This window comes from Nelumbo nucifera, chromosome 2 (assembly GCF_055504915.1).
Source record: "Nelumbo nucifera cultivar China Antique chromosome 2, China Antique-T2T, whole genome shotgun sequence".
Taxonomy (NCBI): Eukaryota; Viridiplantae; Streptophyta; class Magnoliopsida; order Proteales; family Nelumbonaceae; genus Nelumbo; species Nelumbo nucifera.
Window position 1 is genome coordinate 41704170 of NC_142650.1, and position 72089 is coordinate 41776258.

General features: G+C 41.5%; 1 protein-coding gene and 1 long non-coding RNA gene across 4 annotated transcripts; both read right to left on the bottom strand.

Annotated features, from left to right (window-relative positions):
* Nucleotides 1-6607: 6607 nt before the first annotated feature.
* LOC104599268 (uncharacterized) lies at nt 6608-9365 on the bottom strand. Of its 3 annotated transcripts, none has more exons than XR_016082539.1 (4): nt 8824-9083; nt 8602-8752; nt 8275-8498; nt 6608-6901 (listed from the first exon to the last, which is right to left on the bottom strand). XR_016082539.1 is itself a non-coding variant. In XM_088898147.1 (4 exons), exons 1-4 carry the CDS (start codon nt 9144-9146, stop codon nt 8365-8367), a joined length of 330 nt encoding a protein of 109 aa, XP_088754273.1. In that variant the 5' UTR covers nt 9147-9365; the 3' UTR covers nt 8091-8364. The 3 variants fall into 3 exon arrangements, 2 of the variants coding, with proteins under 2 accessions (XP_088754273.1, XP_010260037.2); XM_088898147.1 differs by lacking the exon at nt 6608-6901 and adding an exon at nt 9137-9365 and having other exon boundaries at nt 8091-8498; nt 8602-8707; nt 8824-8903; XM_010261735.3 differs by lacking the exon at nt 6608-6901 and having other exon boundaries at nt 8091-8498; nt 8824-8903.
* Nucleotides 9366-11004: 1639 nt separating this feature from the next.
* LOC148802137 (uncharacterized) lies at nt 11005-27997 on the bottom strand. The gene is made up of 2 exons (XR_016082540.1): nt 14067-27997; nt 11005-13465 (listed from the first exon to the last, which is right to left on the bottom strand). It is a non-coding gene; the product is annotated as an uncharacterized LOC148802137 (long non-coding RNA).
* Nucleotides 27998-72089: the final 44092 nt, after the last annotated feature.

Below are 72089 nucleotides of genomic sequence, written 5' to 3' on the forward strand. Positions count from 1 at the left end.
AGGGAGTTCGCCACAAGGCAGTTCGCCCCCAAGCAATTCGCCACCAGGGAGTTCGCCACCAGGCAGTTTGCTCCCAAGCAGTTCGCCAGCAGGGAGCACCACCAGGTAGTTCGCCACCAGGCAGTTCGTCACCAGGTAGTTCGCCACCCGGCAGTTCGTCACCAAGTAGCTCTCCACCAGGGAGCTCGCCACCGGGCAGTTCGCCACCAAGCAGTTCGTCACCAAGCAGTTCTCCCCCAGGGAGTTCGCCACCAAGTAGCTCATCACCAAGGCACGTCACCACCGGGTCAAACAACGAGGTACTTAGCCAAAAAATTTATACATCACAAAAATGGTACGTGACCAAAAACGGTTACATCATATCTCACTAGTTGGCATATCAAAGATAGTCCAGTTCATCACCTAATGCAGTACCATAATCAAGTCTAGGGTAATTTGTAACTTTCTAGTTTTGCCCATCTTTCTCCAAGGTGCAAAGCATAACTGGAAATTGGTCTGGGTTCAGTATTTCTAATAAACACCCACTGGTTGTGCTTGGGGTCTAACCCTAGTAACTGAGACGAGCTGCTCCAACTCCTTAACAACACACTAGTGTTAGCCTTGTTAGGATAAACTCTCCAAACCTATCCAGTGACTAAGAACAATCTAAACTAACACAAGTCTCTTAAGTGTCCAATTTAAAGGGTAATATGTAGAAACATAATAATATTAACATGAAGCAACAATGCACTTTTTTTATTTACAAATAAATGTTTATGTACATCAAGATGATTAGAGCTAAGGGTACATACAGTGCCTAACATAAAGTCGAATCATATAGTTGCTAGTAAATAAGGTGTTATTTATTAAAATTTATGGGTGGATTTTGATTGGTTAAAACTCTTCCATACCATATCTTTCCTGCATCATAAATTTACCTTTATTAGAACTGGAAGTAGATCATGGGCTGGTTTTTACGTGGTTATGAGAGCATTTTGAGTTGATCACGGTCAGCCTAGCTGCATTTTGGTCCTAATAATTTTATTCATGGGCCCAGTTTTAGGCAATCCAAACTATGCATCCGGAGTTTGTACACATATAGGCTAAAAAACATTAGGGATTATAGTTAATAAAGACAATTTTTGGGTCTTATTATCAATAAAAATAATCTTTTTAATATAATTTCTAAAATAGGATAATTTTTTTTTAAAATCAAAACAGAGGAGAAAAACTGTTCATCTCCTCCCTCCATCCTCCCTAAGTCCCTATATTCTCTCACACACAAACTAATCGGACACTCTTCACTGTTCTCCTCCAGTCTCTCTCTCCTCTCTCTCTCTCTACTTCAATTATGGTGGTCGTTGTTGCAGAAAACCCAACAACAGCAGAGCAGATTAGATTCAGGAGACCCAAAACCAACCCATTATAGCTCCAGATCCAACCCCACAAATCTCTTATACCAATCAGTCCCCTCGCGGTAAAACATAAGACAAATCAAAGCTGTCTTTGATTCATCGTTGTTCAGAGAGAGAGAGAGACGAAATGATGCCGGAAAACCAGGTAGAGGACGACGATGATGAGGGTTTTGGAGACTTCAAGTTTGTGTCGCCCTCTGATCAACCACTCAGCTTCAGTCAAAACACAAGAGTAGATGACTATTGGGGGGATTTCATGGACAATATCTCCCAGAAGCAGGATTCCGTAGGAACTTCACTTGGATTTGATCCATATAATGGCTTTCACACTCAAAACCCTACCGGTTTCCTTCATACTGAGAAAAGCTTTGATCCTTTCGGTTTTTTGTCGGATCATTCGACAATAGTCCCTGAAGCTGACTCGAGCCTTGGTGAAGATGGGAAGCAATCGGCTTCGCCTGTTACTGAGAAACGATGGGAGAAGCCTCAAGCAGCTTTGCCTCTTTCGTTTTTTTGGAGAGGAAGATAGAGAATCCGATTCCGTTGAATTTGTACAGTCAGGTTGATCAGATCAGAATTGAAAATGACTCGACTTCCAATTTGGTAGATGAAAATAGTGACTTTGATGACGAGGGGTGGGAATTCAGGGACAAATAATGACTTTGGTAGATCAAAATAGTGACTTTGATGACGATGGCTCGACTTCCAATTTGGTAGATGTTGTCTCCGTGACATGATGGCTTGCCAATCTGCCGAAGACCGACTAGCCTCCGGTGCCGATACCTGTGAAGTGGATGTGCATCCAAGATCTCTGAATGTCGCAGAGAGACTGTAGGAGACCAGTGAAGAGTGTCCTATTAGTTTGTGTGAGATGAGAGAGAATATAGGGGAGGCTAAAGGAGGAAGGAGATGAACAGTCTTTCTATCATTTTTTGATATTTTTTAAAAAAAGTTATTCTATTTTAAAAATTATATTAAAAAAATTATTTTTATTGATAATAATACCCAAAATCTATAATCCCTAAACATTATTCTGTTTTCTAAACTTAAAATTTAAATACAAGTTTATATTCAAAAACATAAAATACTATATTTGTTTTATAAATACAAGGTGAGCTTAAATGAATGAATTTGTGCCTTGACCTAAAGATTCTCGGGATGAATGTAGGCCAGGCAGAATTGGTCTATCTACCAGTGAAAACCAACAGGTTAATACCCAAAAATCTATAGTATATTCTAAAATGTAGTTATCCACGTCAGACTCTTCATATTGCTTCCCAACCTTTTACACTTCTGTGGTTTTTTTTTTTTAATTTTAAAATATAAAATAAATAAATATGGGGCTAAATGGATGTAACATGGGCATCGTTTACCAGCCCGACCATATGGCCTGTATTTAGGGGGGGCAATTTTCCCCTTCCCCAACGGGTGCCCGGGCTCCCCAACCCGACGGGGTCGGGTATGGGGGGTATTTTGGCAGGGTAGGAGTAGGGGATGGGGCTATCCTTGAATCCCCAATCGGGGGTGGGGACAGAGATGGGGAATGCAATTCTCGTCCCGACTCGGCCCGATTAATCTATATATATATATTATAATATATAATACTATATATTATTTATAATATTTATATTATAATAATATATGTATTATATTATTATTCATTTTTTATTAAAACTTAAAAAACACTCAAAGTGTCCAGTCTTCGAGACTTTAACAGAGAAACTAACAGCGAAGAGAGAACTCTAAACTTAGAAGGGCCAGAACCCTGTCTTCTTCTTCCTTTGTCTTCATTGTCAATTCGATGATCGCCATCGCTATCACCACTCGCCTATTGAACATTAGACGTCGTCGAACCTCTATCATCACCGACCACCAGTCTACCACTCGATGAGGAGGAAGTGGAGGAGAAGTAGAAGGAGAGAAGATTTGAATGGGTTTTTCGATAGATAATCTCGACAGATCTGAATGGGTTTCTCGGCAGATAATCTCGACAGATATGAATGGGTTTCTCGACAGACAATCTGAAGATCCGAATGGTAGTGCTTTGGGTTTTTGTTGTTTCTTTGTTTTTTTTCCTATTTTCCTTTTTTCCAATGGAGGAGTTGGTGGTTATTCGTATCTTTTGGAGCTCTGTGGTGGCTATTCATACCTTTTGGAGTCTGTTGATTCTTTGCATTTGCTCCAGCTGTTCTAGGGCTAAGAGTTTAGATTTTGTAGTGACACTCAGGGATATGGGTCCCCGATGGAGAATTCATCCCCGTCGGGGTTGGGGATGGAGGAGGATTCCTTTCCCTGACGGGGATCGGGGACGGGGATGGGGGGTGATTTGGGGGTCGGTGTTGGGGTCGAGGATGGGGAATGTAATCCCCGCCCCGTTGCCATTCCTACCTGTATTTGACTTTTTGCTCCAAAATCCTCATTTTAATTTTCTTATTTTGTATCATCTAAAAAATAATGTAACACATGCCTCGTGTAAATCTACATTAAATATTCTCAACCAAATTACCTAGGGCTATGTTTGGTTTGAAAGGGACGGAAAGATAGGCAAACCTATAAAAGGTTTGTACAAATTTCCCTTCCTCATATCAGATTTCCTTCTCATAAAAATGGTCCTCAAGGCCTTCACACATCAGGAACATCTCCAGACTTGAATGTTTATAACTTTATATTCATGGAGAGATGTTGTGAGGTGGGTGTGGGGAGTAAATCTGTATTCTCTCTTTCTCTCTCTCTCATCCCATTTTGCCATGCTAGAACAATGAAATCAAAGCCTTTGATGTATTATCATGGTTTTTAGCCTTACACTTAAACTATGTCATAGTAAAAATGAACTCCATCAAGCCCTCTTTTCTCTCATAAACCCCCTTTGAAATAGGACTGGATCTAGTAGGCACAACATAAGTAAGCATGTTCAGTGACATTTAATAAATATTTTGACATTTGTCAAAATTAGGTTTTAATCTTTTTCAAGAACAGACGGAGGGTAATTTAAGGGACAGATGTCAAAAAATTTCCAACTGTCATAAGTATATCCTTTTCATGCCCGTTATTTAATTAACTTAAATAAAATTGTTAAATAATTCAAAAGTAAGAGGTGCAAGTTAGGCAAGTTGTGCTAAGATCAACCCTATAGAGCCTAAGACCCGAGCTTGGACCAACAATAAGTTCAGTGGTAGAAAAATGTGCGTATAACCCAAAGTCCCAAATCCAATCAACTTGGGTTGAAAACTCTAAAACCTACAGCTCCAAGCAAATTGACACGAGAGCGACAGATGGAACTGGCATATGATATTTAATTCTGTCACAAGACCGAAAAAGGGAATGAGATTGGATATTTTGAGTTCGGATCTCTTACCCATATATATCCACATGATATTACAGCTGTCTAGTGGAAATATGTTCGATGTTTATATATTATCATTTATGGGAGATCTTCTTAATGTATAATTTTAATTTTAGTATCTTGTAGATAGATATGAGTAGGATTCTTGTGGGTAGAAGATTCAGATTCTTTACAGAGGAGTATGAATACATGATAAGAAGCAAAAGCCAAAGCAATTCGGATCTCCCACTCACAAGAATCCTACCCATATCTACTCACATGGCATCACAATTCATAACTACACTTACATTTCCATCTTCTACTTGTAGGCGTGGGTAGGAGATCCGATTGAACCAAAAGCCATGCATTAATACAGCCATTGGTTTGCTTATATCCTTTGCTTTTAGGGGTTTTGATCAAGGTTTTTAAAACCGATTCAGAGATTGAACCAGTCAAGGGTCCGGTTCCTGGGTTGAACCGAACGGTCGGCCCATTCTGAAAAAAATAAAAAATGGTGAAAATCGTTCAAACGGTTCGAACGATAATCACCCGGGTCAGAGATTTGCTGATCAAAATTAATGATTTTTTGTAAAAATTCGGTTTTGCAGAAAAACGAAACCAGTCACCTAACCGATTCCTGGTTTTTTCAGTCCGACTGTCCGGTCCAATCCAGTTTTGAAAACCATGGTTTTTATAGTTCAGTCCACTCCAAAAATCTGAACCCACTGTATAGGTGGGATGAATTCTGACCATGGATCAATGCCAAACCCACCGCCAGGATGCAGTTTATAGAGAGGACTGTAATTGCAGATTTCTGAGGTGGACTGCCGTCTATTGCCGCGACATTCAACACATCAACTCTCTTCTCACTCCATCTCTATCAATGGCCATATGAAATATTTAATATCTGTATTCTATTTACAATTGATTAAACTTCGATCGACTAGTTTGACTGTTCAAGTTCGAATGCTTTAATACTCGGGCCCAGGTTGAACGTTGAAGGACCAGACCGTGGGTGGTCTTTCGGCAGGTTGGACAGACAAGCGGGACCGGATCCAGTAGGAAGTGAGTATTATATAAACATTATGATGACCGTTAAAAGTTATCTCTAATCTTTTTTCAAAGGTATATTGAAGGTATTTCAAGGGACAGGTGTCGAAAAATTTGAAAATACTTATTTAACGTGCTTACAAACAATAACGTGCCTACCTGATCAGAACTCCAAACAATAACGTGCCCGATTAACCAGTAAAACCGGAAACCATATAACATTCTCATTTTTAATTCTATCAAGTCTTAAAAACATTGGTCCTCGGACTAGTATTGACCTTGACCTTGATAGTTTGATGCTTGAACATTGAAGCGTGATAGTCACGTGAGATGAGAGTCCCACACAACCATGATACATGAACCCCCAAACACATGGAAGGAGGGAGGGAGGGTGATAAGGCATATACATTAATTAGGGTATGTTGTTAGCCTTTTTGGTTTTCTTTTGGAAACACCCACAATTTTTAGGTGAATTTTTTGGAAACACCCGCAATTTTTAGGTGAATTTTTAGTCAACTTTGAAGACGATTTGCAAAATCCTATTGTATTATAAGAGATAGATGCGGTTTTAAGGAAATTGACTCAAGTTTACTATTTTGTAAATCCTAAACAACATTGGAGGTGATTTCGAACATCAAATCTTAGGTGTAGTGTTTATACTTTTTTACGGATTTGAAAGGCACAGAATGTTAAGTTTCATTCTCCCTTCACTATTATATATATTTTCCAATAATTCCTACTTACAAAGTGAAAGTGCAATCTCCAAATACTTGAACTAAAAAGATCTTCCAACGAAGGCCATGTATCAATGGTGAAATAACAGACTTGGAATCACTTTCAATTATCAAAATTGAGAAACCAAATTCTCTTTAAGCTAAAATATAACAGTCACAAATTGCATTAAATTCATCGTATTCAGTAGATTTTGGCAATCAAGGGGGCACCTTTACCATACAGAAAGGAGCCATTATAGTTTCTAAAGATAACACCAAAACCACTAGAATACATGGACATTGGCCCATTCTAAATGATGGGGATGGATAATAGGATGGTGCAGATCCACAGACACCACGATTGAGCCTGTGAGAGTATCTTATCCCTTGCTCTGCGGGATTTGCCTCCTTTGCCATCAGTCCTACAATATTTGTTCATCTTTTAAGAACTGAAGAAAATTAAACAGGACATGTCTCACGTTTTATACTGGACCTCATATTTTATCTTTTAATCAATTCTCTTGTCTCTTTGTTGCGTGTTTATATGTTTTTTGCAAAGCCCAATGTATTCATGTATGCTGCCACACAGCCACAGTAGTGATAGAATGTCGCAACATTCTCAATGAAATATAAATATATATAAGTTAGGGATGCAAATGGATTGAATTAGATTGGTTAAATCTTTTTCTAACCAAAAGATAAAAAAACTTTATTTGAAGCTTTCGAAAATAACCCAAAATAAACTTCTTAAATCTTTTTGGGACTATGGCTTTGGGCCATTAAATCTTTTCTAAACTAAATAGAAAAAGATCAAAACACAACTACCAAACTTTTAAAAAACTGACAGCTTGCATGAAAAGACCCGCCAAACAAGGCTTTAGTTTACGGAACGAAGAAAAAAGAAAACAAACAAGAAAGAATCCATGTATCTTATGTACCAAAAACGATGCAACTGGCTTATGGCGTTGGGTGTGTTAACCTTAACCAAGAGACGAACATAATCATAAATATGACAAAAATACGAACACATCAAGAGAAAAAATAATAGGAGAAGAAATTCATCGTAGCACACAATGAGCCATATATTATTATTGCACTAGGTTTTATTAAGGGACCTACCGAGCAGTAGTGGACAACTTTTCAGGTAAGCCAAATGAATGGACGAAAACACTTGGGCCAACAGCCTTGGCTTCACATCAATACGACCACCATCCCAAAATTTTGTTCATGTGTTTTTTCCCCTCTGAAATCCAGATTCTCTTTTATCTCTCTCTCTCTTAAATGTGCACGTTACCAGCAACATGCGTACGTAACCTTTTCCCATCAACCATGCCTAAACGCTTTTATGTTAAGTAGGTTGCTATCCCCTTTCCCTTTCCTTTTAGACTGTGTTTGGTTCGTTAGAAAATAAGAAAGAGAAAGAGAGAAAGTTGAGAGAAAATTCTTGACGAATCGAGAGAAATGATCAAGTGGGAGAGATCACTTTGAATAAAGCGTGTGAACCATGGCTCTTCACTCATTGGTTGGAAATTCAATATATAGCGACATATTTTCACAGCATCTGAATCCTGAACTAATCCTCAACCCAACGATTGATAAAGACGGTAGAGCTACCTCAAACCAATGTTTTACTGAACGTGACAATGTAGGACTATTCAAACTGAACGTGACAATGTAGGACTATTCAAATGAAAGCGAATCCTCCTCTCTCTCTCTCTCTCTTATTGTTTTGGAGGCTAATAAGTAATAATGCATGTTATATAAAGTTTAATTGCAAGAATAAAACTGAACTTACGGGAGTAAACTAAGCGAAGAAAGCAAGAGCTCCTGCTCCTTTTTGCTTCTCCCGGCCAGACCCTTCAAGGAGGATATTATCGTTGTAAAACTAGGCCTGTGAAGAGGAATCGGAGAGCATCTTTTGGATCATTTGCCTTGTCTCCATTTCGGCCATCCTGCCTTCTCTGCTCTTCGTATATGCCTCGAAGAATTCCTTGTTCTCTTTCTCCAACTCCTTCCACACTGAAAATATTACATTCGTACATGAAATTACTCTATGTAATCTACGTGCTATTGTATGAGGGAGAGAGGGAGAGAGAGAGAGAGGGGATATGATCCAGCTCACCTGTTGAAGTAATAACAGGTTTGATATTTGCATGTTTAGAAAGTGCTTCCACGCACTCTTCTTTAGTCATGTGGAAGAGGATACACTTCTCTATCAGGTGTTGCACCTGCATCATCACGTCACCACCATACCAACAACCAGAACCAGCACCCTTAATGAACGGATCGAGTATTAATAAATAGCTAGAAAGACAGAGAGAGAGAGAGAAGTTTTTGTATTTACCAAGCGAATATATGAAGCAGAAGAATCCCCCATGATTGCAATGCTCCTGTTTTTTCTATGAGACTTCTGAAAGGAAGAGACTAGAGAGGAATAAGAAGCGCTAAGAGAGAGATTGAGTTGGTAGACAGAATGACAGATAGAAAGTGAATAATAATATGATGAACAGAATAGGACATCATACATAAATAGGTCTTGTAGAGAGAGCGAGAGAGAGAATAAAAATGAATAAACAAAGGGAAGAGAGGTGAAGTAGTAGGGCCAGCACCCACCCCCCACGTGGGAGATGGATGATAATTGGCTGAGAGGTGCTTACAAACGGCCATCGAGTCACCTTCACGTGACTGGTGGGGTCCACAACTCACTTTCAGAGTTCAGAGTTCAGAGTTCAGACCACGCTCCGGCTCGTGCTGTGCCCGTGCGTGACAGAAGACGATTGAATTTAGAAGAGAGGCACTCAGGCACCGCGCCCACCCCACCAGTCATCAGTTCACCACCTCTCTCTGGATAAGTCGGGCGATCCCCCTACACTAACCAATCATAATTCAAAACTTCACGGGATGGCTACGGCATACTGCATACTGCATACTGCATACCCAATTCTTCCACAGTCAGTCCACATCCACAAGGATTTGGGCGTTAGCACCGGATCAAATTAACCGCGCCGAGCTCCACAGTTCAGACCCAACGTCATGATCTCTCTCTCTCTCTCTCTCTCTCTGAAGTTTTGAAGCCCAACATTGAACTCTGACAAACAGCAGTGGCTTTTGGATGGTATTGGTATGAACAGGATGGGTGTATGCTTGCTTTCACGTTTGATTTTGTTTGTAGCAAGTAGTTGTTTGGTTTGTTTGGTGAAAAAAAATAGGGATACCTTGGAGGCTCCGCCCTTCCTTCCATTTTAAGACAAACACTATTCTCCGGCCGTGCTTGCTTCCTTTAATTTCCTCATCCCTTGTCATGTATGTCCACCATCATTCATCAAAGCTACCCTGGCTGGTGGACCTGCAACTGACGCCATTGCTGCCTGGTATATTGTAGGGTTTCGAATGGATGAGGAGGATGATAACCTCGTAGAGGTATTTTTGTCAATAAAAAATAAGGGCAAGTTCATCCCATTCGAACGAAGAAACATTGTTTAAGAAGTGATTTTTTTACCCCACTTTTTTATCAAATACTACTTATTAATACTTAAAAACCACTTAATATATGGGCTCATATCTTAAAAAGAAGTAATCATTCAAAGAAATAATTTTTAAAAGTAAAATTAAACAGGGCCTTTGACTTATTTCCATTTCCATTCTCTATTCTCTATAATAATATCTACGGACAAGTACAGATACGATGCAGAATTCTGAATTCCAGCCCCCCTATTACTAGCCCTCTCTCCTCCTAATATCTATGGACTAGGCTAATACTCCAGCCTAGAATAGGAGAACCCAAATATGCGTCCAAAACTAATGGTATCCTACACTGAGCAAAATGCCCACATAATGCTCGACCTTTTGGACAACTGACTACTTCCGTTGCCATATTGAAACCCTCTTGTTGATGGATCAACTACATTTCATGAGTCATCGCTGACATTGTTATTATTATTATTTCTCATTCTCGTAAAATCAAATCAACAAAAAGAAAGAAAACAGACCCCAAATTCTCCGTCTCCGCCATCCATCATGACGGTAGACCTGACCATGTTAGCCGACTTCCATCAACCTTCGACCCAATTAATCTAGATATAGAGATTGTGCAGCTAGCGTAATCACTTCTAATTAATCAAACCCTTAATTTCTATTATTCTTGGCTCTCAGGTTTAGTAATGCATCCCAGTCATAGTAATAAACTAAAAAATCCGGACCCAACGAGACAACTACATTAATATTGAACCACAAAGCTTATATATGTAAGAACCTGCAGCTCTTTTTCTGGTCGATTTGGCAAAAGAATATCTTATGGGGAATAGGTTTTTTATGTGTTAATTTCTCGAAATATACTAATTCTTCATTATCATTTTTCACTTTTCATCAAAAATTACATACACCCAAATGTACTGTTCAGGCTAGTTGTGTTTTTCTCATAATCGAGGACAAAAATGCTTCATCCACAGGAGTATACATGTTAACCATAGAGGGATCAGAACTCTGTAAGCTTGCAGCACACAAACAGAAGACGAAATAGAAGAAATAAACCAATTCTCCAAAGGTTCAATACTTTTTCACTAGAAGGCCTTAATATATATTTACAATAATGCCCCTCTAGTCTAAGATAAAAAAATTAAAAATAAAACACGAGCAAAATGTTACAGCAAAACTATGTATTACAGACAGTATTGTTCACAAAAGAAATGTAAATTGGGGTTAGAATAGGAAATTTCGGAACAAAAATGTAAGTGGTAGTGGTGCATTTGTTGCAAGTGTGGAGGAAATTTTACGAGCTTCTGTTGTTGTGACTTGTGAGTAGAACAACCGTACAAGAAAGAAAGATTCGTGTTGGGTCGCCAGAACCCAGAAAGGAACACGTACACCAACCCACCCACTGTTTCATCAGCTGAGCCTGGGCCCTTCCCTTCTGTTTCATGCGAATTTTGGAGAGTTATTCGAAAGATCACAAAGAAGTGCAGTGAGGCATAGAACGGAATTTCGATACTGTGTCTGTGTGATAGTAGGAAAATAAATGAATATTAAATGGCATTACTTATAGTAATACTGTTTGACAGGTTTCTCTTATCACTCTGTCTTCTTTGAGTCTTTCTCTTTCCCTTGTCTTGGCCGGCTTCCCCGCACAAAACTCCAATATAACAGATGTCGTCTCTTCTCCTGGGCTCCCACTGATTCAAAACCTCTTCTCTTCTCATTCTTTCTACATTTTCTTTCTATTTTTTTTTTCTTGGAGGCGATGTCAACCAGAAAGCATAGTCTACTTTCTAAACCAAACTCACTCATAAATCACAAACCTTGCAAACAAACCCTCCTTTAGGACTGAAGACTTTCTAAACTAAACTCACTCATAAATCACTAGGCTTCAATTTTGGAGTCAGGGGCCTGGGCCCCCTGGGGTCCTCGCTCCATCTGCGGATCCGGCGCCCTAAACTTGCCAACTATCTATTTGGAATTCACCATCAGATCAGATCCTACTCAAGGGATCAGTTGGTCAAATAACTTGCTAGTCCAGAAAGTTCTAACCCTCAGATTTTGTTACATTTAGGGTTCATTTTGATTTACAGTTGGAACCGGAATAAGAATCAAAATCCACCGGAATTTGAAATTGGAATGGTATATTCCCATAATCGATCTGTTTGTTTCAGATGAATTAGAATGGGAAATGAAATCAGTTGGAATGGGATTTTACTTCCAAAGGAGGGTGAGGAATGGGGATTTGAAGATTCCCTCAAATGTGGAAATGTCATTCCATCAAGAATGAGAAAGGGATCCCAATTCCACCCAACCATACTATTGGAATTGTCGGGTTCTAGACCCCCCCTATTCCCACAAAGCAAATTATCCCTTAAAACAGACAGTAGGAAAACTTTCTTTGAAGTTCCAAATTAAATTAAATTATAAAAAAAAGTCATGTTTAAATTGATTTTCCTTTTCCATATAGTCATAATTTTAGTAGGAATTCATTCATTAAAGGTAGGGGTGGATTCGAGCCGAGCCAAGCCGAATAGTACCAGGCTCGAGCTCGGCTCGAGACTATTCTATAAGGCTCGAGCTCGAGCTCAATTTTGAGAAAAAATATTTTATAAAAATAAAAATTATATATAAAAAAATTTTATTTTAAAATTAAAAAATTAAGAATTATAATAATTAATAATTATAATATTTTTATTATATATATTATTTTTTATAATTTTATTATATATATTATATATTAAATATCAAATATATATTCGAATTGGCTCACGAGCTGAGCTCTAATAGGCTTGAGCTTGGCTTGTTTAATAATTGAGTCACTGAATTGAGCTCAAACTCGATTAAAACCGAGCCGATCTTGAACAGCTCATGAAAAGCTTGACTCGTTGTCACCCCTAATTAAAGGCCTCTATGTTACCCTAATCGCTTCTACTTACAATGTTTGTACCTAAAACTAGTCTTAGAAATTGGGAAATAATTAGTTCTTTTATACATAACTCAATGCATATTTATTTATTATTGTTTAACAACCACATCACTTGGGGAAGTAAATGAGCCGAAAGATGCTTTAGAAGATGAGAAGAATTCTCTGGTTCAACTATATCCAAGGGCAGGGCAGGCTTTAAGATACCTCTTCCACCGCCCACCATTAAGAATGTTATAACAAACGTTGCTATTTCTTAGACCTAGAGCTTTCATATTGGACTGCTCTATAATTGAACTTGTCTAGGGCGCTGATAGAACTATAGCTAGAGTTGATATAGACAGTTCAAAACTCAACAAAAACAATCACGGGGAAATTGTTTCCTTCATGCTACAAATAGTGGACTGACATCCCAGCAATGAAAAAGTGTTTTAGCACTTTTCCCTCTTAAGAACAACCATTGGAATTGTAATATTTAAATATTAGAAGAGACGTGGAAGTGATCTATTTGTCTGAAATTGCCACATTTGGATGGACCTCTACCCATTGCTGCCATGAGTAAGACTTGCTGCCCACTATAATCCACTCACTGCATAAACCATGTGCATGATTGTGACTTGCATACATTTCATAGGGACTCTCCTACTGTATCATCATCATCATCATCACCACATTGCCATAGCATGCAGAATGCTATGATACAAAAAAAAAAAACTCTATTTTAATTCATATCTTTTGTTATGTCAAATTCCCAAAATAGGGCAGGATGATAAAATTGGTTATATGTGGGGCGCCTATTTCTTTTTCTTTTCTTTATTCTTCAACGGAATTATATGGATAATTTGTGGTTGTGCCGGTTGAACATTTGTTGTCTAATTATGGTGTAATTTATCATTCTCATGATTTTAGGGGTGGCAACGAGCTGAGATTTTCACAAGCTGTTCGAGTTCGATTTGTGAAAAGCTCAGTTCAGCTCGGATTATATACATATATATATATATATATGAAGGGATGAAAGATCCATCTTATGGATAGCCGAACCTTGCAGGTAGGTAGGGCGAAATTTCAAAAATTTCTCTCTCTCCCATATGGGAATCACATTCCATGTTTTAGAAAATTGTATTTTCAAGGATCAATCTTGAACCTAAATCGGACCAGATCTGAAACCAAAAGGTATGAGAGGGATGTACCTGATATGGAGTAACAGTAACTCCCAACGAAAGTGTTCATGCCCAAGGAAAACGTCAAAGACTGCTCCCACTAAAGATGACAGCGTAGGGTGGAGCAGAATCAGCAGGTGGTTCTTCAGCAAGAACCTAACTCTTCAGCAAGAATTCGATGGAGGGTGAGTGAGCACGACTTCAGATCAGTTTTTCACAAAAAACTGATATCAAGAACGTTTCTTGATCGCTCCTACAAGATCGAACTGGCAATGGCAGCAATAATAGGAGGAGGCAAGAGTAGAAGATGGCGTCAGTCTAACTGAAACTGTCTTCTCTCTTGAATCTGTAATCTAATTGGTGTTTTGTAGGGTTCACCCTCCTCCTCTATTTATAGCCTTAAAGAGAGATTCTCCTAATCCTATTAGGAGTTTCCTAATCCAATTCTTGTATTTGGATCTGAACTCTCTTTAAGAGATAATGATAATTCCTTATCTTATCTGCAGATAAAGATCAACCCTCATAATCTGATTAGGAGTTTCCTGATCCAAATCTCTATTTGGATCTAGACTCTCTAAGTGGATAAGGACAATCCCTTATCCTATCTGCTGATCTAAATCCCAGAACCGCCCCTCTTTAATTAATCATATTAAACCAGTTCGATTTGGGCTTTAGGCCCATTAAGTCCATGTGCTCACTTATCCTTCAAACTGTTGCCCAGTTGGATATCCTTATATGGCGTGGGACCCAAACATTGATATACACATCAGCCACATGGGTTCAGCCCAGCCTCTATTACAAGGCCTGGCCGAATTCAATGTAGGAAACAATGAACCCCTGAGTCCATCACCATGGGCTCTTAATGGGCCCAACATTTACACTAAATGATCCCTGGGTCAAGCCACCTTATAAAAACCCAAGGACTATGGGCAGATGCAAGATTAGCCCATCAGGTATTACCCTAAATGGTCTTACACTTAACATCTCAGTCCATAATGATCAAACACTGCCCGACAAGAGATGCCCTCTCCCTCGACTGCAAGGTACAGTGTTGCACTCTCTACTCACATGGATCTCAGGAATTAAAACCTTTTGCAAACATTTTGAAATCATAATATATATATATATATATATATATATATATATATATTTTGCAAAACAAATTTCAACGGTTGAAATTGGCTGCCGGCAGTTTTGGTTCCATCACAGAGAGTGCATCCCCGATCATTCACTTTGTCCGAAAAAGGGGTTGATCCTGTCACTATGATCACCCACTCAAATGAATTCTCAGACTATCCCAACATACCCAGGTTTTGACCCCCTCTAAGGATCTCACTGATTGGCATATCAAAGACAGTCCAATCCGACACCTAGTGCAGTATCATAATCGAGTCTAGGGGTCAAGTGTAATATTCCAATTTTGCCCATCAATCTCCAAGGTCCAGGGCAATACTTGAATTTTGGTCCAGTTCAGGGTTTCAAGAAAACCCACACTGCATGTACCTCAGGTCTCACCTTGGCAGCTGAGATAAGCCACCCCAACCAATTTGGCAGCACATCAGTGTCAGCCTTGGCAGGATAAATCTCCCCAGATCTATCCAATAGCTGTGAAGATTCTAAACTAACACGAGTCTCATATGTGTCCAGTTTGAGGGTATTACATAGAAACACACCACAATAACATGAATCAAATATGTACTTTATTCATTTACAATAAATGTCATAATGTACATCATTCTGATTGAAGCTAAGGATATACACTGTCTAACAACATATATACTAAAAATATTATAATTCTTAATTTTTTAAATATCAACTAAAAAATATTTTTTATATATAATCTTTTATTTTTATAAAATATTTTTCTTCAAATCGAGCTTGAGTCGAGCCAAACTCGAACTTATGAGTTTTTGACTCGAGCCAAGTTCGAACCTCATACTATTCAGCTCGGCTTGGTTTAGAAAGCAATCATATTTGGCACACGCTATCAAGTATTTGGAGGACAACCACTAAATACATGCGGATATGCCAATACTTGGAACAATAGTAAAAATGAAAAGTTGTTAGAAACCTTGATTAATAGGGTGTCAATGTGTCACCTAAGCCTTGTAGTGTCACCTATTTATAAGAGAGGAGTTTTATTAAGGATGGGCATATTACTCATACATGGTCAGAGCTTGGTTCACTTATCATGCCTTTTAGTTGACACATGTGCATGTGGTAAGAATGTGCTTGTGTTGAATGCTGATGCTACTCAATCCGAGGTGGTGCACGAACTGAGGAGAGTAGCCAGATAATCCTTACTAATAGGGCGGGGCTGAGCTACAAGGATGAGGCCGCGCTTCAAGACCTGCGATCAAGAAAGGAGAAGTCAGAGGCCCGAGGAGTTATCCCCGGGCAGATACTCTGATGCTCAAGTCAATAGGAGGTGATGGATGGTCGGGCCGAGCTACAGGGATGCTGGTCCGAGCAAAATAGCAGTATGGGTGTCAGAAGTGGGATACCTTACCTTGAGCATGGAGTACCTTTTTATAGCCGAAGATCTGTGTCCTGGTCAGATTGGGCTTTCGGGGTTGTCGGTATGAGGTTAGCCGCTGAGGTATTCGGGATAGAATCCCATTCCTCAGCAAAGTCGTCTTCCTTATTTCTCTTTATTCATAGTTGTTCTCATCTGTGTGACGTGTCGTTGACATGGCTAAAAGGATAAGATGGGGAGTCATAGTAATAGCGTAGTTTGGCCGAGCTATGCCGACATGGCCAAGCTATGCCGATGTGCCCGAGCTAGGCTAACGTGGCCGGGCGATGACTGGGCGGCCACGTGTCTCTCAGGACTAGCTCAGCCATGACCCGAACACCACTCCCCCATTTCTAAAGTCGAGGAATGAAGTGTTCCCAATTCATTCCTCGGCCGAGGAACTTCCAAGTTGATGTCTGGTTGAGCGTCTGGTCCCTTTGGTGTTCCTTGACGCCTGCCATGACCTTGGGATTCGGGCAATATGGAACGTGGCCGAGGAATCTTTCCATTATCGGCTGCGAAACTCCCAAGACTCTAACTTCGGAATCCGAACACCACTCCCCCAGTTCTAGAGCCGAGGAGGGGGAGTGCTCAATCCGAAGTGTTGCATGGTTGCGTAGCTCGACAGAGCTCCGAGGTGTCAAACTGAACTTCGACATCCATTTTCCTGGTGGGGCCGAGGAAGGGCTCTCTGATTTATGGTGAAAGTTGAGCTTCGGTGTTGTGGTCACTATGATGCTCGGTCACGGTGTGTCGAGTCCGAACTTGGGTCCGAAGTTTGGGGTTGAGACCACTATGATGCTCAGCCAAGATGTGCCGAGCTCTGAAGTCAGGGCTTAACTCGGCCGGGTGTCGAGGAAAGGCTTTCTACTACCAGTGGGAGGCTGAGCTTCAGAGTTGGAGTCAATGTGATGCTCGGCCATGGTGTGCTGAACTACGACGTTGGGGACTTTAGAGTTTTCGAGCTACGAAGGCCATTGTGATGCTCGGCCAGGGTATGCCAAGCTTCGAAGTTGGGGGCCTCAGAAGTGTCGAGCTATAAAGTTGATGCCATTGTAAAGCTCAGCCAGGGTATGCCGAGCTTCGAAGTTGGGGGCCTTGGAAGTGCCAAGCTACGAAGTGAAGGCCATTGTAATGCTCGGCCATGGTATGCCAAGCTTCGATGTTGAGGGCCTCGGAGGTGCCGAGCTACGGGGCGGAGGCCATTGCTCTTCGACTGAGGAACTTGTACATGAAATTTTGGAATCCGAGCACCACTCCCCTTGTTCCGAAGTCGAAGGGTGGTGTCCTCCGTTGAGGCGCAGCTAAGCTTCCTTTGGTTGGTATTTGCTATTGGGTGTTCCGAAGAAACCATAGACTAGTTGACCCAGTGGTCTTGGGTGAACCTTGAGCATCTGCAATGTTGGTTGGACCGTTGCTACAGGGTGGATCGGGGCAATTAATGCCCTGGCCGTTGCTTGTCAAGATCGTCATTTCGGTTCCCGAGGCCTTGTGCGTGCGGTAATAGTCGTGTTGATTAGTCTTCCCGAGCTTTGTTAGAGCGGCACTTGATCCTCACCGTAGATCTGACGTTGATTCACGTTCCTGTGGGCTATAAGAAGGGGTGAACAGGTATTTCTCCTTTTCCATTTACGAGAGGAATTGCTTGGATAGCTCGGCGGGGTGTTGTTAGTGTTGCTCGGCATTTTGTTTTTATTCCTCGGCTTCAAGCTCGAAAAGATGTCTTCCTCATCTTCCCATTCTTCTTCCACTTCTAGCTCTTCTGGTTCTATTGAGTCCGAGGTTGGGGCTTTCGAGGACGCCGAGGTTGGTCCCTCTAGGGTGGAAGCCGAGCTTCCGTTGCGGGCTGGTCGCTGGTTTGGGACCACACCCTGTGTCTTGACCCTCGAGGACATGGCTCGGCCATTGCCGCGGTTGATCATTTTCGTGAGTTGCGGCAATGGTACAAAAAGGAGCATACCGAGTACCTACAAGTGAAGGCCCAATTGGCCGAGCTTCGGGCAGATGGAGAGTGATCCGCTGCACTAGAGAAGGAGGTGGCCGTGCTGAAGACTCGGTTGGCCGAGCAAGTGGAGTTGGTCCGTGGCTTGAAGCACGAGATTACCGAACTGAAGGCAGAAAGGGAACGAATGAAGCAAGAGGCCGTTGAGGGGGCAGTGGCGCGGTACAAGGACTCGATGGAGCTTCAACAGGACATGGATCAGTATGCTTCAGCTTCCTTTGAGGCTGGGTTCAACATCTTCCAACAGAGAGTATTGCGCCACTGTCCCAAGCTAACCAATGTTGCGTAGACTTGGAAGGCCTACGATGATGAAACGCCCCCGGCCTCGGATGAACTCGTTGATGAGGAGGGCAGAGGCGGCAATGATGATGAAGATGGTGGTGACGAGGCCGCTAACCTCCCTTCCGCGAAACTACTACGGGTTCCTTTCTCTCTTTTTTTTTGTTCCTGTAATGGCTCGGTATGCCGAGCTTTCATCTGTTGTACTGGCTATTTAACTTAATGAAATTTTCTGGTTCTAAACTTGTGTGCAATCATTTTTTTCTCTCTTTTTTTTTGGGTTCCTCGGCCTTGCCTCGGTCGAGGTTTGAGTTGGCAGAGATCTTCATCCTCCGACTAGCAAAGCGGGAGTGTATTTCGAGCTTTCATCTTTGGGATGCTCAGCTTCTTGTCTCGGGAGCCTTTGGGGCCCTTTAAAGGCTAGTCGTTGCTCGGCTAGCTCTGAATGACTGTTAGTCGGTAGGTGAGCAGAGTCAAGTTGGTTGGCAATACGCTTCCGAGCAATGCGTTATGGGCTCGGGCCATTCAGAGGTCACCCGAGTCAGTGAGTTGTGCTGAGCTACACATGTGTGGTGCGGTCGTGTAGTGCGGTTGTGTAGCTCGGTTTTGTAGCATGGTCGTGTATCTCGGTCGTTTAGCGCAGTTGTGTAGCTCGGTCGTGTAGAGCAGTTGTGTAGCGCGGCTTACGCGGTGCATGTGTGTTCGGCGTGCCCTACTGTGGTTGTCGGGCTTGCGAGAGCAAGCCGTGGAGGCAGACCTTCTTGCTCTGTCTTGCTTCTCACGCTCGGACTGCGCTCCCTCCTTTCCGACCGACACGTTTTGGGGTCCTTGGGATGAGGATCGTCCTTTGTACGTGTTGGGGCATGAGGGGGACAACCCGGTTGGGCGGTGCCACAGAACCTAGTGACTACATCATCTCGAAGATCTTATCAACCTTCTCTTGCATTGCTCGGAACTGCACAGGATCAACCGCGGCTAGAGGCTGCGGAATTTCTTGATGTGGAGGGCTGTGATGCCGAGATTCTCGGGATGAGGATTGGCCTGTTGATCATTCGGACAGATTCTTGGGCATCTTAATCGCCTTCTTGATTGCGCGGTGAAGAAGGAAAGATTTTCGAGAAAGGCTTTTTTGTGTTTTCCACAGACGACACCAATCTAATGCTGCTCAATCCGAGGTGGTGCACGAAATGAAGAGAGCAACCAGATAGTCCTTGTTGGTAGGGTGGGGCTGAGCTACAAGGACGAGGCCACACTTCAAGACTTGCGATCAAGAAAGGAGAAGTCAGAGGCCCGAGGAGTTATCCCCGGGTAGATACTCCCATGCTCAAGTCAGTAGGAGGTGATAGATGGTCGGGCCGAGCTACAAGGATGCTGGTTCGAGCAAAATAGCAGTATGGGTGTCATAAGTGGGATCCCTTACCTTGAGCATAGAGTACCTTTTTATAGCCGAATATCCGTGTCCTGGTTGGATTGGGCTTTCGGGGTTGTCGGGATGAGGTTAGTTGCCGAGATATTCAAGATAGAGTTCCATTCCCCAGCGGAGTCGTCTTCCTTATTCCTCTTTATCCGTAGTTGTTCTCATTTGTGTGACGTGTGGCTGAAAGGATAAGATGGGGAGCCATAGTAATAGCGTAGCTCAGTCGAGATATGTTGACATGGCTGAGATAAGCCGACGTCAAAATTTCACATCTAACTCCTCATGGCATACCGACCCTCAAGCCAACAAAAGTTTATTTATCCACTCATGGCATACCGACCCCACATCTAACTCCTCCCTAACCCAAACTCATGTCCGGCGATCAAAATTTCACTATTATATCCTTTGGGCTTGCATATCTAACCAAGATCAGAGTAACATATTAATGGACCTAAAATAAGAACCAAGCCCGTACGACCTCCCTTATTTTGAAACTTGGGTTTAAGGCTATGTTTGGTAGAATTCTACTTTCGTACTTTTAATAACACGAAGTATAAAGTATAAATACAGTTTTTACTTTGGTATTTTTGCTTTGAAAATCGTTTGGGTAAAAAATTTTGAAAAACATACTTTTCAAAACAGAAATACCATTTTTGCATGTTTACCACCACTGGAATCAATGTTGTTGATTTCTTCGTTTCCTAAACTATTCTTGAAGCTTAATAGAATGTTTCTATAGCTTGTTTGCTGTAATGTTATATATAGCATTATACCTGTACAAAACCACTTCGTTTCCTAAACCAAGTGCCAATTCTAAGTGGTTGATATGCATACATGATGTGTATCTTCCGTGTATACAGGTGGCTAATCATGGGTAATGTGGCCTTTGTCACATATACAAATCAGATGAATCATGGGTAATGGAGAAAAAATTTAAAAGAAAGGGGAAAATATGAAACCAGGATCCATACCTGCAGTTCCGGTGAAGACTATGTAGGGGTGATCATTTCAGCCTGACCCGGCTCGGCCCGCATATATTTAAACTTATGCATTAATGTATACATATGTATACATGCTATTTTACATTATATTATATATTTTATATATAAATATTATAACATGACATGTATAATTTATATTATATGTAGTATTCTATATTATATAATATATAAAATAAAAGTTTATATGCATGTTATGTCATTTAATATAAAATATTATAGATATATAATGTTTTATATATAAAAGATATTGGCCCGGAATCAGGCCGAGCCCGACCCGGCCCGAGCCCGTGTAGACCTGGGCTAGGGCTTATATTATAGGCCCAAAACCCCGGGTCGGGCCAGGCCCGGGCCTAAGCTTTAGCCCTTATCATAAGTGCAAAGCCCAGCTTAGGCCCGACCCATGATCAACCCTGAGACTGTGCTTCCGATGACGATTTCCGATGGCAATGGTGGGCCGTAGATGGCCAACGGCGGAACAAGGACCCACTGCGACAAAGAGGTTAGGGCTTGAAGATGATAGGCAAATGGGGGAGTCTTGACCAAAGGGTTTTACCTGAAGGGTGATCACTATACCTTTTCATGAGCTGAGTAGCTCGATGGCCCGACCCGTTATAAGTCGGGCTTGGTCATAATTTTAGGCCCGCGAACTTGGGCTTGGGCCTAAAGAACTGAGCCCGACTTTTTTCGGGCCAAGCTCAGGCTTTCTCAGAAAAGCCCAACCTGAGCATGAGCCCGATATGATACTCTATATTAAATAATAAAAAATATATTTTATTTAACAAAAGATATATATATATATATACAATATTTTTTCTTTGTTATTCTTCTTTTTTTTTTCAAGTACTAGTGAGAAGTTTATTATTTTTGAGTTTTGAAGGTTTTTAATATAAATAAAACACTTTTTTATTGAATAAAAAAATGAAAAAAATTTCTATTTTCAAATTTCTAGTCTAGCTTGAGCTCGGGCCCAAGCTTTGGGCTTTTTATGAGGGTCGGGCTTGGGCCTAAATGTATTCTATTGATACATAGACAGAGCCCAACCCAAATCCGTCCCAAAAAAGTCTATTCCATGCTTTTGGGGGGTTTTGTGCTTTTAAAAAGCACAAGTTTTAATGAAAATTATAGTCACTTAATGAAAATTACTGATTTTGGTAATTTAATTTCGAGAAGTTTTGAAAATTAATTATTGAAATAAATAATTACTAAAAATGAATAATTAATTAACATATTAATGAAAAATCCAGCCTGGCTCCAAAAGCATGAAGTAATAAAAGTCAACTTTGTGCTTTTGGGGGGTTTTGTGCTTTCAAAAAGTATGAAAGCCAAGGTAGGACGTATGCCATCCAAACATGATGTGTTTTTCGTACTTTTGAGAAGTCTATCCAAATATAGCCTAATTCTCCAATAAGGGCTTGTCGTTTAGGCCCTATTTGTTTTTCAGTAAGTTATTTACCTAGGTAAATGGACTAACCCATGTAAGTGTATTTAACCATGTTATTTTTATTTCATAGGTAAATAATATAATGATCATTTTAACCATAAAAATTCCATTATCAAAAGGGGTATTTTTATCCCATCCAAGTGTTGGCAACTTCCCCCTAAATGGGAAAGTTAATTTACCCACTTAGGAGATGGCTGTCACTTACCCAAGAAAATAAACATTCCCTAGCCCCAAAATAAATCTAAAAAAAAAAAGAGCATAGGTTTCTTGTAATCCCATTGGACAACTTTCCCCCCTCTCAAAATCCCAAAAATGAACACCACCTTAGATTTTGGAAGGGGGAAAAGTTCATCAATGAGATTTTGGTTCCCATTAACTAAGATATTTGTGTTGTTTTTTTTTTAATTTATGGGGGGTCCATGGAAAATTTATATTCCCTAAACACTCCAAGCGGATAAATAACTTTGCCACCTAGGAGAAATTTGACAACACTTGAATGGGGACAAAACTGTCACTTTTAATAATGGCTTTATATGACTAAAACGGTCGTCTTATTTACTTAGGAAATAAAAGAACATGGGTAAATAACTTCCATAAAAAATCAACGGGGGCTTAAAGGGAAAAGGGGAGATGAGAGAGAATAGCTAGTGGAGAAATATGTATGCCATTTGTCAAGTTTGAAGATCAACTTGCTAATAGTCTCACCAAGGGTCTCCACAAACCGAAATTTGATATAAACCTTGGCAAACTAGACATGATAAATATATATGGTCAACTTGAGGGGGAGTGTTGAGAATATGTATTGTAACAAGGGCTTTTAGGGTTTTTTCAATTCTTTTTGTATTTGGACACCCTATTAGGGGCATTTATGATTTTTTTCAGGATAATATAAACTTTTCTTTGGATGTGAGCAGTAATTCACCCACCTCTTCCCTTCTCTTCTCTCTTTCTTTTGTTACTTGACACTATTTGAAAAAGGCAAAGAATTGTTTTACTGAACAAGAATCCAAATGACATGAAGAATAATGCATCCATTATACAAGAAAAAGTAGTTAACCTACTGATAAAAAATGCAGTTAACCTAAAAAGTCTTATTCATATCTTCAAAGTATGCTAATGATCAAAACATAATAAATCCTATGAGAGTAAATAAAGAATGGAATTAAGAATATTATAAGAACATGATAAGAATCATATAATGAAATGATAATGAAGATGTCTACCTCTTCAGTAATAAGATTATACTCAGTAATTGATATCTGACAGAAGAAGTTGACTAACATATGTTTGATAATGTATCTAGCAATCGAGATCGGCTTCTGTCAGGGCAAACCTCTGCCCACGCCATTCCTACAGCCTTTTTCAACCTTATATTGGAAATATTTCCTCATGAAATAAAGCATATAAGTATGGATATATTCTCAATGCAAGGTAGTAAAGGATGCTCGAATGGGCTTTGCCATGACCAAAGCTTGAACTCCAAGCAATCAAGATGAACATTGATAGTCTCGATATCTTTTAAAGGTTAAAGAGGATTGGGCTTGGAGTAGTCTAGTCTTGGATAACAAATTCATTATAACAGCCACATTATATGGGTCTTATGCCGATATTCTTGTAATTCAAGCACCATTACTAACATTTTCTTTTTACTTGTAGTGTTGCAACAAATGTTCCATGTCATAAAAGAGTGAATGACAAACTACTCTAAATGTAGGCACATACCTGTGTGCTGACAACACTACGAGAAAAAGGCAATGCCTTCAGAAGATAGCTCAAGCGTCCTAACCAGTGTAATGGAAAACTAGAAGACTATCTACCCTAAAGTAATAATTTTCATATCCTAGGCCATATGGCCACATTATCCATAAAACGTGACTTTATATAAATATGATTTAAGGTTGTGTTTGGTTGCAATGCAAATCCATTTGTGTTTGATTTGGGTGCAAATTATGATTTATTTTTGTTTCAAGTTTTACCTCATTTTGTTTGATCGCAGTACAATTGAAATAAAATAAGACTTGAAGCACAATAAAGCAAAACCTAATACAAAATTAAACCAGAATTTGCACTCCCATGCATTTGTACTAGTGCAAATAATTGCATTGCAACCAAACACAGCCTAAATGATTTGATAAAATTTTAATAAGTCAACAAGTAGAGAGAAGATAGTTCAAGCGTCTCAACCAGTGTAATGTAAAACTAGAAGGCTATCTACCCTAAAGTACTAACTTTTACATGCTAGGCCATATGCTCACATTATCCATAAAATGTGGACTTATATAAATATAATTTAAATGATTTGATAAAATTTTAATAGGTAAGAAGTAGAGACATCATGGGTCGAAGCCTCTCATGAAAGTGGGCATCTGTTTTCTTTTATATAGTAAATAGACTACAAAGTCAAATGGCTGAACCCGATGCAATAATTAAAAGGATGAATCTGCTCTTCCAAATTACAACATCCCATACATAAAGCATGATTATTATGATGTTTTTCAGAAATTCCTTGGAATGCAATCATTAAATAAATATATGTAGTATAAATGGAATATCCATAATTTACCCTCTCAAACAAATTCTTACTCTTGATTTGCAAAGGAATGTTATTGTCTTGCCATGCATGGAAAACCAATCAGATGGTCGGACCAGTTGACCCAGGAACCAATCCTTTAAATCAATATGTTTCATCATCTTATAAACTAGATGACAGGGGATACTAAGTTGAAAATAATAGTTTTAATAAGTACTCCCACACACAAATCGTTCTTTTGTATCAATCCTAGAAAAGAAAATTCTAGAAAATCAAAGTGAAACTTCACCAACTTTTAAAGCATTTGATTTCAAAAAATATAGTGCAAATTTGCAATTAAGTTAAAATGAAAAAGGAACTCACAGTAATAAAATTTAAAGAAAAATATCTTAACATATCCTGAAAACAGTAGTCACTTTTATCTTTTGAATTTTCTGGATGGGCAAGCAGATTAGAGGCTAGTAGATCAGTAGATACAATCATACAAACAAGTATCAAACCCAGTTTTGGGATATTAAGAATGAAAAGTTTTACCAGATAAGCCAGATAACACGTAACTTTGAAAATAAAAAATAGAAATCCCACCATAAGACAAATTGTAGTGTAAAATTTAAAAACTCGATGATGTTTTCGTTTTCTTAGTAAAATAGTAGGAAGATGAGAGAAGAGAGAAGAGAGAAGAAAAAGGTTTAAGGTCAAAAAGATAGGTCGGCCCTTTGTGAAGATGTCCACAACCTGTTCTTCAGAGCTGACAAGGAGTGCATATTTCCCCACTTACAATTTTCTCCCTGATGAAATGTTTATCCATTTCAATGTGCTTGGTCCTATCATGTAGAACATGATTTGCAACAAAATTGATGACTGCCTTATTGTCACAATACAATGACATAGGACTGTTAATAACAAATCCCAACTCACTCAACAAATTTTTTATCCACAACATTTCAGCAACACCAATAGGACATGGCTCTTTATTATGATTCTACACTAGATCTCACAACCACACTTCGCTTCTTATTCCTCCATGTGGCAAGGTTTCCACTCACAAAAGTGTAATACCCACTGGTAGACTTTTTATCATTTACAGACCAGCCCAATCAACATTGTATACACCTCCACCTTCAGATGTCCATGCTTCTTGAAGAGTAAATCAGACCCTGGATTCTTCTTGAGATAACTGAGGATCCTCTCTACAGAATCCATGTGGCCAGCTTTAAGGGCATGCATGAACTGTCTGAGGACAACTACTGCATATGCAATGTCTTTTTTCGTAGTCCTGCATATGCAATGTCTGGTCTAGTCATAGACAAATAGAATAGCTTTCCCACAATTCTCTGGAACTGTTTCACATCTTTTATCGTCTCCCCATCACTCAACTGGCTTCACTCCAAGTTTACTTGTGTCCTAAAGAAGATCTAGGATGTATTTCCTTTGAAAAATGAAGATATCCTTCTCTGAATTAGCAATTTCAATTACAAGAAAATACCTCAAGGGGCCTAGATCATTGACAGTGAGTACACTACAACTTATCTTTGTCGTCCATCCTTTTTTGAGAATCAATCTTTTTAAAGGAACTCCCATTACTTGTATTTGCACCTCCCCTGATAGGTAGAGCAACCGGCTACCCCTCTAAAACAATTCAAGACATTCCTCCTGCTTTCTTCTAACTATAGTAGAGCATATACTTCTTGCATGATGGGAGCTCTTAACTTCCCAATATCTGAACCCTAATAGATTCATACATCGAGTTCAGCCCCAAAAGGAAGACAAAAACGTATTGCTTGCAACCTCATAACATTGGGTCCACATTTTGGTAGTGGTCCAGTTCCTTCCAGATGGATGTCAAACCGGAGTAACATGTGGAAAGACTCATCTCCCCTTGCTTGCAAGTTGAAGAAATAGCTTGCAGCTGATATGTCTTCACATAATGACATTGTTCTAAGTAGATTTATCTTGCTCCCATATCTCAAAAGCAATTTCAGCCCACAACCACATGAAAGTTTTCCTCGCTTGTGGCAGCATAGACTGCAATAGCCACGACATTATCATGTTGTTTTCTTCATCCCACCTATCATGTTCTGTACTTCCTGACCTTGGTTATTTTGTCTTACCATTGATATAATCTACTTCCCCCTTGCAGTTATGTAGAGTTTAATCCCTTTGACCATTCTACATAATCAAGTCTATCAAATGGGATTACAGCCATAAGCAAATTCATGTCTAATGCCTCACTCAATCCGCTGTGACCAGAAGACCTACCAGAGACTACCGAATCTTCAGAAGACATTCATAGACAGAGCTGACAATACTACTTTGGTCATAATACACAGAAAGGAAGTAAGACAAAACTATTCACCACAGTCACAAGAATATTCTGATTCACAAGAGCAGAACTATAGGCCAATTCCTCTTCGATCAAAACAAAGAATGCACACTGCTATACTGTTGAAAAGAACTCCAAGAAAAGGACCACTACACTCTATATCTGGTCTGGACAGCTCCTACAAGGACCAGAAAAGTTATATTTCTGGTCTGGACAGCTCCTACAACGACCACTACACTATTTCAAGGCCACACGAGCACTCCAAACACCACAAACAACTCATAAGACTACTGTTACAGCAGACACAGGTTGTCCAGACCAGCACAACCCAGTTACAGGGTACAAAACAGGATCACACAATCCACATAGGACTGAAAACACCCTTTACAGCATGAGTTCCCTTTTTCAGGGGGGTCCTTGGCACATGACCAAGAAAGAAAAAGAAAAAAAGGCACTTACAGGTCAGTCGATGTGTTTATCCACTGGCTTCAAACAGAAGAAGAAAACTGAAGAGAAAAGATGGTCCAACTGCCTTTAATCTCAGAATCGATAATACCATGTTTTCTTAGTAAAACAGTTGAAGAACAGAAGGAAGAAGAGAGAAGAACAAAGAGAGAAGAGAGAAGAGAAGGTTTGGAGTCAAAAAGATAGGCTGGCGGCGCCAGCACATCTATTTACATTAGGGCGACACAAAAAAATAGGTAAAATGATAGCAATACCCCTACGTCATAGAACAACTACTATTAACAGTTTTATACATTTAAAACTTTTACTTCAGGTGGGTAAGGTGGATTGGACAGTGGACCTCACTACCAACCGACTGAGAAAAAATTTCCTTGGAACTTCGAAGCAAATGAATTATTTGATATAGAGGCAGTTGCCATCAAATGTGAGATAATGCACCCTATCTCGTATAAATTGAGAAAAGAATGTAGCAAGCCATTTCATGGGGATTATAGATCCCAAGAACTTTCAGCTTGATTTGGCAAAGATCTGTTTTATTTTACTAAATAGTTATTATAAGCACAGGTTTGAAACAAGCTCTACCATTACATTTTTAATTATTCGACATTTGTTTAACATCAGAAGTTCAAAGATTACATAAGACTCATTTTTAAAGCATTTGAATAGGCTACTTCTCGTTTTCTATACTGGTTCAGCCTTCTAGCTTCTACTAGTAAGAAGTATTGTTTTTAGGTTCAAGATTTTTCTCTTAAATGTATAAACAATTTCCAGTTGGATTTCCACATGGAAACTGATGTAGCGCGATCTGACTGCTCCCTGCTGGAGGATGATCTGGCTTCCAGTCGGATGGCGAGCTAGATGAATCTGCAAGACAAAATCAGAGAACCCGGGGTGGCTAACCCGACGAGGTCGCTCCGATGCTTAAGTTAGTAATCTGATGCGAGCTTAAGAGCTTTGAGAATGTAGAGAGCTAGAGAGCTAGAGAGTAGAAAAATCACACATACCTTGTGCCATCGGGGTTGGAGCCTTTATATAGTTGAGTAGTCGTGGGGTACACGAAAGAGTTCCGGGATATCCGAGATGTGGAGATGGAGCTCGCTCCGCTTCCGAAGGAGCAGTATACAGGTAAGGCTCATCTCGTTCCACTTCCGATTCCGGCGGAGTCAGGATAAGTCCTTATCGTGATCCCGGAAAAGTCGGGGTCTGTTAACATCGTGATCTCGAGGGATTTGGGATTCGTTGGAGAGACCTCTGGAGTTGGTTACACGGGAGTCAGTTACGTGGCGATTCGAGTTGTTGGTTCTGAACTGGTACTTCAGTATTTTAGTTCCGAACTGGCTTGAATACCGAGGTGCCTCGATGCCGAGGTGAGACTTGTGCCAAGGTGGCCCTGCTCCAAGGTGAGCCTTGAGCCGAGGCGGCCTTTGTGCCAAGGTGACTGAATATTGCGAACTGAACATGTAAGGCTGAGTTGTCATCTCTTGGTCAGGTCGTGTCCACGTGTCCCCTTTTTACTAGGTCGGGCCAAATCACCCTTCATCAATTGCCCCCCACTCCCCGAGCCAGGGGTCTCGACCCGATGCGGGGAGTTCATGACGAGTCCAGGTGGATTTGGCACGAGGTCAAGGCGGCTTGTTGGGCGAATCGTTGGTCGAACCTGTTCGGCTGCCCGACTCAACCAGGAATAACCCAGGTCGCGTCTAGTCTACGCGCAGACGTCACACCATCTATAAGCTCCACGGACGTCAAAACACGCGCTAAACCGATTTCATCCTCAGGGGTCGCACAACCTGTTTTCCTAGGAGTTGTTGGATCACTTCGATCTCAATTGTTGATTCTCAGACACAGCGGCTATAAATAGGGGCCCAAGACTCATTTGCTTCGCCACAAATTTGCTAGACTTCAGTCTGAGGTTGCGCTCAAGTCCTTTAGCTCGATGTCTCTTCAGTTCGGTGTCTTTTTGAGATCGTCTTCCTCTCCTCGGTCTTTCCTTTCGTGGGTCTTCCCTAGCTCTCTTTTCTGATTCCGCGTCTTCCATATGTCTAGTTTCAGTTTTGATAATCTCTTAGATGGGAGCGGTGGATCCGCTGGGGCTGAGGTGGGTACCTCGACTCAGGTCGTAGATCGCCCTACTGAAGAAGTTACTTTGGGTCAAGATGCGGTCCGCGATCCTCCTAAGGTGGAATCACCCCAGGGGGAGCGAGAGGCCTCAGGTGATCTGCCTTCCACCTCTCATCGAGGTCGGCAGCCAGATAACTTTGGCCTGTCGACAATGACGGCGGACAGGCTCCTGTCCCTAGTAGCTCGGTATAGGCTTCCTAACGACTTAGTCTACAATATTCCTCTAGGTAACTTCCCTTGGGAGCACGGTCACAACGAGATCGTGATATTCGAGGAACAGCTCGTAGCTGGTCTTCGTCTTCCACTTCATCCCTTAATAGTCGAGGTCATAAAGCTTTTCAACATTACCATTGACCAGCTGCACCCGAATTCAATTCGTAATATAGTAAAAACCATCTCCCTTTTCCACGACTATAACCTTCCTCTCGACCTTGACATCTTCTCCTCCATTCTTTCTATAAAAAGGAACTCGTCCTGTGTTCTGCCCGAACACAGGCGAACTAACTACCTGTCCCCACGTCCGGGCTACAAACTCTTGCACGAGCTTCCGAACAAGGTCTCGGCCTAGAAAAGGCGTTACTTTGTGGTCCGCAACACTGAGGGGTGGCCTTTCCCGACCCACTGGAGGGCGGCCATCCAAGACCCCGGTGTCAGGTTGAACCTGAAGACAAGGGAAGCACTTCGGTCTTGAGTGGAACTCGGTTTGAAGTTCGTGGACTATGTGACCGAGGATAAGCTCGTGCAAGCCGGTCTGAGTCCTGGTAGGTCATTATTTGTTGTATTTCCTTTGCTTTATCTTGATATTGTTTATAACTGTGCTTTGGTTGCAACTATCATGGACATCCCCGCGACCGAACTTTTCGGAAGTATGAAGAAGGGGAAGAAGAGGTAATCTGCCGTTCCAGAGCCCGAGCAGCCATCGTCCGCCAAGCAACCTCCCGTGATTGACCTGGTCGAGGAGGAATCTGGGAAGCTCTCCCCGCCCCGCGCGCCCGAGGAGGCGATGTCTTCGGAGCCCGCCCCTGCAGCTGTCGCTTCTTCAGACAGCGATGAAGCAGGTCGGAGCATTCTGACTCTGAAATACAACCTTCTCAAGAGCAAGAGCATAGTGTACGCCGAGGAGGTTGCTGGTTGGGCCGAACTGCTGGTCTCTCAGCTTGGAGACCGAGCAGCTACCCACTGCATGGTGGTAAGTTTTCTGACTTGACTTCTTTGATTTTGTACTTCTTCGACATTGTGTTAACACTTGTTTTCTTTTGGCAGGTGAACTCCACTATTCACGCCTTGACTTATCAGTCCAAGGTGCATTTGAAGCGAGCTCTCGCAGCTGAGTCTTCTTCCCGCGAGGCTCACACCGAGCTAAACGTGGCCCGCAATGAAGTTAACCAGCTGAAGAAGGATGAACGGGCTAAAAAGGAGTTGATCACGCTGCTGATGTCCGAGAAGGAGGACCTCGCGGAGCAGAAGGCAGCGCTGAAGAGGGAGGTGGAGAACCTCGAGGCTCATGTAAAGGAGTGGACTGAGATACTCCTTCAAAAAGTGGAGGAGGCCAAGGTCATGTCATCAAGGAATACAAGGCCTCTGAGGAGTACCGGAAAGAGATGATCGAGGTGGGAACCGCGAGTTACCGCAAAGGCTTCAAGCTCAGTAGGTGGTTGACCCGACATGAGTTCCCTCAGCTCGATCTCAGTACTATTACCACCTCGAGGATTACGAAGGAAATGGTCGCCGAAGCTGCTGAAGATCCGAACTCCGAAGCGGAAAGCGACAGCGACCTACTCGATGACATCGAAGAGACCGGTGCTGATGAGAGCTGTATGAAGGACCCTCCTGCTGAAGCCTCAGACAAGGGCGAGGATCCCCGAGAAGAATAGAAGCCTCCTAATCTTCTATACTGTATACCCCAGGCCTCCGAGCTCGGTTCATAGTGGAAATTTCTCTTCTTTTTTTTTGGCTTGTAGTCAAAAACTTTACATCAATGAAATACAAACATTTTGACAATCTTTGTGCAAAAATGTTCCAAGTGTAAAAAACTCCCGAATAGGCGAACTAAACCAAGTAGGAGTAGAAATGTGTATGTTACCCCGAACTGTCGAGCTAATGAGCTGGATTGCAAGTAGGGATAACCAAAATAAAATTTTTCCAAGTGTAGGTTACCCCGAACTATCGAGCTAACGAGCTAGACTAGGAGTAGGGGTAACTTCGCATATTGTACACCAAGGTGGGCGGACATTGTAGGGTATATACCCGACCTGTTTGCGCACGGGCTACTCGCTTATGTGTCGGTTGTCCCTTAGAGCCGAGCCGTTGGGCCTGACTTCAAGTGGGATCAACCTGTTGTTATAAGCCGAGGTGGGCTAGACGTCGTAGGGTTTATACCCGAACTGTCTATGCCTTGGGCATGAGGACTGATTTGCCTATGCTGAAGAGGCGACTAGGACTTGTCTGCCTATGCCGAAGAGGCGACTAGGACTTGTCTACCCATGCCGAAGAGGCGACTGGGACTTACCCGCCCATGCCGAAGAGGCGACTGGGACTTATTTGTAGTGCCGAGGTCATATGTCAGCTCGATATCATGGTCCTTAGGCTTCTGGGAGTGACTCACAGTCCTCTCTCCAATTTGGCGATCACAAGTAGTATCTTCTCAGGTTCCCGACGTTCCACGCTCGAGGTACTTGCTTCCCTTCCAAGGTCTCGAGCTCGTACATACCTTCCCCGAAGACCCGTCTTACTCGGTACGCACCTTCCCAATTCGGTCCGAGCTTACCAACACCGGGCTCAGGTACCATAACCTTCCGAAGAACCAGATCGCCGACACAGAAGTGTCGCTTTTTAACCCGGGCTATATAGTACCGAGCTACTCTTTGTTGGTAGGCTGTAGTCCGGATGTATGCAAGGTCTTGTACTTCTTCCACCAGGTCTAGGTTAGTACGGAGCTTGTCATCGTTTGTCTCTTCGTCGTATGCTTCCAAGCATAGTGTAGGCACCTCGATTTCTGCAGGGATCACCGCTTCTATGCCGTAAGTGAGGTTGAAGGGAGTCTCACCTGTGGCAGTCTTGATAGTGGTCCGGTAGGCCCATAGCACACTGGGCAGTTCGTCTACCCACAATCCTTTGGCTCGAGCTAAGCGAGCTTTCAGTCCACGGAGTATGGCTCTGTTGGTGACTTCCGCTTGCCCGTTCACCTGGGGGTGTGCTACCAAGGTGAAACTTTGCCGAATTCCCATCTCAGCACACCAATTCTGAAACTTGACATCCTCGAATTGCTTCCCATTGTCGGAGATGAGTACCCGAGGTAGCCCGAAGCGACACACTATGTTCCTCCAGAAGAAATTTTGTATGTTGCAGGTTGTGATCGTTGTTAGGGGTTCCGCTTCCACCCACTTCGTAAAATAGTCCATTGCTACGACCAGAAATCTCCTTTGTCCTGTCGTAGGCGGGAATGGGCCAAGTATGTCGATTCCCCACTGTGCGAAGGGCCATGGGCTGGTGAGGTATTTGAGGTCGGCTGTAGGTCGGTGGTGGATGTTGGCATGCCACTGACACTTGTCACACTTCTTGATGAGCTCGAGTACGTCTGCTGTCATCGTGGGCTAGTAGTAACCTTGTCGCAATGCCTTCTGGGCGAGAGCCCTGCCCCCCAAGTGTCTGTCGCACAATCCTTCATGGGTATCGCGGAGAACGAGCTCGACCTCTGAGGGTCGCAAGCAGCGCAAGTAGGGGAGCGTGAAAGATCTCCTGTACAGTTGTCTGTCTAGGATGACGTACTTAGCCGATTGGTACTCTACTCTTCGGGCCACGTTGCGTTTCGCAAAGAGGGTCCCATGAAGCAGTTAACTCACAAGCGGGTCAATCCAGCTCGGCTCTGCTTGTGCTACGGGAGCAACCTCTCCTACCCCCCCGAGAATGCTAGGCCGAGGTAAGTCCTCTATGTACAGGGTCCGCATGGTGTTGCTGCTTGTGCTAGCTAACCGGGACAAGGCATTGGCCTCATTGTTCTCGGATCACGGGATCTACCCGATGAAGTAGGAGATGAAGCCACACAATATCTCCCTGACTTTGGCCAAATAAGCTGCCATGGTGGGGTCACGGGCTTCATATTCACCATTGACTTGGTTGACCACGAGCTGAGAATCGCTGCATATGATAAGATGCTTAGCCTTCACTTCCTTTGCTAGAATGAGCCCGGAGACTAATGCTTCATACTCAGCTTCGTTGTTTGATGCTGCGAACCCGAATCGAAGAGCGTATTCCAACTTTACCCCGCTTGGACCGTACAAAATATTCCTTCACAGCTTCTTTGTTGGTTGGCAACGTGGAAGATCTAGGGCTCCTCGTCCCAGGTCGGACCTGCTCTAACCGGGATTGATGCCGCACTGGTTGAAGCTTCCACCGTGAGCTCGAGCCCGGCCAGATCAGGAATTGCGGTACTAAACGTAGATTCTGCCACGAAATCGGCCAAGGCTTGGGCTTAATTGTCGTCCAAGGTTCGTACCGGATATCATACTTGCTGAGTTCGATAGCCCACTTCGTCAATCTGCCAAACACCTCGGGCTTGAGCAGGATTTGTCTCAGAGGCTTATTGGTGAGGACGACGATGGTGTGGGCTTGGAAGTATGGACGAAGCTTGCAAGATGCTATGACTAGCGCGTACGCCAATTTCTCGATCTCCGGATACCTGGTTTCAGCATCCTGCAAAACTTTGCTAACATAGTAGATGGGTCGTTGGACCCGATCTACCTCTTTGATCAGTATCGAGCTGACCACCTCGTCACTCGCGGAGAGGTACAACTTTAAAATATCCCCTTCCTCGGGTCGGGTCAGAACCGGGGTGCTAGCTAAGTATCTTAGCTCGTCGAAGGCAAGATGACACTCCGCGGTCCACTCGAACTCTTTATTCTTCTTTATAGCCTTAAAGAAGGGTAGGCAGCGATCTGCCGACTTAGACATAAAATGGCTTAGAGCGGCTATCCGGCCATTCAACCTCTGAACCTCTTTTAATTTGCGAGGTGGTCTCATATCTAAGATGGCCTTTATTTTTTTCGAGTTGGCTTCGATGCCACGTCGGTTGACTATGTAGCCCAAGAATTTACCCGAGGTGACCCCGAAGACACACTTGTTGGGATTTAATTTCATGTTATACTTTCGTAAAATTTCGAAAACATTTTGCAAATTGTTTAATAAAAATTTTGAAAATTGGGTCTTAACGACCATGTCATCTACATAACATTCAACTTTATTGCCGATTAACGGCTCAAAAATCTTGTTTACAAGTCTTTGAAAAGTTGCCCCAGCATTTTTTTAATCCGAAGGGCATAACCTTATAGCAATATAATCCGAACTCAGTTATAAAGGCCGTCTTTTCTTCATCGATAGGGTCCATCTTGATCTGGTTGTACCCAGAGTATGCATCTAGAAAGCTCAACAACTCATGCCCTGAGGTTGCGTCCACTAGGCGGTCGATCTATTCAGGTCGGTATAATCGACGCACATGTGCCATTTACCGTTGGCCTTTTTTACCAGAACCGGGTTAGCTACCCAGCTCCGGTAATGGACTTCCCTGATGAAGTCTGCCGCTAAGAGCTTCCCAACCTCTTCATCGACTATCCTTCAGCATACCAGGGCGAGGTTGCACTTTTTCTGTCTAACTGGCCTGACTAAGGGATCGGTGTTTGGCTTGTGAGTTAAAATTTTAGAGTCTATTCCAGGCATTTCTGTCACGGACCAAGCAAATATATCTAAATTTTGAAATAAAAAGCTTACCAGCTGAGAGCGAAGTGGCTCCTCGATCGAAGCGCCGATCTGGAGGGTCTTAGTTGGGTCATCGGTCGAGACCGGGATGTGAACCATCTCCTCTATTGGTGTAGCTCGCTCCTCAGCATACTCCGTAGGTCGCTCGAGCTCGATGTCAGCCGCTAGTTTGGCTTTCCCCTTGAGGACAGCGACGTAGCATTTGCGAGATTCGAGCTAGTCGCCTCGCGCAACCCCTATTCTGTAGTCCATAGGGAACTTCATTGCCAGGTAGTAGGTGGATACTACCGCATGTACGGCGTGTGTAATGGGCCGACCTACTATGGCATTGTAAGGAGATGGGGTCATGACTACAGAAACGTGTGCTTGAACCTCGCTATGTTCAGCAACGTGCCGACCTCCCCGGGTACTGAAACTCGCCCTAGGGGTCTGACTTCCTCGCCGCTGAAGCCTACCAGGGGAGTATTTGTTGACTTTAGGTCACTTTCCTGGAGTTGCAGCTTGTCGAAGACGTCTTTGAATAGTATGTCGACCGAGCTACCTGAGTCCACTAGGACGCGCTTGACTTTGAAGTCGTTGAGCCTTAGCTTTATCACCAAGGCGTCATCATGAGGATACTGGATCCTGCGTGCATCATCCTCCGTGAAAGAAATCGGCTCTTCAATTCGAGGTTGCTTCGGCGGGTTCTGTTCCTCACTTTGTAGTTCACAAACTGAAGTTCGACCTGTTGCCGAAGTGCACCCCGTGATGATGGACCCGCCAGTAATCATATTGATTACTCCGCGGGTCGATCTCTCCTCGGGCAATTGCCGTGGCGGCTACTCGTTCTGTCTGTTGCTGGACTCGGGAGCATTCCTTCTTTGGGTCTTCTGCCAGTCTATTTGCCGATCTACTTAGCTTCTTTCTTCTCTCTGTATGAAATTCTTCAGATACCCACGACAAATGAACTCTTTGATCTTGTCGCGGAGGTTCCTACAGTTCTCCGTTCTGTGCCCATGGTCTTTGTGAAAGTGATAGTAGACATTCCTGTTTCTGGTGGTGGGATCCCCCCTCAACCTAGGAGACCATTTGACAAAGGAGGAGTCTTTGATAGCCATCAAGATTTATCCTCGCTTAGCGTTGAGGAGTGTGTAGTTCGTCCTTTCAACAGGTGGGGTTCTGGAGCATTGACCTGACTTGCGAGATCGGCTCCCAGACTTGTTTCCTCCCCTGGTCGGGGACTTACTCTTTCTTCTTTTATTCCCGTCATTACCTGTGTTGTCATCATCTCTTTTTCTCTTCTCTGCTGGATTGTCGGTCCTCTGATTCATCTCTTCCTCGGTTCTGATGAACTAGTCGGCGAGCTTGAGGAATTTTGTGATGTCTTTCGGTTTGTTGGCCACCACATGCCATTTGAATTGTCGGTGGGGTTCTGGAGCGCTGACCTGACTTGCGAGATCGCAAAGGAGATCGACTCCCAGACTTGTTTCCTCCCCTGGTCGGGGACTTACTCTTTCTTCACTTATTCCTGTCATTACCTGTGTTGTCATCATCTCTTTTTCTCTTCTATGCTGGATTGTCGGTCCTCTGATTCATCTCTTCCTTGGTTCCGATGAACTGGTCAGCGAGCTTGAGGAATTTTGTGATGTCTTTCGGTTTGTTGGCCACCACATGCCATTTGAATTCCCTATAAGTTATGCCCTTTTTTGCTGTCGTGAGTCTCACCGCTGGGTCTAGGTCGGGGATCTGCAGGCAGGTGTCATTGAAGTGCATGATGTAGCTTCTGATGGACTCCCCTTCTCTTTGAACTACATTAAGGAGACTCTCTTGGGACCTCGGACACTTCTTGGTGGTGATGAAGTGCGAGGTGAATAACTCCACGAACTGCGCCCAACTCTTGATTGATCCTGGCGCGAGGTTCTAATACCATGTGCGAGCTACTCCTTTGAATGTGGTGGAGAAAGCTACGCACATGCAGGACTTGTCAACCCCAGCTAGGTGCATCTGGGTCTGGAAGGAGTCCACATGATCATTAAGATCAAAGGATCCGTCATACTTTTCGAGGTGAGGCATCTTGAAGTCCTTGGGCATCGGGGTCGCCAAGAGCTCGGGAGACAGAGGGGACGACCCAGAGAGTATAGAGGAACGGTCTTTGTAGCTACCAAGCTCGCCTCTTCTTTACCTTTAACCTGTTCCTGTTGGTTTGGTCTCGCGAGCTGGCTATTCTGAACTGAAGTTCGACGTGCCTTGCGATGCCTTCATTGTTGCTTCTTCATCGGCTCAGCATTGGTGCTGCTAACCTCTGTATGGTCCGGTATTGTTCTACCGCGAGGTAGCTCTTGGTTCCTTGGATTTTGGGGTTGACTGTCGTGGATGGAAGGGCCTTGCCTTGAGTTCGCGGCCAGAACCCCGAACCGGTTACCTGCGAGCGATCGGCCTTCTTGATGCGAACGCCGAGGAAGAATGGCTCTATTGGGCTGAGTGTCCCCGGACCTGTTTCTGATGTTGCCTTGTGAAGCAAGCGGGGTGATCTGTCCATCTCTCCCCCCATGAGCTGAGACTTGGCTCCCAAGAGGAAGTGGGACCTAGGAAGTCTCGTCGCCTCGGTGGGGAGATCAAGTGATGTTCTGCATGCGAGGTCGGTTCCGCTGAGTTGTTGGGTGCCGGGGTGGAACTGGCTGCTTGCTTTGCGGTAGTGGAGGGAACTACTGTTGGTAGTACTGGTAGAACATATGCTGCTGGTATTGTTGGAACTGCTGGACCTGTTGCATTTGGACCTGGATGGCCCGCACGCAGTGTACCAGGTCGTCGAACTGGGATTGCCCGACTCTGGGGGGAACCATAGATGGTTCAGCAAAGGTTGCGCCCACCACTAGAGGGAGCGAGGTGTTCACCTGTGTAACGTTTTGTGGCACGGTCAGTGTTGGGACCCCAGCCGCAGTAAGCGGTATGGTGAACTGACCAATGCATACTGAAGGAAGCTAAGGTTGCCCCCCAGAGACATTCATTTCATTGCTCTGCCCAGCATGACTGGAAGATGCCATTGATTTCAGATGAAAGCTGTTAATTTTGTGAAGAAGGCTTTTTGATCGTCTTCCCACAGACAACGCCAATTGATGTAGCGCGATTTGACTGCTCCCTGCTGGAGGATGATCTGGCTTCCAGCCGGACGGCGAGCTAGATGAATCTGCAAGAGAAGATCAGAGAACCCAGGGTAGCTAACCCGGCGAGGTCGCTCCGATGCTTCTTAAGTTAGTAATCTAATGCGAGCTTAAAAGCTTTGAGAATGTAGAGAGCTAGAGAGCTAGAGAGTAGAAAAATCACACGTACCTTGTGCCACCGGGGTTGGAGCCTTTATATAGTTGAGTAGTCGTGGGGCACATGAAAGAGTTCCGGGATATCTGGGATGTGGAGATGGAGCTCACTCCGCTTCCGAAGGAGCAGTATACAGGTAAGGCTCATCTCGTTCAACTTCTGATTCTGACGGAGTCAGGATAAGCCCTTATCGTGATCCCGGAAAAGTTGGGGTCTATAAACTCATTGTGATCTCGAGGGATTCGGGATTCGTTGGAGAGACCTCTGGAATTGGTTATGCGGGAGTCAGTTACGTGGCGATTCGAGTTGCTGGTTCCTAACTGGTACTTTGGTCTTTTAGTTCCAAACTGGCTTGAATACCGAGGTGCCTCAATGCCGAGGTGAGACTTGTGCCGAGGTGGCCCTTCTCCGAGGTGAGCCTTGAGCCGAGGTGACTGAATATGCGAGTTCAATTGTTGCGAACTGAACTTGTCAGGCTGAGTTGTCATCTCTTGGTCAAGTCGTGTCCACGTGTCCCCTTTTTACTAGGTCGGGCCAAATCACCCTTCATCAGAAACTATAGCAAATTGTTCGTCTCAGTTTAAATTAGAGGTAAATTCTCTTAGTTCATAGATACCTAGATCATTAATTTAATCCTCTCAATATCTCGTAGGTTTCTGGGTGGTTCGTCACCGTTCAGAAACTTATTGGGTCACTTCTTCCTTGCTGTCCAGCAACTAGACCTGAAACACAGTTCTCTCTAGTCGTTCATAGACTGCTCTTCTTCAACTTACTCTAATAGGTTATAATTATTAGGGTCTCCTTGGTCTCTTCCCAAGGTAGAAACCCCTCTTAAACCATTCTACAAACCAGCAACGTAAGAAAGAATAGAGTGGAAGCAAATGAGAAAGAAGAAATGGAGAAGAGAAAACGAGCCTTATAGTCTTCTAATGCTTTGATACCAAGAAGACTTCTGAGCAAGAGGAGAAGCAAGAAACACAAATAGAGAAGTTTTAGAAACTTAGCGGCAGTTTCCTGTCTGCCCATCCCAAAGTAATATTTAAGCCAATGCTTAAAAAGGGGAGGTGAGGGTTCCTCTCACCACAGAACTCACATGCGCCTCCTCATACTCTACTTTCTTGCACGTGCATTAAATGAAATCACTAAAAATATATAAGAAAAAATTAAAACCCTCATGCACCTCTCTCTCCCTCCCCCTTTTCAATGGGTTAATAGTTTTTCTCTATTTTTTATTAATTTAATGTAGATTTGTTTCATTGATTATTTTGGTTCAACAATAAAATGCAGCAAAAAAACACTTGACATGAGCTTTTGGTTATTGTCGCCAGTTTAATTTTAAAATTGTTTTTTGACTTGGTTATTGATCTCATGTTTAAGCACATTAAAGCACGGGGGGGTAACCCATCCTCCAAATCCTTAACCCCCCAACCTTAATGGCAATGGGATTTGATCCCAGGTTCTCTGCTACAACTAGCCAAAGAACCTATCAACTAAGCCACCATCAGTTGCTTCTCATGCTAAGCAGTTGATTTATGTACTTCTCAATAACTAAAAAGGAAAAAACTATTTTTCCTACTAAGCAGTTGATTTATGTACTTCTCAATAATTAAAATCACCGTTAACTTCATTTTTTCCCTTAAAAATACATTTTTAAAAAGCAGCCCATGCATCACATAGTCACCGCTAGTAAATAAGAATGAAATAAAAGAACATGGATATCAGCACAGCCCAAATACATATTCTCACAACACTTCTTTAATGAGTTCCTATTTGCTAGATAACACATAATAGCATATAAACACATATAATAATGTAAGCAAAAGCAAGTGTAACTTAACCATTTCCCTATAGAAGCATATTTTTCATTTTCTTAGATGGACTTGGAAATGTTTCACAACAAAGCAGTCTAGCATCTCATGAGAGTTTAGATTCTCATGGCATCATGAGTACAAAATACATATTAATGATACCTTTGCAACTACAGGCAGAGCGTCCAAAGCAATCTTAAGAAGGACAATGCTTGATATCAGAACCTGTCCCTTCTAACATTATCAACACCAGAGGCTGCATTGAAAATTTTGTTTGGCTTGAAACAGTAGTCACAGAGGACCCTATCTTGAATGGTATAAATGGACCAGTTCATCACCTCTATAACTACTAGAAGTATGCAGCTTCTAGAATATAGCAAGCTATAAACATCCTTCTCTATAACACTGTATCTACACACTATTTTCAAGAAATTCTGCTTACCAATTTCGTTATAGTGTAAGCAACTTAAATATTATTATAGCAGAACTAGTCCAGTAAGTTCCATACTAAGGTAGTACAAACCAATTCCCTAAAATCTCAGCGCCAAAACCCACTAAAGAGATTTAGTCATGTTATCCATCATGTACATTATAATCTCTAACCAATGTCGTAAGAACAGAGGTGAACTTGACTGCCAGAGATAATTCCATAACCTATTTCAAGCAATTATCCTGGTTCCAAAGCCTTCCTGTGTTCATCTTTGCTACAGCTTGTTTGACTTTAAAAACCCTCGTTGTACAAGTACTCAAAGATTCTAGTCTAGTCCTAGGAATTAGATCTCCATTTAATAAATTTCAACAATAATTTCTTCACATAGTCATCTCTCACCAACACCATTTGGTCATCACCTTTGACATATCGAGCACTCTTGGTCTTTCAATGACAATTAAAATTATAATTTCCAAGTTTGAATCTTTAACATTTCCACATTAATTTGAAAAGGCAGAGAGTAGTTTTACTGAACAAGAATCCAATTGACATAAAGACTAATACAACCATTGTACAAGAAAATAATTAATTGATATCTGACAGAAGAAGTTGACCAATATATGATTGACAACGTACCTATCAAAAAAAAATATGTTTGATAATGTACCAGGCAATGTAGAGGAACATTGATAATCTTGATGCCTTTTCAAGTCTGAAGAGGATTGGGCTTGGAGTAGTCTAGTCCTAGATAGGAAATTCCGTACAACAGCCACATTATATGTGTCTTATGCAGATATTCTTGTAATTCAAGCATCAGTACAAAATTTTTCTTTTTAGTGGTATTGATAAAACAAGTGTTGCATGTCATAAAAGAATGAATTATAAATTGCTCTAAATGAAGGCACATACTGATAGGCCCCCAATTAACCTTACGTATGCCAGGAAGAGGAAAGGTCAACAGTCGGCTAAGGGGGGGAAATAATTGAACACATGGGGGCAATTATAGCTGCAAGGAATAAGGAGAGTCTTGAGGCATTTATAGCTATGTCAGTTAGGAATAAGAAGAGGTTGGGCATTTATAACTGGGACAGCTGGGCATTTATAGAGGGAGTCAGTTATGCTGTGAGAAGAGTATAAGAAGGGGCTTTGGGATGGGGGAGAGGTATGTTTTTTGTGGAGTGAAGAATACTGTGAGTGATTGGGAGAGCAGGCGGTCTCTCGAAGAACCAACCAATTGTTAATGTTTTGTTTTCTTCTGAATGAATACCAGTTCCTTTTGTTGATGTTCGGGTTGTGTGAATTCTGCTGTGAGTCTGAGAGTTGTGCGTGAAGTTTCTGGGACATAACAGTGGTATCAGAGCTCGTCTTTCCTCGGCCATGGTGACAGCTAAGGAAGTGGCATCGCAGGTGGAGGGTTTCAAAGAACGCCTGTCTTCTCTGCATTCTGGATTTCGTTTGGAGATGGATGGCTTACGCAATGAGTTTCAGCGACTTGATCCAGATAAGGTAGCAGCTGGACTTTCGAAGATCTCGTCTCTGGAAAGCTCGGTACAATCTCTAGAAGGAGGCGTTCAAGATCTGGTGAGACGTTTTGATCTGTTGCTTCAGCAACGGGCCTATTCAGCTCCTTTGTCTATGACTGACATTGCTCCTCCTTTAGTCGCATCGAGTCGTGCGGCTGACAAAGGGAAGAGTGCAGCTTTTCCGACGTCTTCTTCGATGTCGATGCCGGAACATACTTCTGATTCACTTCCTCGGAGCGCTATTTTGAGATTAATGGCTTGCTTCCGGCGGAGCGTCTGCGAGCGGCCGTTGTCTGTTTAGAGGGTGATGCATTGGCGTGGTATTACTGGGAAGATGGTTGACGACCTTTTCGTAGTTGAGCAGAATTCAAGGAGCTCCTCCTTGAACGTTTTCGATCGACTCAGGAGGGAAGTTTACAGGAGCAGCTTTTATCGTTACATCAATCTACTACTGTTAAGGAATATCGTCGCCAATCGAGGTGCTCTCCGCTCCCTTACGTAACCTGCCGGAATCAGTCCTTGAAGCAGCATTTGTTAATGGGTTGCGCCCAAATATCCAGGGCGAACTCCGACAGATGGAACCCGTTGGGTTGATCAGGAAAATGGTTGCAGCCCAGAAAATTGAGGAGAAGAATCAGGCCTTATGGGCCCCCAACACCCCCCTCTGGGACTCACTTTAATTCACGGGTTTCGCAAGTGACTACTTCTGCTATCACCAGACCTGCACGTGCCGCGATTCCTCCTTCTTCATCAGTCCCTATTATTAAGGCCCCAACACCTGCTTTCAAAAAAATGACCGATAAAGAGATGCAGCAAAAACGTGCAAAGGGTCTATGCTTCCGTTGCAACAAGAAATACAGTCCGGGACATTGTTGTGCTCAGAAATCACTTCAGGTTCTATGGGTTCAAGATGATGTGGAGGAAATTACTTCTGATGCGTCTAATTTGGACAACACTTCCGAGGACACTGAAATTGCTCTGGCTCCAGATTCAGCTGTGCTTTGTGTTTCGTCTCTTGTAGGCTTGTGTGCGGCTAATTCCCTTAAGGTGCGTGGATGCATTTTGTCACGTGAGGTGGTCATATTGGTAGATTCGGGTGCATCCCACAATTTTATCTCCGAAGCTTTAGTGGAAGAATTGAAATTACCCCGCGCTCCTACACACGAGTTTGGAGTTCAGATGGGGAATGGTGATGAGGTGAGAACTTCTGGAGTCTGCCGTCAGGTTTGCCTCAACTTACCCGAATTGGATGTCATTGCTGATTTCTTTCCTTTAAAGTTGGGCTCTACGGATGTCATTCTTGGTTTTCCTTGGTTAGCATCCCTCGGGGACTCGATGATGAATTGGGGTAACATGTCTAGGAAGCTCAACTTGGGAGGTGTCCGTGTGAAATTGCAGGGCGACCCTTCTCTCTGTTCTTCTCAGGTATCTTTGCATGCCATGATGCGAAACTTACAACATGAGGGACAAGGTGTTTTGTTGGAACTAAAACAATTGCAGGTGGTGGATTCTTTGTTGAACTCTGTCTTGCCTACATCCCTGCCAATTTCCGCTTTACTAGATGAGTTCAAAGATGTTTTTGATATGCCTACGGGTTTACCCCCTACTCGGGCTACGGAGTATGTTATTGTCTTGCAGGAGCACTTCCCCTATCTCTGTTCGTCCTTACAGATACCCTCAGTTCCAGAAAGATGAAATTGAACGCCTTGTCTCTGAGATGCTGGCTGTAGGTATTATTCAGCCAAGTACAAGCCCCTACTCGAGCCCTGTCCTTTTAGTCAAGAAAAAAGACGGAAGTTGGCGTTTTTGTGTTGATTACAGAGCCCTTAACCGTGCTACGGTTTCGGATAAGTTCCCCATTCCGGTTATCGAAGAACTTCTCGATGAGCTTCATGGTGCTTCTATTTTCAGTAAAATTGATCTTAAATCGGGCTACCATCAGATTCATGTCTGTAGTGAGGATATTCCCAAGACTGCATTTCGCACCCACGAGGGCCATTACGAATTCCTTGTAATTCCCTTCAGTCTCACCAATGTGCCATCGACCTTTCAGTCATTAATGAACACTGTCTTCCATGATTTCCTCCGTCGCTTTATGCTGGTGTTTTTTTATGATATTCTGGTTTATAGTGCTTCCGAAGCTGCCCATTTGGATCACCTTCGACAGGTCTTCTCTGTGACCCACCGTCTCTTTGCTAACCCAAAGAAATGTATCTTTGCTCAGCCCAACATTGAATACATGGGCCATATTATTAGTGCGGTTGGTGTTTCTGCCGATCCTTCTAAAATCCAGGCCATGGTTGATTGGCCCCAACCATCTTCACTTAAAGCTCTTCGCAGTTTTCTGGGACTTACAGGCTATTATCGTCGTTTTGTGCGTAACTACAGTAAAATAGCGTGGCCATTGACACAACAGCTTAAAAAGTATGCCTTCTCATGGAATGCAGAAGCTGAGAATGCCTTTCAGGAGTTGAAACGGGCTATGACGACCGTGCCTGTGTTGGCCCTTCCGGATTTTTCCCAGCCCTTCTTGATCGAGACAGATGCGTCTGGTGTGGGTCTCGGTGTAGTATTAATGCAGAATAATCGACCTATAGCCTTTTACAGCCACAAGCTTAGTCCAGTTGCACAGTCGAAATCTGTTTACGAGCGTGAATTGATGGCTATTGTCTTTGCCATTAAAAAGTGGCACCCCTATCTTCTTGGACGACGCTTTATTGTTCGTACCGACCAGCGTAGTCTTAAGTATCTGCTGGAGCAACGGGTTGTCGAAGGTGAACATCATAAGTGGCTCCTTAAGCTTATGAATTATGATTTTGAGATTCAGTACAAACTGGGTACTGAGAATGCCATGGCTGACACTCTCTCCAGAGTTCCTACTGAAATGCACTTAAATTCTCTTACGGTCCCTATTTTTCTTGATTTTGATGACCTTAAGGAGCAAGTTGATGCTGATTCTTTTCTGGCCCACATTAAGAATGCCATACAGCATGATCCAGCTGCCTATCCTGCCTACTCTTTAGTGGGAGATCACCTTCGTTATCATGGTACGTTGGTTCTGCTGGCTTCTTCCCCATTTATTCCCCTCTTACTCAAAGAGTTTCATTCTGGTGTTGTGGGAGGACACGCTGGAATCCGCCGGACATATCAGCGAATAGCCGCTGAATTTTACTGGCGAGGGATAAAGCGTTCTGTCCAGGAGTTTTTGCAGGCCTGTGATGTGTGTCAACGCAGTAAATATGAAGCCATGTCTCCTGCTGGCCTTTTGCAACCTTTACCCGTTCCTGAACAGATATGGGAGGATATTGCTATGAACTTTATTGAGGCTCTTCCTATGTCGAAGGGATTTGACACAATTATGGTGGTGGTCGATCATCTCTCCAAGTATGCCCATTTCATCCCTCTCAGTCATTTCTCAGCTCTCACGGTTGCTCAAGCTTTCTTACACAACATAGTTCGTTTACATGGCATCCCCCGATCAATTCTGATCGTGATAAAATCTTTATGAGTTTCTTTTGGCACGAGCTTTTCACCTTGCAAGGTTCAAAATTGCGTCGTAGTTCAGCTTACCATCCTCAACATATGGTCAGTCAGAGGTGGTTAATCGCTGTTTAGAGACTTATTTGCGATGCTTTGCGGCTGATTCTCCCTCCCACTGGTCTTCTTGGTTATCTTGGGCAGAATAGAGCTATAATACATCTTTTCACACTACTGCTGGCATGACACCTTTCAAGGTGGTTTATGGACGCGATCCTCCTCCATTAATCCACTATGAGCTTGGCTCTACGGCTAATGCTGATGTTGAATAATTGGTTATTAAAGGAGCTCCCGATGTTGCGATCAGCTGGTTACTAGAGTATGATAACCAGGGCTGTATGACCACAATCTCTTCTCATGTTTCAGTAGTTCATTAATAAATTCTGTTTATTTAGCAGAAAAAGATTGTATTTGTTACAAATCAAAAGAGAAAAAAAATAATATATATTTTTTTTATTTTAAGCAACACAGGAAGATTAGAACAGTAAAAGCATTCAGAAGATATCATCTACGTTACTCACATCCACACAGCAGCAACTATATAATGACAGGAAGGCACAAAACCAGTACTAATATGGTATTACCAATGCCAATTTATGTAAACAGGCATATTTAAAATGCAAGACACTATTTTAGCAATCAAAATGAACAAAGACAAAACCCAATTCTTTTTAGGGGAAAAGCATTGCCCAGTGAACTGTACAGCCATGCACCCACAAGGTTGGGCCCAAGCAAGTATGACATTTAAACACAGTTCAAGAGTTTTCACAAATGTGGCAAGCTTAAGAGTGATGGATTCAATAAAATCCCCCCAACTTTATTTTTCAACAAATATTCTTGCATTTCTGTCTTCCCACAATGTCACTACAAATGCAGTAGTTGTACATATACACATCATTCCTACCCATTTTCCTTGAGCATTTGATTACGAAAGAGCCAAACAATTTATCTTAAGGTAACAGAAGGATCCCACTTGCAATGAAACGGAGCAAGAAATAAATTCAAATGCAACAAGCCAATGACAGGAGATTAATAGGTCGTATGCAGTCTTCAAGACTACATTTGCATATGATGCACCAGCACCACTTAGGAGAAGAAGAACAACTAGGTCTCCTCTCTTTGCAAAAGGTCTCAACTGTTGATACTTCCATTGAAAACCTCCCAACAAAAAGCACCAAAATCTGAGCGAACAGGTGAACATCAGAACTCACAACACGTCACAAAACTTGAGTCAAACGAAGGAGTAACCCTAACCAACATATTAAAAGAGGACCACAAGAAAAAAACCTACCTCAAAAGTTATCAACCCAAATTCATTTATCCCCAACTGAGCTATCAAGAAACACCCCATCCAACAAATTCAAAAGAATGGAAACAGGAACAAATTCAAACTTTCGGATTTCTACTAAAATCCAACTTCCAATCAAAACCAAGGGATGAAGAAGGTAAAACAAACTCAGAGATTCTTTTCCCTTTAAGATTAGAGATGGCATAGATACAAGGAAACACACCTCTCAATAAGAATTCCCAAGCTAGAAATCTTTCAAAATTTTAACCTTGTTGGCAAAGGAGAGATCATACATGATGCAATTAGAAAATAGGGAAAGAGTACTATGAATTGCCTTCCAAGGAGAAGTAAAGGTAGCTTTGTGCAGAACTCCAGCATCCCAACCATTCCTTGAAAGCCCATGAATGCTCACCACAACTTTGGGTCAAAGATTTCCAATATCCCACGAAGCCTCCAGAACCTTATGCCATCGGGTTGTGGTAAGGTTTCATGGGCTCACAAATAAAGGTTGGGATGATCGACTATCACAAAAAACTACTCTCGACTCTCTTTTGAGAGACATCCATAGTATCCTCCCAATGTTCATTAATCACATCAAGTATGACCTTGTCTGGGCTAACAAAATCATATTTTCAGAAGACCCATGGGATGAGAGTCTCCATTGAAAGATATCTTCCATTCCACCTCCCTAATCTCTTTTCTACTTGTCTAATAAATATAAGAAAAGTACCAAATCTCCTATCCAATTGTCTAGTGTATTTAGGAAAAGTTCCTTGCTCTATTTGGATGCAATGGCCTCTACTTATTAGATTGGAAAAGTTGTTTGATGGTTCCATGCTCAAGTCATCAAAGAAAAGTGGAAGATTGATAAGGAGAAGTGCAAGGGATACTACGACTTGGACTATATGGGAAGAAAGGAATACATAAATTATTAAAGAAGAAGAAAGAAATGAAGAGGTTTTAATGGAAAACATTATAGTTAGTTTGGCACATAGGGTGAAAACAATATATTTTCTCTTCACCACTCCATGAGCATATGATGCACCACTTAGGAGATTAAGGCCAACTACGTCTCCTTTCTTTGCCAAAGGTCACAAGGGTTGATACTTCCACTAAAACATTCCCAACAAAAAGCACCAACATCTAAGGGAATAGGTGCACATTAGAACTCTCAACATGTCACAAGAATGGAGTTAGACGGGCGAGTAACCCTATCCAACACATTAAAAGAGGAACCACAAGAAAAAACCTATCGGAAGAGTTAGCAACACAGTCATTTATCACCAACTGAGCTATCAAGAACCACCCCAAACAACAAATTCAAAAGACTACAAATAGGAAGAAATTCAGACTCCTAGATTTGTACTAAAATCCAACTTCCAATTAAAGCCAAGGGATGAAGAAGGTAGAACAAACTCAGAGATTGTTTTCCCTTTAAAATTAGATATGGCATAGATATAAGGAAACGCACCTCTCAACAGGCACTCCCAAGCTAGAAATCTTTCCAAATTTTAACCTTGTTGCCAAAGGTGAGATCATACATGATGCGATCAAGAAATAGGGGAAGAGTACTATGAATTGCCTTCCAAAGAGAAGTAAGCAAGGGTAGATCTGCGCAGAACTCCAGCATCCCAACCATTCTTTGAGAGCCAATGAATGCTCACCAGTCACCACAACCATGTGTCAACGATTTCCGATATCCCATGAAGCCTTCAAATCTGTACGCCATCGGGTTGTGGAAAGTATTAATGTGCTCACAAATAAAAGTTGGGATGATGGACTATCACATAGAACTACTCTTGACACTCTTTTGAGAGACATCCATGGTATCCTACCAATGTTTATTAATCACATCAAGTATGACCTTGTCTTGGCTAACAAAATCAAATTTTGGGAAGACCCTTGGGTTGAGAAGTCCCCATTGAAAGATATATTTCATTCCATCTTCACTGTTTCCTCAATTAAAGGAAAATTATTTCTGAGCATGCCAAGCCGAAGTCTCCTTTGGTCTTTGGCTGAAAATTTGGGCTATGAAGAAAACCTTAGGAAGTCTGAAATTCAACTTGTTTCTAGCATTTTCCATTTGTTTGATGGGGTTGCTCTTGATCCTATTACATTGGATGATCATTTTTATGCCACTAGTCCTATGGGTGGTTTTCTTGCGCCTCCTTTAAAATCTTTATTTCCCTCTACTCCCTCACATGCCCTTTCTCGTAAAGGAAGTTCAATGTGATCCTATCCCTCCAAAAATTAGTTGTCTTCCATGGGGACATTAACACTTGTGATTTAATACAAAGGAAGAGACCCAAGTGGAACAAATCTACGGATTCGCATCAAATGTGCAAAATAAATGGGGAGACGGCTTACCACTTCCTGATCTCCTATCCATTTCTCTAGTGTATTTAGCGAAAGTTCCTTGCTCTATTTGGATGCAAGTGGTCTAAACCTATTACTTTGGACAAGTTGTTCGGTGGTTTCATGCTCAAGTCATCAAAGAAAAGTGGAAGATTGATATGGAGATGTGCAAGGAATACTATGACTTAGACTATATTGGAAGAAAAGAATGCACGAACTTTTAAATAAAAAAAGAAAGAAAGAAGGAGGTTTTAATGGAAAACATTATAGTTAGTTTGGCACATAGGGTGAAAACAATAGATTTGCTCTTCACCACTCCATTAGGATATGATGCACCACTTAGGAGATTAAGGCCAACTATGCCTCCTTTCTTTGCAAAAGTTCAAAAGGGTTGATACTTCCATTGAAAATTTCCCAACAAAAAGCACCAACATCTAAGGGAATAGGTGCACATCAGAACTCTCAACATGTCACAAGAATGGAGTTAGAAGGGGGAGTAAGCCTTTCCAACATATTAAATGAGGAAGCACAAGAAAAAACCAACCTAAAGAGTTAGCAACCCAAATTCATTTATCCCCAACAGAGCTATCAAGAACCACCCCAAACAACATATTCAAAAGACTACAAATGGGAAGAAATTCAGACTCCTAGATTTCTACAAAAATCCAACTTCCAATTAAAGCCAAGGAATGAATATGGTAGAACAAACTCAGAGATTGTTTTCGCTTTAAAATTAGATATGGCATACATACAAGGAAACACACCTCTCAACAGGCATTCCCAAGCTAGAAATCTTTCCAAATTTTAACCTTGCTGCCAAAGGTGAGATCATACATGATGCGATCAAGAAACAGGGGAAGAGTATAATGAATTGCCTTCCAAAGAGAAGTAAGCAAAGGTAGCTCTACGCAGAACTCCAGCATCGCAACCATTCTTTGAGAGCCAATGAATGCTCACCACAACCATGTGTCAACGATTTCCGATATCCCACGAAGCCTCCAAAACTGTATGCCATCCTGTTGTGGTAAGTATTAATGGGCTCACAAATAAAGGTTGGGATGATAGACTATCACATATAATTACTCTTGACTCCCTTTTGAGAGACATTCATGGTATCCTCCCAATGTTCATTAATCACATCAAGTATGAACTTGTCTTGGCCAACAAAATCAAATTTTGGGAAGACCCTTGGGTTGAGAAGTCCCCATTGAAAGATATGTTCCATTATAGCTTCACAGTTTCCTCTCTTAAAGGCAAAATTATTTCTGAGCATGCGAACCCGAAGTCTCCTTTGGTCTTTGGCTGAAAATTTGGGCAGCGAAGAAAACCTTAGGAACTCTGAAACTCCACTTGTTTGTAGCCTTTTCCATATGTTTGATGGGGTTGCTCTTGATCCTATTTCATTGGATTGTCATTTCTAGGCCACTAGTCCTATGGGTGGTTTTCTTGCACCTCCTTTAAAATCTTTAATTCCCTCTACTCCCTCACACATGTCCTTTCTCGTAAAGGAAGTTCAATGTGATCCTATCCCTCCAAAAATTAATTGTCTTTCCTTGGGAAGTCTTCCATTGGGACATTAATACTTGTGATTTAATACAAAGGAAGAGACCCAAGTGGAACAAATCTCCTGATTCGCATCTAATGTGCAAAAACAAATGGGAATACGGCTTACCACTTTCTGATCTCCTATCCATTTGTCTAGTGTATTTAGGAAAAGTTCCTTGCTCTATTTGGATGCAAGTGGTCTCAACCTATTAGTTTGGACAAGTTGTTTGGTGGTTCCATGCTCAAGTCATCAAAGAAAAGTGGAAGATTGTTATGGAGATGTGCAAGGGATACTATGACTTAGACTACATTGGAAGAAATGAATGCACAAACTTTTAAATAAAAAGAAAGGAATAAAGAGCTTTTAATGGAAAACATTATATTTAGTTTGGCACATAGGGTGAAAACAATAGTTTTGTAGAGAACACTGATGTGGGCCCCACAGCTACGGTCCCACTGTATTCGTAGGGTAGAAGGTGTTCTAGTCTGCCTAGGGTTAGCTATTGGTCATTTAGTTGTTTCAGTTGTTATTTATTTCAGTCTTATTTTTGCTCTATTTGTTATGTAAAGACTAAGGGCAGATCTGTCCTTTCCATGTAATGAGCATAACCTATAAATATTGATTAAAGTGGCGGCGGCAGAACATCAAGCTTCTGCTCCTCCTTTTCAACTCTTGTGTTCTACTACTTCTCTTCCCTCTTCCTCCTTTTTCTCTTTACCTTTCTTCTTATTTTCGAAGCTGAAATCCATTAGGGTTCAAGACTGATAACAGTCTTGAACTTCTACTTGGTATTAGAGCTAGGGTTTCTCATGTGAGTCTAGTCCAGCTGACCACATGAGAACCATCTAAGGCTGGAAGCTGAGAAAGTAGAGTTCATTGACTGGTTCTTGGAGATCTCCAAAGGATTAGCAGCTGTTTGAAAAATTGCCACAGTTGCAGCAAGTTGGTGATCAGGAAGAATCAGCGAAGGCTAGGGTTCGGGTAACCTTGGAAGGCAACGAACAACATCCTATTGTAAGTTTTTTATTTTCTGAGAGAAGTACTATCAGAGAAGATAGGTTGGACCTATCTAGCAAGGGCGGCCGAACCACTCTAGGGTTTATCTTTCTATTCTCTAGGGTTTTGTCTTAATCCTTCGGCAAACCCTAGTACTGGACTGAACCTTGTGATCTAATACAGCGGCAAACCCTAATAGTTCTCTCCTCAGCATTGATCAGTTTTAGGGTTTCATATTAACCCTACTACAAGCCTTATCCGTACAGTACTGTCTGGAGTGTACGGCTGAGAATTTGCTTTTAGGACTGATTAAAACCCCAATTCGGCTCCAGCATATCAAATTGTTCTTCAAACTGTTTTTTCAGTTTTCTTTTGGGGTTTTGAACTCTTCTAAGGGGGTGAAAACAGTTCGGACTGTTGCTGTTGTGTGTGGTTACTGATTTCAGATCAGTTTATACCTGTTTCATGTACATCTACTGTGAGTACAGATTGGTTCTATACTGATTTTGTGATTGTGGTTGATAGTCCAAGTGTTGGTTTTGACTGTAGTAACCCTATTTTTGAGACTTCTGCTTCTTGACCAAAATGGAGTTTAAGAATCAGGCAGAAGGCAGTATTGGGAACAGCAGTTATGTGGTATGTGGGCATTGTAAGAAACCCAAACATACAAAAGAAACATGTTGGAAGCTACACCCTTATTTGGTCCCGGCAAAGTTAAGAAGCAAGAAGGGTAACGTTCATGTGGTAGTGCATACTAATTCAGCACCCTCGTCTGGCACAAGATGCACATTCTTAGAGACCTTAGCCGCATTTTGGGCTGCTCTTATACAGTTGGAAGGGGAAGTTGGGAACTCAACTCAGCCACCGCAGTCACCATTAGCCCTCGCCACATTTGCTTCCACAAATTCAGGTACTCGAGCCTCAGCCTGCCATGCCTCAGCTCCAGGTACCACTGAACCCTGTTGGGTAATAGATTCAGGTGCATCCGACCATATGACTAGCTTGCCTTCATTGTTTACCACTTATCATTTATCTTCTAGTAGGGATAAAGTATCTATTGCTGATGGCTCTCTTGTCCCCATTTCTGGCAAGGGTGACATCAAGCTATTGGATACCATCTCCTTGTCTTCTGTCTTACATGTCCCTAAGCTTGATACTAATCTTCTTTCAATCAGTAGTATTACCAAACACATGAACTGCTCAGTAACCTTCTTCCCTGACCGATGTGTTTTTCAGGACCTGAAGACGAAGAAGGTGATTGGGACTGGCCGTGAGACGAATGGGATCTATCTGCTCGGGGAGAGTTCGGTTATGCTTTGGCATAACCGATTGGGTCATTTGTCTTTTCGGTCCTTAAGGAGTCTGTTTCCTAATTTGTTTGAGTCTGTTGAGTTGTCCCAGTTGCAATGTGAGAGCTGTGAGTTTGCTAAACATTGTAGACACTCTTATTCGTTGAGCAATAAAAGGAGCAATCGTCCTTTTGATCTTGTGCATACGGATGTTTGGGGGCCATATCACATTCCTTCCATGGGTGGGTACAGATAATTTCTATTATTTGTTGATGACCATACCCGATTTTCTTGGGTTTATCTTATGTGTTCACGAGATGAGGTTCCCACCCTGACCCAAAACTTTCACCAAATGATCCTAACCCAGTTTGATGCCAAGATCAAAGTTCTTAGATCAGATAATGCAAAGGAATACTTTGCTAAGCCATTGGCTTCTTACCTTCTTACTCATGGGGTTATTCACCAGAGCACTTGCCCTCATACACCTCAGCAGAATGGGGTTGCAGAAAGGAAGAATAGGCGCATCTTGGAGGTGGATAGAAGCATTATGTTTACCTCCAATGTCCCTATTCGCTTCTGGGGTGATGCTATCCTCACGGCAGTAGATCTTATTAATCGGGTTCTTGATATGTCATCTCCTTTTTCCCTTCTATACCCAGATGAGGAGTTGTTCACTGTTCCCCTCAAAACATTTGGTTGTACTTGTTTTGTTCAGCTTCTCGGTCCCCATCACTCCAAGTTCGAACCCAAGGCCTCCAAATGCATCTTTCTTGGTTATGCACAAACTCAAAAGGGTTATTGCTGCTATGATCCTGTCTCAGGGAAGAAGTTTGTATCTATGGATGTCACTTTCTTTGAGGAGACACCCTACTATTCTCGGGTCTCTCCTCAGGGGGAGAGTAGTGAGCGTGGAGTTTTGGGTCCTTTTCTTCAGGGGGAGTGCAGTGAGGGCAGGGTTAATATTAGTAGTGAGCGTGGAGATTTGGGTCCTTTTCTTCAGGGGGAGTGCAATGAGGGCAGAGGTAATACTTTTGGGGTTGTTCCCTTACCTATTCCAGTGGGTGATGAGGGCTGCAGTAGCAAAGGTGGTCAGGGGGATCGGGAGTTGAGAGTATCACAGGCGATGCAGGCAGGTTGATCCCAGTCATCAGCAGTCCCGGCTAGCTCCAACCTCTTCTGCGGCTCCAAGTCCAGATATTACAATCTCAGGGCCCACAGAGACTCCTTCCATTGTTGCTACCTCGCCCCCTTTAGATGACCTTGACATTCCCATTGCCATCCGTAAAGAAAAACGACATTGCACCACATCTACAGCCCACTGCATCTCCTAGTTTTTGTCCTATGATCGCCTATCTCCCTCCTACAGGTCCTATCTCACTTCCATTGCTAATGTCCCTATTCCAAGAACAGTGCAAGAAGCCCTATCAGTCTCGGAGTGGAGAGGTGCAATGCAAGTTGAAATGGATGCCCTGTTGAAAAATAATACCTAGGAGCTAGTTGACTTGCCCAAAGGAAAGAAACCAGTTGGATGCATATGGGTATTTACTGTGAAGCACAATGCGGATGGTTCCATTGAGAGGTACAAAGCTCGGCTAGTTGCAAAAGGATTCACTCAGACTTATGGTATAGATTACTTGGAGACATTTGCCCCGGTAGCCAAGATGACCACCATTCGGGTTCTATTATCTCTTGCAGCAAACTACACTTGGCCTTTGTACCAAATGGATGTTAAAAATGCCTTCCTGAATGGAGACTTGCAGGAAGAGGTTTACATGCAGTTGCCTCCTGGATTCTATGATACAGAGGCAGGTAAGAAGGTATGTCGACTCAATAAGGCATTGTATGGTTTGAAGCAGTCACCTAGAGCTTGGTTCGACAGATTCAGACTAGCCCTTGGGAAGTTCAGTTATGTACAGGCCCAGTCAGATCATACACTGTTCATCAAGAGGGTCAAGTCCTCACTGACACTACTTGCAGTATATGTTGATGATATTGTGGTGACAGGAAATGACAGCCATGAGATTGAGTCCCTCAAACAGCTCCTTCATCAAGAGTTTGAGGTGAAAGATCTGGGTACACTACGATATTTTTTGGGTATTGAGGTTGCTAGATCTAAACAAGGGATCTTTGTCTCTCAGAGGAAATATGTTCTAGATCTGTTGGCTGAAACTGGAAAGCTGGGTGTCAAACCTGCAGATACACCCATTGAACAGAACCACAGGATTAGTGCAGAGAGTGGGGAGCTGCTTGAAGACAAAGTTATGTTCCAGCGGTTAGTGGGAAAGCTCCTATATCTATGCCTCACTCGGCCAGATATCACTTATGCAGTTAGTGTTGTCAGTCAGTACATGCATTCTCCTAGAACCACGCACCTTCTAGCAGCAGAAAGAATACTAGCATACTTGAAGAGATGCTCGGGTAGAGGTATACTGTTCAAGAACAATGGCCACATGAAGGTGGAAGTCTATACGGATGCCGATTGGGCTGGGAGTGTTGATGACAGGAGGTCTACCTCTGGATATTGTGCTCTTGTGGGAGGTAACCTGGTCTCTTGGAGGAGTAAGAAACAGAGTGTTGTCTCCAGATCTAGTGCTGAAGCTGAGTACAGGTCAATGGCTAACGGAGTGGCTGAAATTCTTTGGCTGAGATCACTACTTGAGGAGTTGGGTATTGAGTATGAGAAGCCCTGGATGTTGTATTGTGATAATCAAGCGGCTATTAATATAGCACACAACCCAGTGCAGCATGACAGGACTAAACATATTGAAGTTGATCGACACTTTGTACGAGAGAGGGTCTCATCACAAGAAGTGTCTCCCATACATCACCTCCAACATGCAGCTGGCAGATATCCTCACCAAAGTTGTACCACGGAAGAATACTGATGTGGGCCCCACAGCTACGGTCCCACTATGTTCATAGGGTAGAAGGTGTTCTAGTCTGCCTAGGGTTAGCTATTGGTCATTTAGTTGTTTCAGTTGTTATTTATTTCAGTCTTATTTTTGCTCTATTTGTTATGTAAAGACTAAGGGTAGATCTGTCCTTTCCAAGTAATGAGCATAACCTATAAATATTGATTAAAATGGCGGCGGCAGAACATCAAGCTTCTGCTCCTCCTTTTCAACTCTTGTGTTCTACTACTTCTCTTCCCTCTTCCTCCTTTTTCTCTTTACCTTTCTTCTTATTTTCGAACCTGAAATCCATTAGGGTTCAAGACTGATAACAGTCCTGAACTTCTACTAGTTTTGCTCCTCACCACTCCATTAGCATATGATGCACCACTTTGGAGATTAAGGCCAACTACGTCTCCTATCTTTACAAATGGTCACAAGGGTTGATACTTCCATTGAAAAGTTCCCAACAAAAAGCACCAATATCTAAGGGAATAGGTGCACATCAGAACTCTCAACATGTCACAAAAATGGAGTTAGACGGTGGAGTAACCCTATCCAACATATTAAAAGAGGAACCACAAGAAAAAACCAACCTGAAGAGTTAGCTACCCAAATTCATTTATCCCCAACTGAGCTATCAAGAACCACACCAAACAACAAATTCAAAAGACTACAAATAGGAAGAAATTCAGACTCCTAGCTACTAAAATCCAACTTCCATTTAAACCCAAGGGAGGAAGACGGTAGAACAAACTAAGAGATTGTTTCCCCTTTAAAATAAGATATGGCATAGATACAAAGAAACACAACTCTAAACAGGCATTCCCAAGATAGAAATCTTTCCAAATTTTAACCTTGTTGCCAAAGGTGAGATCATACATGATGCGATTAAGAAATAGCGGAGCAGTACTATGAATTGCCTTTAAAAGAGAAGTAAGCAAGGGGAGCTCTACGCAAAACTCCAGCATCCAAACCATTCTTTGAGAGCCAATAAATGCTCACCAGAACCATGTGTCAACAATTTCCGATATCCCACGAAGCCTCCAAAACTGTAAGCCATCGGGTTGTGGAAAGTATTAATGGGATCACAAATAAAGTTTGGGATGATAGACTATCATATAGAACTACTCTTGACTCTCTTTTGAGAGACATCCATGGTATCCGTCCAATGTTCATTAATCACATCAACTATGACCTTGTCTTGGCTAACAAAATCAAATTTTGGAAAGACCCTTGGGTTGAGAAGTCCCCATTGAAAGATATGTTTCATTCCATCTTCACCATTTCCTATCTTAATGGAAAATTACTTCTGAGCATGCTAACCCATAGTCTCCTTTGGATTTTGGCTGAAAATTTGGGCTAAGAAGAAATCCATAGGATCTCTGAAATTCCACTTGTTTCTACCCTGTTCTATATGTTCGATGGGGTTGCTCTTGATCCTATTATATTGGATGGTCTTTTCTAGGCAACTAGACCTATGAGTGGTTTTCTTGTGCCTCCATTAAAATCTTTAATTCCCTCTATTCCCTCACACATGCCCTTTCTCGTAAAGGAAGTTCAATGTGATCCTATCCCTCCAAAAATTAGTTGTTTTGCCTTGGGAACTCTTCCATCGAGACATTAATACTTGTGATTTAATACAAAGGAAGAGACCCAAGTGGAACAAATCTCCTGATTCACATCTAATGTGCAAAAACAAATGAGGAGACGGCTTACAACTTTAGGATCTCCTTTACATTTGTCAAGTGTATTTAGGAAAAGTTCCTTGCTCTATTTGGATGCAAGTGGCCTCAACCTATTAGTTTGGACAACTTGTTTGATGGGTTCCATGCTCAAGTCATCAAAGAAATGTAGAAGAATGATATGGAGATGTTCAAGGGATACAACGAGTTGGACTATATTGGAAGAAAGGAATGCACGAACTTTTAAATAAAAAGAAAGAAATAAAGAGGTTTTAAAGGAAAACATTATTGTTAGTTTGGCACATAGGGTGAAAACAATAGATTTCTTCTTCACCACTCCATTCGCATATGATGCTCCACTTGGGATATTAAGGCTTCCATTCAAAACTTCCTAACAAAAAGCACCAACATCAAAGGGAACAAGTACATATTAGAGCTCTCAACATGTCACAAGAATGGAGTTAGACAGGGGAGTAACCCTATCCAACATTTTAAAAGAGGAACCAGAAGAAAAAACCTTCCTGAAGAGTTAACAACCAAAATTCATTTATCCCCAACTGAGCAATCAAGAACCACTCCAAACAACAAATTCAAAAGACTACAAATAGGAATAAATTCAGACTCCCAGATTTCTACTAAAATCCAACTTCCAATTAGCCAAGGGATGAAGAAGGTAGAACAAACTCAAAGATTGTTTTCACTTTAAAATTAGATATGGCATAAATACAAGGAAACACACCTCTCAACAGGCACTCGCAAGCTAGAAATCTTTCCAAATTTTAACATTGTTGCAAAAGGTGAGATCATACATGATGCCATCAATAAATAGGGGAACAGTACTATAAATTGCCTTCCAAAGAGAAATAAGCAAAGGTAGATCTGTGCAGAACTCCAGCATCCCAACCATTCTTTGAGAGCAAATCAATTCTCACCACAACCATGTGTCAACGGTTTCCGATATCCCATGAAACCTCCAAAACTGTATGCCATCGGGTTGTAGTAAATATCAATGTGCTCAAAAATAAAAGTTAGGATGATGGACTATCACATAGAACTACTCCTGACTCTCTTTTGAGAGACATCCATGGTATCCAACCAATGTTTATTAATCACGTCAAGTATGACCTAGTCTTCGCTAACAAAATCAAATTTTGGGAAGACCCTTGGGTTAAGAAATCCCCATTGAAAATTATATTTCATTCCATCTTCACCGTTTCCTCTTTTAAAGGAAAATTATTTCTGAGCATACGAACCCGAAGTCTACTTTGGTCTTTGGCTGAAAATTTGGGCAATGAAGAAAACCTTTGGAACTCTAAAACTCCACTTGTTTCTAGCCTTTTCCATATGATCGGACAGATACACATTAGAGCTCTCAACATGTCACAAGAATGGAGCTAGAACGGGGAGTAACCCTATCCAACATATTAGAAGAGGAACCACAAGAAAAAACACACCGCAAGAATTAGCTACCCAAAATCATTTATCCCCAACTGAGCTGTCAAAACCACCCCAAACAACAAATTCAAAAGACTAAAATAGGAAGAAATTCAGACTCCTAGATTTCTACAAAAATCCAACTTCCAATTAAAGCCAAGGGATGAAAAGGTAGAACAAACTCAGTGATTATTTTCCCTTTAAAATTAGATATGGCATAGATACAAGGAAACACACCTCTCAACAGGCACTCCCAAGTTAAAATCTTTCCAAATTTTAACCTTGTTGCCAAAGGTGAGATCATACATGATGCGATCAAGAAATAGGGGAAGAGTACTATGAATTGCCTTCCAAAGAGAAGTAAGCAAGGGTAGATCTGCGCAGAACTCCAGCATCCCAACCATTCTTTGAGATCCAATGAATGCTCACCACAACCATGTGTCAACGATTTCCGATATCCCACGAAGCCTCCAAAACTGTATGCCATCGGGTTGTGGTAAATATTAATGTGCTCACAAATAAAAGTTGGGAAGATGGACTATCACATAGAACTACTCTTGACTCACTTTTGAGAGACATCCATGGTATCCAAACTATGTTTATTAATCACGTCAAATATGACCCAGTCTTCACTAACAAAATCAAATTTTGTTAAGACCCTTGGGTTGAGAATTCCCCATTGAAAAATATATTTCATTCCATCTTCACCGTTTCCTCTCTTAAAGGAAAATTATTTCTGAGCATACGAACCTGAAGTCTCCTTTGGTCTTTGGCTGAAAATTTGGGCTATGAAGAAAACCTTTGGAACTCTGAAACTCCACTTGTTTCTTGCCTTTCCCATATGATCGAACAGATACACATTAAAGCTCTCAACAGGTCACAAGAATGGAGCTAGAACGAGGAGTAACCCTATCCAACATATTAGAAGAGGAACCACAAGAAAAAACACACCGCAAGAATTAGCTACCCAAAATCATTTATCCCCAACTGAGCTGTCAAAACCACCCCAAACAACAAATTCAAAAGACTAAAATAGGAAGAAATTCAGACTCCTAGATTTCTACAAAAATCCAACTTCCAATTAAAGCCAAGGGATGAAGAAGGTAGAACAAACTCTGTGATTGTTTTCCCTTTGAGAGCCAATGAATGCTCACCACAACCACGTGTCAACGATTTCAGATATCCCACGAAGCCTCCAAAACTGTATGCCATCGGGTTGCGTTAAGTATTAATGTGCTCACAAATATAAGTTGGGATGATGGACTATTACATAGAACTACTATTGACTCTCTTTTGAGAGACATCCATGGTATCCAACCAATGTTTATTAATCACGTCAACTATGACCTTGTCTTCGCTAACAAAATCAAATTTTGGGAAAACCCTTGGGTAGAGAATTCCCCATTGAAAGATATATTTCATTCCATCTTCACCGTTTCCTCTCTTAAAGGAAAATTATTTATGAGCATGCCAACCCGAAATCTCCTTTGGTCTTTGACTGAAAACTTGGGCTATGAATAAAACCTTAGAAACTCTGAAACTCCACTTGTTTCTTGCCTTTTCAATATAATCGAACAAGTACACATTAGAGGTCTCAACATGTCACAAGAATGGAGCTAGACGGGAGAGTAACCCTATCCAACATATTAGAAGAGGAACCACAAAAAAAAAACATACCAGAAGAGTTAGCCACCCAAAATCATTTATCCCCAACTGAGCTCTCAAGAACCACCGCAAACAACAAATTCAAAAGACTACAAATAAAAGAAATTCAGACTCCAAGATTTCTACAAAAATCCAACTTCCAATTAAAGCCAAGGAATGAAAAAGGTGGGACAAACTCAGAGATTGTTTTCCCTTTAAAATTAGATATGGCATGAATACAAGGAAACAAACCTCTCAACAGGCACTCCCAAGCTAGAAATCTTTCCAAATTTTAACCTTGTTGCCAAAGGTGAGATCATACATGATGCGATCAAGAAATAGGGGAAGAGTACTATGAATTGCCTTCCAAAGAGAAGTAAGCAAGGGTAGATCTGCGCAGAACTCCAACATCCCAACCATTCTTTGAGAGGCAATGAATGCACACCACAATCATGTGTCAACGATTTCTGAAATCCCACAAAACCTCCAAAACTGTATGCCATCGGGTTGTGGTAAATATTAATGTGCTCACAAATAAAAGTTGGGATAATAGACTATCACATAGAACTACTCTTGACTCTCTATTGAGATACATCCATTGTATCCAACCTATGTTTATTAATCACGTCAAATATGACCTTGTTTTCGTTAACAAAATCAAATTTTGGGAAGACCCTTGGGTTGACAAATCCCCATTGAAAAATATATTTCATTCCATCTTCACCGTTTCCACTTTTAAAGGAAAATTATTTCTGAGCATACGAACCCGAAGTCTCCTTTGGTCTTTGGCTGAAAATTTGGGCTATGAAAAAAACCTTAGGAACTCTGAAACTCCACTTGTTTCTAGCCTTTTCCATATGATCGAACAGGTACACATTAGAGCTGTCAACATGTCACAAGAATGGAGCTAGACATGGGAGTAACCCTATCCAACATATTAGAAGAGGAACAACAAGAAAAAATATACCGGAAGAATTAGCAACCCAAACTCATTTATCCCCAACTGAGTTCTCAAAACCACCCCAAACAACAAATTCAAAAGACTAAAATAGGAAGAAATTCAGACTCTTAGATTTCTACAAAAATCCAACTTCCAATTAAAGCCAAGGGATGAAGAAGGTAGAACAAACTCAGTGATTGTTTTCCCTTTAAAATTAGATATGGCATAGATACAAGGTAACACACCTCTCAACAGGCACTCCCAAGCTACAAATCTTTCCAAATTTTAACCTTGTTGCCAAAGGTCATATCATACATAATGCGATCAAGAAAAATAGGGGAAAACTACTATGAATTGCCTTCCAAAGAGAAATAAGCAAGGGTAGATCTGCGCAGAACTCCAGCATCCCAACCATTCTTTGAGATCCAATGAATGCTCACCACAACCATGAGTCAACGATTTCCGATATCCCACGAAACCTCCAAAACTGTATGCCATCGGGTTGTGATAAATATTAATATGCTCACCAATAAAAGTTGGGATGATGGACTATCACATAGAACTACTCTTGACTCTCTTTTGAGAGACATCCATGGTATCCAACCAATGTTTATTAATCACGTCAAATATGACCTTGTCTTCGCTAACAAAATCAAATTTTGGGAAGACCCTTGGGTTGAGAATTCCCCATTGAATGATATATTTCATTCCATCTTCACCGTTTCCCCTCTTAAAGGAAAATCATTTCTGAGCATGCGAACCAGAAGTCTCCTTTGGACTTTGGCTGAAAACTAGGGCTACGAAGAAAACCTTAGGAACTCTGAAACTCCACTTGTTTCTAGCCTTTTCCATATGATCGAACAGGTACACATTAGAGCTCTCAACATGTCACAAGAATGGAGCTAAACGGGGGAGTAACCCTATCCAACATATTAGAAGAGGAACTACAAAAAAAAACATACCAGAAGATTTAACAACCCAAACTCATTTATCCCCAACAGAGCTATCAAAAACCACCCCAAACAACAAATTCAAAAAACTACAAATATGAATAAATTCAGACTCCTAAATTTCTACTAAAATCCAACTTCCAATTAAAGCCAAGGGGTGGAGAAGGTAGGACAAACTCAGAGATTGTTTTCCCTTTAAAATTAGATATGGCATTGATACAAGGAAACTCTCCTCTCAACAGGCACACCCAACCCAAAATCTTTGCAAATTTTAACCTTGTTGACAAAGGTGAGATCATACATGATGGGATCAAGACATAGGGGAAGAGTACTATGAATTGCCTTCCAAAGAGAAGTAAGCAAGGGTAGATCTGCGCAGAACTCCAGCATCCCAACAATTCTTTGAGAGCCAATGAATGCTCACCACAACCATGTGTCAACGATTTCAGATATCCCACGAAGCCTCCAAAACTGTAATACATCGGGTTGTGGTAAATATTAATGTGATCACAAATAAAAATTGGGATGATGGACTATCACATAAAACAACTCTTGACTCTCTTTCGAGAGACATCCATGGTATCCAACCAATGTATATTAATCACGTCAAATATGACCTTGTCTTCGCTAACAAAATCAAATTTTGGGAAGACACTTGGGTTGAGAATTCCCAATTGAAAAAAAAATTTCATTCCATCTTCACCGTTTCCTCTCATGAAGGAAAATTATTTTTGAGCATGCGAACCCGAAGTCTCCTTTGGTCTTTGGCTGAAAACTTGGGCTATGAAGAAAACCTTAGGAACTCTGAAACTCCACTGGTTTCTAGCCTTTTCCATATGATCAAACAGGTACACATTAGAGCTCTCAACATGTCACAAGAATGGAGCTAGACGGGGGAGTAACCCTATCCAACATATGAGAAGAGGAACCACAAGAAAAAACCTACCGGAAGAATTAGCAACCCAAACTCATTTATATCCAACTGAGCTATCAAGAACCACCCCAAACAACAAATTCAAAAGACTACAAATATGAAGAAATTCAAACTCCTAAATTTCTACTAAAATCCAACTTCCAATTAAAGCCAAGGGATGAATAAGGTAGGACAAACTCAGAGATTGTTTTCCCTTTAAAATTAGATGTGGCATAGATACAAGGAAACACACCTGTCAACAGGCACTCCAGAACTAGAAATCGTTCCAAATTTTAACCTTGTTGCCAAAGGTGAGATCATACATGATGCCATCAAGAAATAGGGGAAGAGTACTATGAATTGCCTTCCAAAGATAAGTAAGCAAGGGTAGATCTGCGCAGAACTCCAGCATCCCAACCATTCTTTGAGAGCCAATGAATGCACACCACGACCATGTGTCAACGATTTCCGATATCCCACGAAACCTCCAAAACTGTATGCCATCGGGTTGTGGTAAATATTAATGTGCTCACAAATAAAAGTTAGGATGATGGACTATCACATAGAACTACTCCTGACTCTCTTTTGAGAGACATCCATGGCATCCAACCAATGTTTATTAATCACGTCAAGTATGACCTAGTCTTCGCTAACAAAATCAAATTTTGGGAAGACCCTTGGGTTGAGAAATCCCCATTGAAAAATATATTTCATTCCATCTTCACCGTTTCCTCTTTTAAAGGAAAATTATTTCTGAGCATACGAACCCGAAGTCTCCTTTGGTCTTTGGCTGAAAATTTGGGCTATGAAGAAAACCTTTGGAACTCTGAAATTCCACTTGTTTCTTGCCTTTTCCATATGATCGAACAGATACACATTAGAGCTCTCAACATGTCACAAGAATGGAGCTAGAACGGGGAGTAACCCTATCCAACATATTAGAAGAGGAACCACAAGAAAAAACACACCGCAAGAATTAGCTACCCAAAATCATTTATCCCCAACAGAGCTGTCAAAACCACCCCAAACAACAAATTCAAAAGACTAAAATAGGAAGAAATTCAGACTCTTAGATTTCTACAAAAATCCAACTTCGAATTAAAGCCAAGGGATGAAGAAGGTAGAACAAACTCTGTGATTGTTTTCCCTTTAAAATTAGATATGGCAAAGATACAAGGAAACACACCTCTCAACAGGCACTCCCAAGTTAAAATCTTTCCAAATTTTAACCTTGTTGCTAAAGGTGAGATCATACATGATGCGATCAAGAAATAGGGGAAGAGTACTATGAATTGCCTTCCAAAGAGAAGTAAGCAAGGGTAGATCTGCGCAGAACTCCAGCATCCCAACCATTCTTTGAGATCCAATGAATGCTCACCACAACCATGTGTCAACGATTTCCGATATCCCACGAAGCCTCCAAAACTGTATGCCATCGGGTTGTGGTAAATATTAATGTGCTCACAAATAAAAGTTGGGATGATGGACTATCACATAGAACTACTCTTGACTCTCTTTAGAGAGACATCCATGGTATCCAAACTATGTTTATTAATCACGTCAAATATAACCTTGTCTTCACTAACAAAATCAAATTTTGGGAAGACGCTTGGGTGGAGAATTCCCCATTGAAAAATATATTTCATTCCATCTTCACCGTTTCCTCTCTTAAAGGAAAATTATTTCTGAGCATGCGAACCCGAAATCTCCTTTGGTCTTTGGCTGAAAACTTGGGCTATGAAAAAAACCATAAGAACACTGAAACTCCACTTGTTTCTAGCCTTTTCCATATGATCAAACAGGTCCACATTACAGCTCTCAACATGTCACAAGAATGGAGCTAGACGGGGGAGTAACCCTATCCAACATATTAGAAGAGGAACTACAAAAAAAAACAAACCGGAAGAGTTAACAACCCAAACTCATTTATCCCCAACTGAGCTATCAAGAACCACCCCAAAAAACAAATTCAAAAGACTACAAATACGAATAAATTCAGACTCCTAGATTTCTACTAAAATCCAACTTCCAAATAAAGCCAAGGGATGAACAAGGTAGGACAAACTCAGAGATTGTTTTCCCTTTAAAATTAGATATAACATAGATACAAGGAAACACACCTCTCAACAGGCACTCCCAAGACAAAATCTTTCCAAATTTTAACCTTGTTGCCAAATGTGAGATCATACATGATGCGATCAAGAAATAGGGGAAGAGTACTATGAATTGCCTTCCAAAGAGAAGTAAGCAAGGGTAGATCTGTGCAGAACTCCAGCATCCCAACCATTCTTTGAGAGCCAATGAATGCTCACCACAACCATGTGTCAACGATTTCCGATATCCCACGAAGCCTCCAAAACTGTATTACATCGGGTTGTGGTAAATATTAATGTGCTCACAAATAAAAATTGGGATGATGGACTATCACATAAAACAACTCTTGACTCTCTTTTGAGAGACATCCATGGTATCCAACCAATGTTTATTAATCACGTCAAATATGACCTTGTCTTCGCTAACAAAATCAAATTTTGGGAAGACCCTTGGGTTGAGAATTCCCCATTGAATGATATATTTCATTCCATCTTCACCGTTTCCCCTCTTAAAGGAAAATCATTTCTGAGTATGCGAACCCGAAGTCTCCTTTGGTCTTTGGCTGAAAACTTGGGCTATGAAGAAAACCTTAGGAACTCTGAAACTCCACTTGATTCTAGCCTTTTCCATATGATCGAACAGGTACACATTAGAGCTCTCAACATGTCACAAGAATGGAGCTAGACGGAAGAGTAACCCTATCCAACATATTAGAAGAGGAACCACAAGAAAAAACATATCGGAAGAGTTAGCAACCCAAAATCATTTATCCCCAACAGAGCTCTCAAGAACCAACCCAAACAACAAATTCAAAAGACTACAAATAGAAATAAATTCAGACACCTACATTTCTACTAAAATCCAACTTCCAATTAAAGCCAAGGGATGAAGAGGTAGGACAGATTCAGAGATTGTTTTCCCTTTAAAATTAGATATGGCATAGATACAAGGAAACACACCTCTCAACAGGCACTCCCAAGCTAGAAATCTTTCCAAAATTTAACCTTATTGCCAAAGCTGAGATCATACATGATGCGATCAAGAAATAGGGGAAGAGTACTATGAATTGTCTTCCATAGAGAAGTAAGCAAGGGTAGATATGCGCAGAACTCCAGCATCACAACCATTCTTTGAGAGCCAATGAAGGCTCACCACAACCATGTGTCAACGATTTCAGATATCCCAAGAAGCCTCCTAAACAGTATTACATCGGGTTGTGGTAAATATTAATGTGATCACAAATAAAAATTGGGATGATGGACTATCACATAAAACAACTCTTGACTCTCTTTAGAGAAACATCCATGGTACCCAACCAATGTTTATTAATCACGTCAAATAAAACCTTGTCTTCGCTAACAAAATCAAATTTTGGGAAGACCTTTGGGTTGAGAATTCCCCATTGAAAAAAATATTTCATTCCATCTTCACCGTTTCCTCTCTTAAAGGAAAATTATTTCTGATCATGCGAACCCGAAGTCTCCTTTGGTCTTTGGCTGAAAACTTGGGCTATGAAGAAAAACCTTAGGAACTCTGAAACTCCACTGGTTTCTAGCCTTTTCAATACGATCGAACAGGTACACATTAGAGCTCTCAACATGTCACAAGAATGGAGCTAGACGGGGGAGTAACCCTATCCAACATATTAGAAGAGGAACCACAAGAAAAAACATATCGGTAGAATTACCAACCCAAAATCATTTATCCCCAACAGATCTCTCAAAACCACCCCAAACAACAAATTCAAAAGACTACAAATAAGAATAAATTCAGACTCCTAGATTTCTACAAAAATCCAACTTCCAATTAAAACCAAGGGATGAAGAAGGTAGAATAAACACAGAGATTGTTTTCCCTTTAAAATTAGATATGGCATAGATACAAGGAGACACACCTCTCAACGGGCACTCCCAAGCTAGATATCTTTCCAAATTTTAACCTTGTTGCCAAAGGTGAGATCATTCAAAATGTCATCAAGAAATAGGGGAACAGTACTATGAATTGCCTTCCAAAGAAAAATAAGCAAGGGTAGATATGCGCAGAACTCCAGCATCCCAACCATTCTTTGAGAGCAAATCAATTCTCACCACAACCATGTGTCAACGGTTTCCGATATCGCATGAAACCTCCAAAACTGTATGCCATCGGGTTGTAGTAAATATTAATGTGCTCAAAAATAAAGTTGGTATGATGGACTATTACAAAGAACTACTCTTGACTCTCTTTTGAGAGACATCCATGGTATCTAACCAATGTTTATTAATCACGTCAAGAATGACCTTGTCTTGGCTAAAAAAATGAAATTTTGGGAAGGCCTTTGGGTTTAAAAGTCCCCATTGAAAAATATATTTCATTCCATCTTCACCGTTTCCTCTTCTAAAGGAAAATTATTTGTAAGCATGCCAACCGGAAATCTCCTTTGGTTTTTGGCTGAAAATTTGGGCTATGAAGAAAAATATTAGGAACGCTGAAATCCCACTTGTTTCTAACCTTTTCCATATAACCGAACAGGTACACATTAGAGCTCTCAACATGTCACAAGAATGGAACTAGACGGGGGAGTAACCCTATCCAACAAATTAGAAGAGGAACCACAAGAAAAAACATACCAGAAGAATTAGCAACCCAAAATCATTAATCCCCAACTGAGCTGTCAAAACCACCCCAAACAACAAATTCAAAAGACTAAAATAGAAATAAATTCAGACTCCTAGATTTCTACAAAAATCCAATTTCCAATTAAAGCCAAGGGATGAAGAAGGTAGAACAAACTCAGTGATTGTTTTCCCTTTAAAATTAGATATGCCATAAATACAAGAAAACACACCTCTCAACAGGCATTCCCAAGCTAGAAATCTTTCCAAATTTTAACTTGTTGTCAAAGGTGAGATCATACATGATGCCATCAAGAAATAGGGGAAGAGTACTATGAATTGCCTTCCAAAGAGAAGTAAGCAAGGGTAGATTTGCGCAGAACTCCAGCATCCCAGCCATTCTTTGAGAGCCAATGAATGCTCACCACAACCATGTGTCAACGATTTCCGATATCCCACGAAGCCACCAAAACTCTATACCATCGGGTTGTGGTAATATTAATGTGCTCACAAATAAAAGTTGGGATGATGGACTATCACATAAACTACTCTTGACACTCTTTTGAGAGACATCCATGGTATCCAACCAAATTAATCACATCAAGTATGACCATGTTTTCGCTAACAAAATCAAATTTTGGGAAGACCCTTGGGTTGAGATTTTCAACATTGAAAGATATATTTAATTCCATTTTCACCGTTTCCTCTCTTAAAGGAAAATTATTTCTGAGCATGCAAACCCGAAATATCCTTTGGTCTTTGGCTAAAAACTTGGGCTATGAAAAAAACCTTAGGAACTCTGAAACTCCACTGGTTCCTAGCCTTTTTCATATGATCGAACAGGTACACATTAGAGCTCTCAACATGTCACAAGAATTGAGCTAGACGGGGGAGTAACCCTATCCAACATATTAGAAGAGGAACCACAAGAAAAAACATATCGGAAGAATTAGCAACCCAAAATCATTTATCCCCAACAGAGCTCTCAAAAACCACCCCAAACAACAAATTCAAAAGACTACAAATAGGAAGAAATTCAGACTCCTAGATTTGTACTAAAATCCAACTTCCAATTAAAGCCAAGGGATGAAGAAGGTAGAACAAACTCAGAGATTGTTTTCCCTTTAAAATTAGATATGGCATAGATACAAGGAAACACACCTCTCAACAGGCACTCCCAAGCTAGATATCTTTCCAAATTTTAACCTTGTTGCCAAAGGTGAGATCATTCAAGATGTCATCAAGAAATAGGGGAACAGTACTATGAATTGCCTTCCAAAGAAAAATAAGCAAGGGTAGATATGCGCAGAACTTCAGCATCCCAACCATTCTTTGAGAGCCAATGAATGCTCACCACAACCATGTGTCAATGATTTTCGATATCCCACGTAACCTCCAAAACTGTATGCCATCGGGTTGTGGTAAATATTAATGTGCTCACAAATAAAGTTGGTATGATGTACTATTACAAAGAACTACTCTTGACTCTCTTTTGAGAGACATCCATGGTATCTAACCAATGTTTATTAATCACGTCAAATATGACCTTGTCTATGCTAGCAAAATGAAATTTTTGGAAGGCCTTGGGCTTAGAAGTCCCCATTGAAAAATATATTTCATTCCATCTTCACCGTTTCCTCTCTTAAAGGAAAATTATTTTAAGCATGCCAACCCGAAATCTCCTTTGGTCTTTGGCTGAAAATTTGGGCTATGAAGAAAACCTTAGGAACGCTGAAATTCCACTTGTTTCTGACCTTTTCCATATAATCGAACAGGTACACATTAAAGGTCTCAACATGTCACAAGAATGGAGCTAGACGGGAGAGTAACCCAATCCAACATATTAGAAGAGGAACAACAAAAAAAAAAAAACGTACCAGAAGGGTTAGCAACCCAAAATCATTTACCCCCAACTGAGCTCTCAAAAACCACCCCAAACAACAAAATCAAAAGACTACAAATATGAAGAAATTCAAACTCCACGATTTCGACAAAAATCCAACTTCCAATTAAAGCCAAGGGATGAAAAATGTAGAGCAAACTCAGAGATTGTTTTCCCTTTAAAATTAGATATGGCATAGATGCAAGGAAACACACCTCTCAACATGCACTCCCAAGCTAGAAATCTTTCCAAATTTTAACCTTGTTGCCAAAGGTGAGATCATACATGATGCGATCAAGAAATAGGGGAAGAGTACTATGAATTGCCTTCAAAGAGAAGTAAGGAAGGGTAGATCTGCGCAGAACTCCAGCATCCCAACCATTCTTTGAGAGCCGATGAATGCTCACCACAACCATGTGTCAACGATTTCAGATATCCCACGAAGCCTCCAAAACTGTATGCCATCGGGTTGTAGTAAGTATTAATGTGCTCACAAATATAAGTTGGGATGATGAACTATCACATAAACTACTTTTGACTCTCTTTTGAGAGACAACCATGGTATCCAACCAATGTTTATTAAAGTAAATTTATTTCTGAGCATGCGAACCCGAAATCTCCTTTGGTCTTTGGCAGAAAACTTGGCCTATGAAAAAACCTTAGGAACTCTAAAACTCCACTTGTTTCTAGCCTTTTCCATATAATCGAACAGGTACACATTGGAGGTATCAACATGTCCCAAGAATGGAACTAGACGGGGGAGTAACCCTGTCCAACATATTAGAAGAGGGACCACAAGAAAAAACATACGGAAGAGTTAGCAACCCAAAATCATTTATCCCCAAATGAGCTCTCAAAAACCACCCCGAACAACAAATTCAAAAGACTACAAATAAGAAATTAAGACTCCAAGATTTTTACAAAAATCCAACTTCCAATTAAAACCAAGGGATGAACAAGGTAGGACAAACTCAGAGATTTGTTTTCCCTTTAAAATTAGATATGGCATAGATACAAGGAAACACACCACTCAACAGGCACTCCCAAGCTAGAAATCTTTCCAAATTTTAACCTTGTTGCCAAAGGTGAGATCATACATGATGCGATCAAGAAAT

What these genes read in the sequence shown, in the direction of transcription:
- LOC104599268 (XM_088898147.1), bottom strand. An exon ending in CTGCTTCATATATTCGCTTG is followed by an intron (nt 8,708 to 8,823) that starts GTAAATACAAAA and finishes GTGATGATGCAG; the next exon opens with GTGCAACACCTGATAGAGAA. An exon ending in ACCTGTTATTACTTCAACAG is followed by an intron (nt 8,499 to 8,601) that starts GTGAGCTGGATC and finishes TAATATTTTCAG; the next exon opens with TGTGGAAGGAGTTGGAGAAA.